Genomic DNA, 72,089 nt, shown 5'->3' with positions numbered 1-72,089 from the left:
GAATTGAATCGATTCTAAAATTCGATACTCAAACCGAAACTGCTCGGTTTCGGTTCCGAAATTCGGTTCTATAAGGTTCTTACACGATTAGGTTCTACTTCCTTGACTCGGTCCGTATACTATAATATTGTAGTATAGTATAAAATCTAATACTAATATTAGTAGTATATTCTATAACATATTAGTATTATTGTGTATCAATATACTATAATATATTAATATTATAATAAAATAACATACTATAATATACTACTATCCAAATTCGGTTTGGTTTCGGTTTTGAAATTCAGTTTCTATTCTTGATCCGGAACCAAAGCGAGAACCGAATCGATTCTAAATCTAATTGAATTTTATTCGGTTTAGTTCGGTTTGAATTATTCGGTCTAGTTTCAGTTTTACGTTCTGGTTCTAATTTTACATCCTTACCCGACAAAAAAAAAATACAACCAGTTGGAACCTATCCCATCCCAAAAACACAAAATAATGAAGAAATGAGGATAACAAAACCTATTTCAGTCCTAATTTAATGTTGAAGAAATGTTTTCTGCAATGCGGGTGCAGGATAACACCCAAATACATGGGGTTGGGCGAAATGACTATCCCACCCCACCTAAATAATCAAAATAATCGCCGCATCCCGGCCCATGTGTCTAGGCACGCAGAACCTGCGGCCCCGTGCACTCTCGGGCAAAATACAAGGCCCCATTTTATTTGTTTCAATTGACTGAAACCTATCAACATCAGCTATAAAAAAATGGGTGGGTCAAACGTTTTTTAAAACCGAACCACGCAACTAGCTGAAAATGACTTTTAAAATTTAAGAGCGTTTAATATGTTGGACCAAGTTTCCCTCGGAAAATTATCTTATCTCCTTCAATTCCTTGTCCAGCCCAATGCCTCTAATAGGGGGTGGTGGATTCTACTTGGGCAGAGTGTTGGGACAAGGGTAGGGTGATCATTCTAGCCCGCTCTTGTTAGAGAAATTGAAGAATTGGGCCGGGCAGAGAACTGAAGGTGATAAAGATCCCTAATCCCTCTAATAAGGGGGTGGACCCCACTCGGGCAAAATGTTCGGACAAGGGCAGGGTGGTCATTCTGGCCCCCTTGTTAGGGGGACTGGGGAACTGGGCCGGGTAGGGAATTAGAGGGGAAAAAGATCTGATTTCCCTCCACCAACGGTGAATGGGATCCCATCCCATTCATCAAAGGGCTTTGAGATGGCGGGAATGAGTATCGAAAGGGTATTTTTGGAACATACAAAATCCCTAGAAGGCGTTTGTGAACCCTAGGATGGTGTGTGAACCGTTCCTCTATTAGTGGAGGAAAACTTTTGTCCTACTATGTTTGATTTAATTTAAAGGAGAAGAAATAGAAGTTTTAGGACCACGAGACTGCTTTTGCCATGGTAACAAAAATCTGAAACACTTTAAAAGGGTCCAGCAGACCCAACAGAGAAGGGACCTAGAGATTCATCTTCCCTAGTTAAAGCTTACCATTGGTGAATTGATATTCCAGTGTCGTTGTTTCTGCTTCCCAAGATTCCCATCTTCTCATCTGTAGAAATCACAAGTTCAACATCACAGAGAGGCAAAAATATTAAGAAAATGATGGACAGAAATAAGATTCTAATCTAACTCAAAAGTCTCAAAACTATTATAACAAAATCTATAATTAAGAAGATCTATTTATAGTACCTTGGCCATCCCAAGAGCGAAGGCTAGAACACAAGAGAGAGCATGAAAGAAGCCTAACACAAACATTAAGAACTGGAGATCTTGGACACCTTGTCTTGACAAAAGAGAAACTTTTCCCTGTACACAGAAGTGATTAATACTAAATTAATTAATGCAAAACAAACAGCTCAATCAGATTAAGGAATTGAAGATACATACATAGTTCATGGATTCATACCTTCTCTTGGCAAATGGATTCTTCCACTACATCACTTGGAATTATAGTGTTCTGGCAGGGAAGGTAGGTCTCACCAACACTCATGGGAATGCAAATCTTAGAGATTGAACTTTGGCTTGCAGTTAGTAACAAGGAGATGAAACCCAAAAGCATTAACTCTACATTCCAAACAAAAGAGAAGAGGATAAAATTAAGAAGGTTAATTTCTTAGAATTCAAGAAGAGGGAGAAACCCAATAAGAAAAAAAAAAACGAGACAATTAGAAGACCCTTAATTTGCAGCTAAATTACCTGATTTCATCTTATAAAGAGCCTGATTGAGAGATCTCCTTCTGTTTCTTTGAAGAAACTGAAATAAGAAACAATTATAGGTAGAACACTTCAACATGGAGAGAAGGAAGAAGAGAGGACTACCCAACTCTTAGATTTCTTCCTTTTTTTTCTTTAACGGGTAGTCAAAATTTATTAAAAAAGAAAATAAGCAATATTCATATAAGAACGAGCTTTGTCTAATATGACTATTAAAAGTTGAAAGAGGAACAACCACTCTTTTTTTTTTTTTTCTGAATAAAAGAGGATTGATTGAATAACCCTACAAAGCTTTGAACAAGAAATCTCCATTTCATAAGAGATTTATCTCCAAAATTGATTGAAGCTTCTATATATGGTTCCTTTTAAGCCAGATGATATATATATAATAGGTAGTTGCAGCAAAGTGAGAAATTGTTTTGCAGAAAGGAATGAATTTCTGGTAAAGATGCATACCTTAGTTAAAAGATGGAGGCCATATTCAAGGAGAAGGGAAATGGTTATCAAGATTGCACAAATAATAGCCACTGCCCATGTTGGTGTTTCTTCCAGCGTTGTTGATTCCACCACCTCTTCTTCTTCACCCATCTCTCTCTCTCTCTCTCTCTCTCTCTCTCTCTCTCTCTCTCTCTCTCTCTCTCTCTCTCTCTCTCTCTCTCTCTCTCTCTCTCTGAGGTATACAACTCAATCAAAATTGGGATTTACAGAACGGAGAAACAGACGAAGAGGTCGTGCTGAAATGAACAAGAAACTTGACCTGACAATCCCTCTCGAACTGCTGTTGTTAGGTGATTTCAACTTAGTCAAAGTGTCAAAGTAAGCATTCTCCCAGTCTCATCTCCAGCCCTCTCGGTCCCTAGGGAAATGGAACCTCTATTCCTTATTTTTCTTTCGGCAAGAGATCGTTGTCCGGTCATGTAGCCCTAGAATCAGATCCTCTCTCCTGCAGGAAAAAACGTCTTCTACAGTGCCCTAATCTTATGGTGCACTGCAATGCGGGCCTCAGAGTTCAACACGTGGAAGTTGCGACATCCAATGGTGCCGAACTCAAGAAGAAAGCACCAAAAAAAAAAATGCCTTGTATTGAGCTCACACTGTTGGATGAAGCTTCCTCCACATGTCTAGCTCTCAGGCCCGCAATGTAGTACACACCGCAAGATGTCCGCACTGTAGAGGATCTTAATCCCTCTTGTGCACGTGCTTCTCCAGTGCGCATCAGACGGCTAGGCTAATATGATGCACACTGGAATGTATGTAAAAGTGTGCATCATGCCAGCCCAGCCGTCGGATGCACACTGAAGAAGCAACCGCACAGGAGAGTAGCTGAATCATGTAGTCCTTGCATCAATGCAAGGGCAAATGAAAACACACACAAAGGCATCAAATGGATAGATTTTGTTTATTTCACATAGGGCAGTGCTGTAATTTTGCGTGTTCCTATGGCTAAGCTTATAAACCATAGCACCAGGTAGCATTTGTTTCCTTTTTTTTTAAAGTAGGAGAGAAAATGTGTACGTTTCTTCTAGCAGTCACGGTTTTAGGAATCAATATGGGATTGGTCTCGCCCCTTATCCAACAGATTTGCCTCCAGTTTTCAATAAAAATTGTTGGACCGAGTTTTCCTCCACCCACAGATCCCATTCACCGAGGGGTGGGAGAGGGTGGGAATGGATACCAGGAGGGTATTTTGAAATATACAAAAACTTTAGGAGAGGTTTATGAACCCTAAAATGGTGGGTGAACCGTTCTCTATGGATGAAGAAAATTTTTGTCTAAAATTATTTATTTCACTTTTTACACTTGATCAATACCGATTCATCACCCTAGAATTAGTATCGCCGATATAGATCAGGTGATTCCAGCAATCCGATACTAATTCCTTGATCCATTTTTAGAGTAAGTTTTGGTTTTAAAAGAAAATTTCTCTCGTGGTATGGACCAGGACTAGGGATGCCATGACGCGTAAAAGGAAAGAAAAAAATCGTAGTTTAGATTTGAGAGGGAAAACGTTGATCACGTAGCCTCTACGTCAGCGTGAGGCCAATGGAAGTGCACGTCCAGCATGCAACCAAGCAGCGTTTATTTTCTATTTAGAATTTTTATATTATTGGGACCCACCAACAGTGGGAATTGTTCTGGTCTTGCCTGCAACGTGCAACGAAAATTCGTCGTTCTCCAGATTTCATGAAGTTTACGCGGGAAAGGGACGTATGGCACCGTTGGTTTCAGACAATGCTTGTCACCACCGTTGAAATTTGAAACTCCCGAAGATATCAAAGATAAGCTCATTTTGATTGGTTATTAGGGTAAAAAAAAAAAAAATATGATCGACAAACGTAGAGAAGAAATAATTCTTTCATCGAGGGCTTCGGATGGCGTGGGAAAGACATTGGACATCGGTGGTATATTAATTATCGACTATTTGCCATAGGATTTTCATCCTCATCTCTCAAGTGCGGACTAGTGCACTTTTAAAGTGTATCCGATGGTAGCCACAACACTTGGGAGGATGAAAATCCAAGTAAATCTTAAGTGTCGTGCACCCCATCAGATGCACTTTAAAGGTGCACTTGTGAGCATGGAATCAAAACTCGGTCGAAACCTATCAAAACCACCGAGACAACTCGGTTTCGACAAGTTCCGAGACGAGTTGGACTTGAACTTTTAAAAATCCCTAGTTTCGCACTGATTTCGACGATTTCGTACTGGTTTCGACCATCCCCGGTTTCGCACTAGTTTCGACTGAAACCATATGGTTTCGATCGAAACCAGTACAAAATCGTCGAAACCAAGGCTGACATTTGCTTTTTTCAATGGTTTTTGAAGAATAATAGTACCAAGGCTGTCATTTACTTTTTTCAATGCTTGGAGCCCTTCTTCAAGAAGGAAGAGATACCATTTCCTCACTCACGCCCACAAAGACCACTGCACTCGAATTTCTCTCTACTCTTCACCCTATTTACGCTACCCACCTTACGAAAACACTGATCTTTCAATTATTCCCGTAGGCTTTATGGTTTCCTTTCGGTTCTCCCCTCCCCTCTTTTTTCTTGCATTCTCCTCTTTCGTTCCCGCTTTAGTAGAGATACCCATTTCGTTTCTATGTTTCTTTGCAGGTAGAGGATTCGTTATTTGTCGGAATTGAGGTCGACGAGTCGGTTGTTATCGACGACCCTGATGGACCTTTCACTGTTACGGCTTTCAATGCCAATCACTGCCCGGGTACCTTTCTCTTTTTATTTTCAAAATTTCCATCTCATGGGGGTTTTGGTCTAAATTATTATGACAACGGTGGTTTCCTGAATGGCTTTGTATTCCTATATGTGTTGATTTCCTGTTAGATTTTGATGGGTTTTGTTGGCACGAGTTGTTTTGTTCTTGATTAATTGTTGTTCTCTTGAGAGCATTTAATATTATTGTCATGGGATACGTATGTTGTGTATTCAGAGGAACGGCTTCGCAATCTTCAGTGGTACGCTGCTCGTGGATTAGACCCACCAAGAAACTCCGCATGGAATTAAAGAAGGGCATTTTAGTGTTTTATTTGGATTCAATGTATTATTCAGGGTTCAAGTACTTTATAATTATGTGAACTAATTATAAATTTATAATACCACTGTAGTGTCTGTATCGTATCAACGCGTACGTTAGTAAACTTGGGTCAATAACCACAAGTACTATTTTCAGTGATTTTTTTGTCAATGTAATTCATGGATTGTGTTTAAAATGTAAAAAATAGGCAAACTGCAAAAAATCAGGCCTAAAACACCTTGTTTTAGGGTCGAAACCTTGGTTTCCCCATCAATAGGAAAAAATCCCAGGTTTCGACCGAGATATGGTCGAAACCGAGACGAACTCAATTTCTGGCTGGTCGAAACCCGAGTTTTAAAACCTTGCTTGTGAGTTGTGAGGATAAAAATTCTTTGCCATAAGGGTGGAGTAATTATGATTCTTAGATTCGGAGTGTTTCCTTCGTCGAGCGTGGCGGAAAACTCTCGCTTAAAAAAGACGGTCCATTTAGGGTCTTTTTGGTGTCATTTTTCATTTCGTTTTTCTGACACATAAACGCTTTTACAAGTGTTTGGTACAATTTATGGACACTATTTGCATCAAAATAATAGAAAACCCTTAATAGAGTTGAGACCTTATTATGGATTTTGGCCAAAAATTGTTTTTAGTCATTTTTTCGGAACTTTAATGAGCATGTGCTCATAAGGCCCCAAAGTCGAAGGTAGAAGCATCATTTCATCCATTAATTAGAAGCTGGTGTTGGCGTTGTACAAAGTACCAAATCCCCCGAAGAGCGCAGTCACATCGAATCGACCGTCTTCGGTGAGTTCTGCTAGAATGCCAAAATCGTGGATCACAAGAAATGGAAAAATGGGGAAGAAGAGGGTTCGATGGCTGGTTGTAGAGGGAGAGTAAGGCTCAGCTGGGTTTTGATTCAAGAAGAAAAGGGAAAAAAAAAAAAAGAAAGAGAAGAAGATGGAGAAGAAAAATCAGGTAAATAAACGACAAGGATAAAGAGGGTTTCAGATTGGGGAGGAAGATGGGTGAAGAGATGCCCTCTTCACCCACCACAACTACAAACGGGCTTTAGGCCCTTTCTTAAAAAATTATTATAAAATCATTTGCCCCAAACTTATTTTTCATTCAACAATCAATTATGTTTACTAATTATCAAACAGTTTTTGTTTTTTTGATAAAAAATGGTTTGCAGTAATGATTTTTTTAAATAGGCCAAAAACAAAATGAAAAATGATACCAAAACGACCCTTAGGCGTCATTATCTATATTGAAACAACTCACTTCATTTTGCATTATGACTTTTTTACCCTCATAAATATTTTTGTTGAATTGGAGTGGATGGGTTTTTTTTTTTTAAAAGGTTAGCAAAAAGTATATTAAACTAAAGGACAAAGTTTTCCTCTACCTAAAGAGAATGGGGGATCTCATTCATTGTAGGGCAAGAGAGGGCATCAAGAGGGTATTTCGAAAAGATACTAAAACCCTATAGGGGTTTGCGAACCCTAGGATGGTGGGTTAATCCTTTGGGTGGAGGAAAACTTTCTCCTAACTTAAACGGTGAATGAGATCCCATTCTTCGAGGGGTGGGAGAGGGCGGGAATGGGAATCGAAAGCGTATTTTGGAACAGACTAAAACCCTAGGAGGGGTTTGTGAACCCTAGGATGGTGGGTGAACCATCCTCTATGGGTGGAGGAAAACTTTGTGCAATAAACAATTAGATGTACAAGATTATAACATCCAAGCATATCAAATCCCTTTCCCTCTCTCTCTCTCTCTCTCTCTCTCTCTCTCTCCTCACCTCACCTCCCCTTCCCTCTCTCTCTATCTCCCCTACTCCTCTCCCCTACCATCTATTGTGCCTCTTGTCCCGGAGCCCACCTCCACCCTCCCCTCTGTCATGAGCCCCTTTCACCCTCGATCGCCCCCTTTCAAAAAGCTTTGACTTCCGACCAACCCTATGTTGAGGGGAAAGCGCAATTGAAAGGACCCCAAGTTTGATGGGATGGTCAAACACACTGGCATTCGTTATCACTACATTTGGGACATGGTTGTGCAAGGCGAAGTGGTCCTGAAGCATATCTCCACTAGTAATATAGCGACTGATCTCTTGACTAAGCTAAGCCCATTGCTAGAGATGTTTTCCTAATTCATGTTAGGAACTTGTGACTTTAGCAAGTTTGATATGTACTTTTTCTTTTGACACTTTTTGGAATGACATCTATTTGTATCACTCCTCTTTTAGATATATGATATATACTTTCTTTGAGTGATTAATTCGTATAAGGGAGAATCTTGCTCTAACGGTAATATCAATCAAGCACTTGGTGGAGGTGTTTGAGTTAAAATAAAACCGCAAGCGTACAGGTCAATCGTAGCTACAGGTCGAACATGAGGAGATATACGCCACTCTATTTAACTAATCTTAAAAGTAATGTAAAGTGAACCAAATTAATTAAATTACTAAATTAATGGTAATTAAACTAACCGATCTTAACTTATAAGCATCTAACAAAGTACGCATCTACGGGATTAAGTTGGCGTCCTAACACATGAACATCTAACCTATCAAACTAACACAAATTGGGAGTACTTAAAAATAAAATCCTATACTAACATAAGTTGGAAGTAATAAAAGTGCAGCCACACATCCACATCCATATAAACAAAATAACCAGATAAACAAAGTAACCACATAAGAAAAATAAAAGAAATAGAGGGAGAAGAAGAAGACGGAGAAGCTACGAATGAGATTGAGAGTTTAGAGAATGCAAACCTAGATGTGCTTGAACCGGATTAATTGAAGAAGCTTGAATGAATACTTGCATGAACTTACCATGGCTTCCTCTTCTAAATCTCCAAGTCTTGTCATCAACATAGGAGCTTAGACTAGGAAACTTAAAACTAAAACTATTACAACCATATTGAAGACATTAAAGCATAAACTAAACCTATTACAACCATTAAACTACTCTTATGAAAGCAAAACTAATAACTTGAAAGAACTAATTTATGAAATCAAAATTACAACCATTAAGCTAATCTTATGAAAACAAAACTAAGAACTTGAAAGACCTAATTTATGAAATCAAAACTAAGAACTAAAGCCAAAAATAGGAAAAGAAGAAAAAAGTTCACTAATTGAATGAATAATTTTACAAGAGAAGAGGGGGTATTTATAGGGAAAAGGGGAGAAGAGGGGGAGGGAGGCTTCCAACGAATTTGGGGCTTCTCTCCCTCTAAAAATTGTGGAGAGGAGATAAGGTGGTAGAAAAAAAAATAAAAAAATAAAAAATAAGAGAAAAGTGATAGAGAGACTGTGAAAATCTAATTAGAGAAGGGGGGAAGAGAGGGAAAAGAATAACTTCGGAAAGAGGGAGTGAGAACCCGTGAGAGATATGGGGTGTGAAAGAGAAAATAGGATGAGAGGTGGTGAGAGCCATGAGTGGGAGATGGGTAAGAGGAGATAGGAGAGAGAGTTTAAGAGGAAGTGGGAGAGAGAAGATATAGAAAAGAGGGAGAGAGGCCGTGAGTGGGAGAGAGTTAAAGAAAGAAAGAGAGAATAGGATTAGAGATGGAAAGAGAGAGATTATCTCTTCTTCTTCTTCTTCTTCTTTTTTTTAAAATCTCTTTTTCCTCTTATCTCTCCTACTATTTCTCCCATCTTGGCCGATCCTTGCTTGTAGCCCACTAAACTTCTACTTTGGATATGAAATTCCTCCTTTATCCTTGGTAGCTTCAGTGGGAATTATTCCCATCCTATCCTTGGTCACATGTGAACAGGTGTAGGTCCCATGTGGCTTTTATCTCTCCTCAAATAATAAAAAAATACAAAAAGAGGTAAATGCTTGAGAGGATCTCAACCCTTGATTATAATCGTCTTCCTCGATGCCAAATATAAATCTCAAAAAATTCAAACTGGTCCGGGCTTGCGTTTCGGCTCATTTCTGGCCCATTATCATTTCTTGGACTGAAAAGAATAATCGACTGTACAATGGCCTAAACTAATGCGTACTTGCGTTCCATCACGTCCAACCTACTCCAAATTTTGTCCTCTTTACAGCTATGCACAAATATTGGGCAGTTTTACATGTAAAATTGGAGATGTAGCCTCCGATAGTCCAGAATAGCAATAAATAGTCCAAAAACCTGAAACGCACAAGAAAGCACCAAGTAACTCTGTCCAATGTGGTAAAATGTATGCTTTATGCCCTAAGATTTCACACATAAATGTGCTCATCAGATTCCCCCACACTTGAACGTTACTTGTCCTCAAGTAAACAAAAAGAAAAACTAACCTAGAATGCAAGAAATCCTAACTCACTTTCGTAGGAATCACGGTTGCACTTAGCATGTGCAACAAGCCTTTAAACCCCTAGTGGACGAGTTTTGTCTCGTGGGTGTTTGCAGTGAATATACACCCAAAATTCAATAAATCAAAAAGAATGATGTAAATTTTTCTCATGGCATAAGTAAGATAGTGCACACAATCTCAAAGAAATACTCAACTAAAGATCAAGGAGCCAAAGATTCCCCCACACTTGAATTTTATCACCCCTCATCATCAAGCAACTAGCATATATCAAGATTAAGGGATCTCCTCTTATCTTTTTGAACACTACTCACCTTCAAGTAAACCACTCATAGCATCGATGGAACCAAAGACTTAAACATTGAGTATTTTTTACCATACTTTCTTTTCAGGCATTAAGGCAAATTTTTTATTTTTATTTTTTATTTCTCAACCATAAACTCTATTTCTACTCCACTTCTGTTCTCTGAATGACATGGTGGAGCATACACCAGACACCCAAATACTTGGTAGCTTCGTTTTTTGCATATATCCATAAGACATTGAGACATTGATGCAAGAGTTTTTATTTTTTTTTGAGTGTTTTTCCAAGGAATTTCGATCAAATCACCCTACTTCATGAGGCACAGGGCCCTGTCTAGTCCCAAGGAATTCCACTTTTTTTTTTGTTTCTCTTTTTTTTTTTTCCATTCACTTTCATGCCTTGCCATAAATAAATTGGTCTCAACTACTAGCCAAAAGATCAAAGGAGTCCATAAACACATAGAGGAATCTAACCATCAAATGAAATAGTACTCATATTTTGAAACTCAACCCCCATCACCGGATACAAACCAACTACTGTCCTTGAAAAGGGATTTTTTATTATTTCGCATGCTAGGGCACCTAATTTCCTCTCTCTCTCGCTTCACAATCAAAGAAAAGTATGCACAACACCAAACTATTGCCACAATCAAAATTCATCAATTAAGCCCAACATCCCCCCCCAACACTTAATTCATACAGTGTCCTCAATGCATGCATAAAAGAAAAAATAAGAACAAGGGAGGGGATGAGGGGGCTTACCAGATGTAATCAACAAAGAGGATCATGAAGAGTCATGAGCTCTACAAAAAGTGCTAGGAGCAGTAACAGAATTCTCAATCCATGCCCAGTAAATGGAGAAATAGCTTCAGAACCAGAAAACATTCGACCATGAATTTTAGTAAAGCGAGAAATAATATGAAAGTTAAACATAACTGAGAAATATCCAATAGAAAAGTCTATCCTCATGGGATAGTGGAAAATGAAGGCACTAAAACTCAGGCCATAAATTCGTCTCGTCTCTCCCGTTGGCAACGTAGAACACCTGTCATTCTTTGAAAAACCAACCAAAAATGGATCACAATAATCATAAAAAATATTATGAATAACCTCATCAAAATAATCATAAAAAATGGGAGGTTTAGTCAAATCAATCCCAGCAATACAACTATCCGCTCTTTGCAAAAATTGGTTTGCCAAATAAGGATCACGATAATTTGTTTGGGAAGCTTTAGGACTAGCATTGTCCTCCTCAATAAAATCATCAAACCTAGGAGGTTTGGACAAATCAACATGTGAGACAATGGAATCCTCAAAATGACCATCATCTGGGTTTTTCAAAGAGAGAGGGAGAGATCGAATTTCCTGGGTTTCTATGTTATCGTGAAAATCTGATTCTAAATCAATAAAAACACTAAGCTCACTAAAATCAAAATTTTCAAGCAAAAAGTGGACTTCCCCAGGTAGCTCATCAAACCTCGCTTCACTAATATCTGTAGGAGATTCAATCTCAACAAATAAATCATCATGAAAAGCATCTTGTTGGGAGTGACTCTCATTAACCTCAAACTGGGGTGGTGGACTTCCCCAGGTAGCTCATCAAACCTCGCTTCACTAATATCTGTAGGAGACTCAATCTCAACAAATAAATCATCATGAAAAGCATCTTGTTGGGAGTGACTCTCATTAACCTCAAACTGGGGTGGTGGACTTTCAACATCATTAAACTGGGGATGGGATGGTTCATTCTGAACAGGAAGCTGGTAACATAGACTAGATTCAAGCTGACTAGGTAATGTACTCATTTCCTCCTCCTGTAATATGGTGATCAGTTGAGAGAGTTGATTCTCCATGTTATTACTTTTTTCTATGTAAAGGGCAACGTTCCTCTCAAGCTCACTCATTCTGGCCTCCTCACCCATGTTCTGAAATTCAGGGGGTTGGTGATATGGTTTAAGGAGAGGTGGCCCATTGAGATTCAATGGAGGGTTGGGCATTGGAGGACCAAACTGACCATGATATTGAAAATTGGGTGGTCCAACTTGGTTATTCCATTGATCCCACGAGAAATCGGGATGATCACTCCACCCCTGATTGTAAGTGCCAAAAGAATCATATTGAAACTGAGGACTCACATTCTCATCACCATAGCTACCCCAATAAAGATTAGGGCATCCTTCCATAACATGGTTGTCTGGGGATGTGACCAATCAAAATTTCCCGAAAGCCCATAGTTGGGTTGGGGAGAAAAATTGTACTGGGGTGGTGCAAAATTGTTCTCTATCTTACTACTTTTGGCTTCCCTAGCCTGTTTAAACATTTCCTCCAAAATCATGGTTGCCTTAGCATAGTTCCATCTTTCTCCCAAAGTCATATGTGAAAGTGTATCTCCCATTATTCTAAACTAACCACCTATCCCAAATTGAGGTCTCCCTTAGAAAAATTAAAGAAAAATAAAAGACTAGAAAAAAAATTCACTAAAAACAAGAGGGAGCCCAAGGTAGATAGTGCATCTATCCCTCAAAAATCGAAACAGTGGTTCCAAAGCTGTAAGGTTGCCATATAGGTTGACAGCAAGGGAACCCGTATAGTCTTTACGAGCCACCTACAGGCGACTCCTAGTGGATTCTAATGTAGAGTGGAGGACTACTATACGTTTCTGTTTCCAAAATCTCTCACTATGTCGCTTTCCTATTATCAAAGTTGGTCACCTCCAAAGATAAGTCATATGTCATTCCACCCAACCAAGTCAAGATGCAGCATCATAGGTAACTTAATCCTATCAGGGACACCAAAAGAGGTTGGGTCTGAGCATAAGGACTTTAGATTGGGCACACAGTCTTTGAAACAGAAGAGAAACAAGATGAGGTTTTCAAAAACTGGTTTTTTTTTTTTTTTTATAAGAAAAGGTAAAATAAAATAAAGCACTTCGAATTACTTAAAAATCAGAAAAATAAAGTGGACAATAATCTCCCCGGCAACGGCGCCAAAAACTTGTTTGAGTTAAAATAAAACCGCAAGCATACGGGTCAATCGTAGCTACGGGTCGAACACGAGGAGATATACGCCACTCTATTTAACTAATCTTAAAAGTAATGCAAAGTGAACCAAATTAATTAAATTACTAAATTAATGGTCATTAAACTAACGGATCTTAACTTATGAGCATCTAACAAAGTACGCATCTACGGGATTAAGTTGGCATCTTAACACATGAACATCTAACCTATCAAACTAACGCAAATTGGGAGTCATTAAAAATAAAATCCTATACTAACGTAAGTTGGAAGTAATTAAAGTGCAGCCACACATCCACATCCACATAAACAAATTAACCACATAAGAAAAATAAAAGAAATAGAGGGAGAAGAAGAAGAAGGAGAAGCTACGAATGAGATTGAGAGTTTAGAGAATGCAAACCTAGATGTGCTTGAACCGGATTAATTGAAGAAGCTTGAAGGAACACTTGCATGAACTTACCATGGCTTCCTCTTCTAAATCTCCAAGTCTTGTCATCAACATAGGAGTTTAGACTAGAAAACTTAAAACTAAAACTATTACAACCATATTGAAGACATTAAAGCATAAACTAAACCTATTACAACCATTAAACTACTCTTATGAAAGCAAAACTAAGAACTTCAAAGAACTAATTTATGAAATCAAAATTACAACCATTAAACTAATCTTATTAAAGCAAAACTAAGAACTTGAATGAACTAATTTATGAAATCAAAACTAAAAATTAAAGCCAAAAATAGGAAAAGAAGAAAAAATTTCACTAATTGAATGAATAATTTTATAAGAGAAGAGGAGGTATTTATAGGGGAAAGGGGAGAAGAGGGGGAGGGAGGCTTCCAACGAATTTGGGGCTTCTCTCCCTCTAAAAATCGTGGAGAGGAGATAAGGTGGGAGAAAAATAAAATAAAATAAAAGATAAGAGAAAAGAGATAGAGAGAATGTGAAAATCTAATTAGAGAAGGGGGGGAAGAGAGAAAAAAGAACAAGTTAGGAAAGAGGGAGTCAGAACCCGTGAGAGATATGGGGTGTGAAAGAGAAAATAGGATGAGAGGTGGTGAGAGCCGTGAGTGGGAGATGGGTAAGAGGAGATAGGAGAGAGAGTTTAAGAGGAAGTGGGAGAGAAAAGATATAAAAAAGAGGGAGAGTGGCAGTGAGTGGGAGAGAGTTAAAGAAAGAAAGAGAGAATAGGATTAGAGATGGAAAGAGAGAGATTATCTCTTCTTCTTCTTCTTCTTCTTTTTTGTTTGTTTTTTTAAATCTCTTTTTCCTCTTATCTCTCCTACTATTTCTCCCATCTTGGCCGAGCCTTGCTTGTAGCCCACTAAACTTCTACTTTGGATATGAAATTTCTCCTTTGTCTTTGGTAGCTTTAGTGGGAATTATTCCCATCCTACCCTTGGTCACATGTGAACAGGTGTAGGTCTCATGTGGCTTTTCTCTCTCCTCCAATAATAAAAAAATGCAAAAAGAGGTAAATGCTTGAGAGGATTTCAACCCTTGATCATAATCGTCTTCCTCGATGTCAAATATAAATCTCAAAAAATTCAAACTGGCTCGGGCTTGCGTTTCGGCTCATTTCTGGCCCATTATCATTTCTTGGGCTGAAAAGAATAATCGACTATACGGTGGCCTAGACGAATGCGTACTTGTGTTCCATCACGTCCAACCTGCTCCAAATTTAGTCCTCTTTACAGCCATGCACAAATATTGGGCAGTTTTACGTGTAAAATTGGAGATGTAGCCTCCGATAGTCCAAAATAGCAATAAATAGTCCAAAAACCTGAAACGCACAAGAAAGCACCAAGTAACTCTGTCCAATGAGGTAAAATGTATGCTTTATGCCCTAAGATTTCACACATAAATGTGCTCATCAGGAGGATAAGACGATAATCAAGGAACCCAAGTATAATAGGCGGATCATTCCTAATTGTAAGGCTTTCTCTTCTCTTCCTCTTTACACTCAACTCTAGGGTTCATCTACTCTATCAATATGTGTAATCAAACAGTTCTTGACAAAATAGATATGGGGAGGTGATCTGGGTCTTCCAAAAAATGAAGTCCTTACTCGATAACTTGATCGAGATGAAGTGTTGGGCATCTTGGATTAGAGTTGAGGATGCTGGAACGATGGGAGAGACAGCCGTGCAGATGTTTGTTAGTCCAAGGTTCTCTCCCCCATGGTGCTCGGTGGAGCAAAGAAAATAGCCCAGAAATCTAAGAAATCTCGGTGGAGAGAATGGCTACTAAATATCCCAAGGAATCACATACCAACTCAATCTTACAAACCTGGAAACCAAAATCAAAATGAAATAAGAAGAAAATAACTCAATATCACCTGTGATAAGTATGTACGTGCACTCCAGCTGGAACCGTCTTGATTGATAATTCCTAGCTAAGCTTGGAACCAACCAGAGACCAATAGATAAGAGGTCCAGTGACATGGTGAATTACGTAAGATAATGCGCATAGCACCCCCAGTAGTACTGGAGGCGATAAAGAGGTTTGATCCTGTGAAACAGTGGGTCCCTGTAATGCAGAGACCCTGTGAAACAGGGTATGTAATTAAGTCAAGAGGTTTGACAATGTTTCACAGCCTTGGACAATTTACCTAAAATTAATGGACGTCACTCATTGCTGTGAGGCTTGCAAGACTATTTATAAAACCCTAGAATTGCATTTAATTAGAACTCTGATCTTAGGCCTTATCTCCCGATTCAATAATTAGGTGATGGAGGTTATTGGCAATTGTCCAATGTGGCTTACTTTCTATATTTCCTTGGGCACTTGAATAATAAGGCATATTAAGAATATGATCTTTGAAGTCACATCTGTAAAAGAAGCAAAGTCCAAATGAGTTGCAGAACTAATGGTGAGAACTAAGAACTACCAAGTTCAATGGTGGCTGTACGGGCAGAGTGCGGAAAGTTCAGATAGTGAATGATGAGGATTGATATTACCGAAAAGAGAAAGAAATCTAGGGGTGTCAACCGATCAGGCTCGGTCGGGCCTAACTGGGGGCCTCACGGTGTTCAAAGATAAGAACATTTCCAAGAAAGAATGATGAGGATTGATACGTGAATAAGATATGTATAAATAAATCTAGGGGTGTCAACCGATCGGGCTTGGTCTGGCCTAACCAGGCCTCACGGTGCTTAAAGCCTGCATCGTAACCGTCCGTTTAGATATTCGGCCTGAGTTTGTCTGGGCTCGATCAGGCTTCAGGCCTTAACTGGGCTGTGGGCATGTTTAACTTTAAATGGGTCTTAACAGATTAAGAGCAATAGAACAAGCAACTTATATTTTTCTACCGCGCTTCTTAGATTTATTAGCTTTTGATCAACGGTGAAAAAAATTCCTAATCATGTGGTCCTTAAAATATGGGTAAATTAGTTAGTCCAGATGTCAATCAAAGCCCAACGTCTTCTTGGCTTACTCATGCTACATGGGATCAAGCTACTGCATCAGTTTTGATATGAGAGTGAGACCATATTATTATAACATATATGTGTATATTAATAACCTAATCCACTGATCAAGAGCTGAAAAAATTTCAAGACCCATATTAAGTTAAAACCTGATCGGTCATCCAAAGACCAAACATGCCACTAAAAATTATAAAGATTCAGTTCATAAGGTTTCAAAATCAGCAAATAGGTCGGGCAAGGTCGGGGTAGCATTCGATCGGTCTGATCGGGTGCCCAACGGGCTAGGACACTAGACCGGTATCGCCCGGTTACTAAATGCGTCAGATTTAATAAACGGGCCAGACTTTAACCGGACAGGATCGATCGATTCTACCGGCCCAGGCTTGGAATTGACACCCCTAAATAAATCCATGGTCCCCAGTAAGACCCAGACGCGCCATTCAAAAATTATCTTCTATCTCTGTTCACCACTTATATATATATATCCCTCATAACGTGAAGCAGATACAAACAAGAAAAAGGTCAGTTTGATCAGATGAACACAGAAAATGGTTCCCTGGAGGAGACACCTACATGGGCTATTTCAATCGTCTGTTTGGTCCTCATCCTTCTCTCTTTGCTCATTGAGGGTGCACTCCACCTTCTAACCGAGGTATGTATGTATGTATGTATGTAAATGCATGCATGTATGAATGTTATGAATTGTCCGGTTGATGAGTCCATGGTTGAGATTTTTTTTACTATTTTGAATGTTTGCAGTTTCTCAAGAGAACAAAGAGGAAGTCTCTAAATCGGGCACTCCAAAAGATCAAAACAGGTCATGAGCTTTTCTTTCTTCTCTTTTCGTTTTTTTCTTTATCCGATGGAAAGGCTTATAAGGACTTGGACACCCTCTTTTTTAAGACTAGCTTTTCAGAATGAGTTTTACCTTATAAAGTCTCAGAACACAAACACGCAATAACATCTACATGTATTTTTTATTGTAGAATTAATAATATTGGGTTTCGTATCATTGCTTCTGACGATTACGGAAGTGCAAATATCCAAGATATGCGTGACAAAGGCTTTGGCGAACTCTTTTCTTCCATGTGAAGTAGAAGTAGAAGTAGAAGAACAAGAATACTCCTCTGTTGTCCCTCAACAAGAAGCAGAACTAACCTCCAAACCACTAGCTGCTACTCAAAGTATAGAGGAATCCTCTTGTGCAGCAAAGGTGAGGGATATGGATTTATTGTTTTTGAAGTAAGTAAGCTCTTCCATTGTTGTTTTCCAATTGTAAGTATCTAACAAGCTAAGAACCCATGAGGCTATTTTTCGCCAAAAATCAATTTGCCATCCCTGTAAGGGTGGTGCTTAATCCGAAGGGGGTAGCGGAGTTGGCATGGGCATTGGTCTAAATCGACAAGCAACCTATACTCTTACTTGCTTGGGGCCACTCACCTTGGATTTAATTGGCTTTCCACTTACATCCTTAAATGACCCGGTCCTATGACTATGGGGTTCATATGCATGGACCCGAAGGAATAGTTACGCCGAAAGCCTGGATACCCTAGTTAACAAAAAAAAAAAAAAACGGGTGGTGATATAAATGGGTATCTCCCTAGCTGCCTCTTCGGCGTCCTATTGATCAAGGTGTGATCTTGTAATCTTGATCTTGCTCTTCTCGGAGTTGGTCACGATACCTTGTGGTTTTGAGTTCCTCTCTGTTTCCACTTGTATCCTCTACAGATTCCCTTGATAAGCCATTGTTTTGTTGTGGAGTTTCTCTTTTTGTCTTCTTTCTCTATTCTTTATTATTCTTTCCTCTATTTTGGGGGAGAAAAAGAAATTTTAGGCTTCGTTGAATATATTAATCATTCATCCAAAAAAACGTATGTAACAAGCATGATGGATAGCAGGGGATGGTGTCACTGATGTCAAGGGAAGGTGTACGGCAATTACAAATCTTCATCTTTACGCTGGCGGTGTTCCATGTCCTATATGGTGTTCTAATCATGTCTCTTGGGATAGCTAAGGTGATTTCAATTCAATCTTTTTCTCTTGACTTAGAGAGAGATGTTTCCATTGTATTGACATTAGAGAAGTCAGTATCAGAGCTCCGTAATGTTTCCTCCATTTGTGATTCTTATGATTAACAAACAATGAATTATCAGATTTGGGACTAAATAGGCCATTCAAATCAATCTCATTTATTAATGTTCCCTCTTTTCTGGTCAATGAACAATGAAAGGTTTAAAGCCAAGTGGTTCACAATTAAGAGTTCATGAGTTCAATTCTTCTTAATTGGGCCTTCCTATTGAGAAAAAAGACTTTATCTTTAGCTGGTGATCAAACAAATTGTCAAAGATCCACTTGTTTTTTGTATTATTTTTGGTAGTTTTTCTCGTGGGCCATAAGCTGATATGTTTTTCTTCCTTTCTTCTTTTGTCGTAGTGTTTATTTGTCTTGTACGTAATTGCATTTTGTTAATTAAACAAAATTTCAGATGAGAAAGTGGAAAACATGGGAAGAAGAAACGAAAACCCTAGACTATCAAATCGCTAACGGTACGTTCCCTCTTCTTTCTTTTTCCTCTACGAAGTTCTAACCAAAGAAAATTCAAATTTTATAGGTGTACTATACCGTACGTTACGTAGATGGACAGTAGTGGTCAAGGGAGGGAAGAAAGGGCGGGTTGACGATGGGGTGGGGTTGCGTGACAGGGTAAGGTTGGGAGCTTTCTTCGGAGAAGAAGAAGAAGAAAAAGAAACGGATGGAATTAAATAAATAGACAAAGGGAAAAGGACCCTTTGTGTACCTCTGCCCAGATACAGCGGGGCACCAAATGACCGGCACACCCCTGCTTTTCTAGGGGCAGGGTGGTATTTTGTGCCCCGCTGTGTATGATGCAGGTACGCGGTCAGGTGGTGTTCTTTCTCCCATAAACAAAAGGGAGGAAAAAATGAAAAATAAATATAAAAAAAATCATTCTTAGAGAGTGATTGGGTTCTACAATAATTGTAGGGTTAAGGGAAAAAAATGACCCTTAAGAGGAAAAGGTTGTTTTTCTTACCTTTGCCGCATGTTGGTTCTTTAGTCGTTGTAGGAGAGTAACTATTTTCTTTGTAGAATGAGATGATTCAGATTCTTTTGAAGACAACCGCTTTCTCAATTTATTGGTGCATTACTAGTAGAGTGCAGTTCTCAGTATTAGACTTGGATATTATTGCATGGGATTTCCTTGATTGATTGTATTGAATATTACATAATATATAGGTGTAGAGTTTACATAGATAGCCTAATCTATGTTAGGTGTGTACACTACACACAATGGATTACAAAAGATTACAAGGGATTATAATTGATTCTTCTCAATTAGATGAGGTGGAAGATAAGACCAAATATTGGGTTCCCAATTTTAGGAGGGAATTCAATATTTGGTCAATACGCCCCCTCAAGTGGAAGGTCCTGAGCATCGGAGCTTCAACTTGTCACAAAGAAATTGGAACCGGGCCGTTGCTAGGGCCTTGGTGAGAATGTCGACGAGCTGATCCTTAGTGGAGAGGAATTGGACTAGTAACTCACGTTTGGTGACTCAATCCCGTACGAAATGGAAGTCAATTTCAACATACTTGGTCCGAGCGTAAAACACCGGATTGGCGGAGAGATATGTGACACCAATATTGTCGCATCACAAGATGGGTGGACCAGATAATGGAATGCCAAGCTCTGTGAATAAAGATTGAAACCATATCAGCTCAGCAGCTGCATCTGCCAAGGCCTTGTATTCGGCTTCAATGGAAGAGCATGCAACGGTGCGTTGTTTGCGTGATATCCATGAGATGAGGTTGGTACCAAGAAAGATTGCAAATCCACCGGTGGATTTCCTGTCATTACCACAGCCAGCCCAATCAACATCACTGAAGGCTTGTAACCGAAGATCAAAGTGGCGATCTATCAATAGGCCATGGGACTGGGTGCCCTTGAGGTAGTGAAGAATCCACTTGACCAACATCCAATGATTCTCAGTTGGGGCGTGCATATATTGGCATGCCTTATTCACTACAAATGCCACATCTGGTCTGGTCAATGTAACATATTGAAGCGCGTCAATAATAGAGCGATAGAGTGTGGGATCGGTCATAAGAGAGCCAGAGGTAGCTATAAGGGCCATTGAAGTGGCCATTGGTGTTTGTAGAGGCTTGCAGTCTGTCATACCTACCTTAGTCAATAGATCGCCAATATAACGAGATTGGCAAAGGAGGAGACCCTGGGCATGGGGGAAAGCCTCAATGCCTAGAAAGAAGTGTAACGGGGCCAAGTCCTTGATTGTAAATTCCGCCGCTAGTTGCTGGAGAAGGGCGGATATACGACTTGGGGAATTCTCGGTGACGATTATGTCATCAACATATATAAGAACAAATAAGATGTTGGTACCCTGCCGATAAATGAACAAAGAGGGATCCGTCTGCGAGGCCCTGTATCCAATGCTAAGAAGGAACTGAGAGAGGCGTGTGAACCACGCCCTTGGAGCCTGTTTGAGCCCATATAGAGACTTCAATAATTTACATACATGATTGGACTTAGCTGGATCAACAAAACCCGGAGGTTGAGACATGTAGACCTCTTCTTATAGGACGCCATGTAAGAAAGCGTTGTGAACATCTAATTGGCATATGGACCAACCATTAGAGATAGCTAGAGATAAAATAGACCAAGTGGTTGTGGGCTTGACAACCGGACTGAAAGCTTCAGTGTAATCAAGCCCAGGCTGTTGATGATAGCCCTTTGCAACAAGGCGGGCCTTATATCGCTCAAGAGATCAATCCGCTTTCCGCTTGACTCGATACACCCATTTGCAGCCCACAATATTCTTAGATGGGGGAGGGGGTGGTACAAGGTCCCAAGTGCCATTTTTTAAAAGGGCATTAAATTCCTCTGTCACCGCCGTTCGTCATTCCAAAATCTTGTTCGCCTGAGTGAAACAGGTGGGCTCAATGGTGGAGGGGGTGGTGGTAGATAGGGCGGTGGGAGTGCTGTTGAGGTAAATATCATGGAGAGACCTGGTGCGCCTCATGGGGGAGGGGGAGGTGTTTGGTTGAGGGGGCGGGGGATGTGGGCCCGGTTGGGGTGGTGATGGGTATGGGCTTGGTTGGGGTTGGGGTGGGGGTGGGGGTGGGTATGGGCTTGGTTGAGGATGGTTATCTTGAGGAGGGGTTGGGGTCGTTTGAGTGAGGAGAGGATGGTTATCTTGAGGAGATGGTGAAGGGGGAGTGGGTAATGATGGTAAGTTAGTGGGAGCAATTGCCCAAGGAGGTGATGGTAGAGGTGCCGGTGAGGGTGTGGGGGAGGAGAACTTTGTGACAAAAGGAAACTCAGATTCATGAAACCGGACATGCCGAGCTATATATATTTTATTGGTAGATCGGTCAAGGCAAATATAGCCCGTGTGAGAGTTACTGTAACCTAGAAATACACATGGGGTAGACCGGTAGTCCATTTTGTGGTGATTATATGGCCTTAAAAAGGGGAAACATAAGCACCCAAATACGCAAAGAAAAGAGTAATCGGGCGCTTTGTGAAATAATATTTGGAAGGGGGAAAGATTCATGGAAGCCCGATAGGGCATTCTGTTTATGAGATAAACAGCGGTGTCAAATGCGTTGTGCCAATATTGCTGGGGAACAGAGCTATGGCCAAGGAGAGAGAGGCCAGTCTCAACAATGTGGCGATGTCACCTCTCAACAGAGCCTTGTTGCTCATGGGTATGGGGGGCCGAAATTCTATGTTGAATGCCAATTTGGGCAAAGAAGGAGGGGAGAGTGCGATACTCACCCCCCCCCCCCCCAATCGGTTTGGATGGAAATAATTTTTTGCAAAAACTGGCGTTCAACCATAGTTTGAAAACGACGAAATATATCAAAAACTTCAGATTTATGGGTCATTGGGTATAACCATATGTATTTGGAAAAGTCATCCACGAAGATGACAAAGTACTTATGGCCAGAAACAGAGGGAACATGGGCAGGGCCCCAAACATCACTAAAAAGTAATTCAAGCGGAAATAAACTTCTAAAGGGGGAAAGGGGTAAATGTAAACGGCAAGATTTTCCTAATTGGCAAGCCTTGCTAAGGGGGGATAGGGATTTATTATTACAAGGCAAATTATTTTGGCGAATCATACGAAGAAGCAAAACTTTATGGGGATGGTCCAAATGACTATGCCACCCATCCAATGTCGTTCTCGCAGCAATATTAGCACTCATTTGAGAGGACGACGAGGAGAAGACATACAATCCATCCTTACTCGGGCCGGACAGAAGAACCTCCTTGGTTGTTCGATCCTTCACAAGAAAGAAAGATGGGTAAAATTTAAAAAATGCATTATTGTCAGTAGCAAATTTTTGAACGAAGAGGAGAAGTTTAGAATTGCAAGGAACATGTAAAATATCACGTAAATGAAAAGAAATAGAAGATGAAGGAGAAGTGATGGAGGCGGAACCGATGTGCGAGATCGGCAGTCCCTTACCATTACCAACAAAAAGCTGCTCATTACCACCATATGTATCGTAGTTTGCAAGGGCTTGGAGATCCGGGGTAACGTGGTGTGTGGCCCCCGTATCGGGGTACCAAGTTAGGGCCGCAGATGGGGGGTAGGGGGTGGGAAGGAGGGGGTGGTGCCGTGACAGTTAGGGGTAGGGAAGGGAGAGGGGTTATGGAGAAAGGGGTTGGGGGATGTGTAATGGGCAGCGGGTGGTCCACGTTGACGATAGTAACAGTTCACATCGGAATGATTATTGCGGCGACAAAGGGAGCACCACATTCGGCCTTGACCCCGCCCTCTTGAAAAGCTGCCAGAACCACGACAACATCGTCCACGGGAAGACCCACAACCAGAATGAGAGATCTGAGCATCGGGGGAATCCTTGGAGGTGAGATGGGCAGTGGGAACAGTGGCCATGAATGCAGGGGGATGAAGAGAGGAGCTCTTCAGAAATTCGTGGCTCAATAGCAACGAGTGGAGTTTAGTAAAGGGAAGGGGTCCAGTCCTTGTAAGCAATGAAGGAACAATGTCCTTGAGTTCCGCCTTCAAAGCTCGATATACATGTAAATTGAAGTTCTCATCCGTGATGGGTTGACCGGCTGCAGCAAGTTCATCCGCCATAGTTTTAAGGCGATGAAGAAAAACAGAGACAGTCTCATCAGGGTGTTGCATAGAGTCTTTGAGGCCAATGTGAAGGGCCATCAGCCTAGTTTGAGATGGAGAGCCAAAAGTAATTTGTAGAGTTGTCCAGAGATCATGACTGGTGAGTTTTCCAATTGCAAGAGGAACAACGTCCTCAGAGAGAGAGGCAATGAGCAATGATCGAAGTAGAGCATCTTGTAGGCGCAAAAAAGAGGCATCAATGCCATCGGTTGGGCAGGGATAGGTGCCATCAACATATCTGTAGAGGTTTTGCCCTTGAAGAAAGGGCTCCAGTTGAGTCTTCCAAAGGAGATAATTAGTGGGGGTAAGCTTGAGAGAGAGAAGGTGATGGGCGGATGTGGAAGATGGAGGAGAAAGGATGGTGGTAGGAGACATGGTGGTGAATGCTCCAGATGTGGGGATTTGGGCAGCCATGGAGGAGGTAGAAGAGAAGATGGAGAAAAATGAGAGACTAGAGAGGGGGGAACGTTTGAAAGAGGAAGGGAGTGGGTGGGTCTAATTTAGGTGTTAGCCTATAATTGGCTCATGATACCATATTAGACTTGGATATTATTGCATGTGATTTCCTTGATTGATTGTATTGAATATTACATAATATATAGGTGTAGAGTTTACATAGATAACCTAATCTATGTTAGGTATGTACACTACACACAATGGATTACAAAAGATTACAAGGGATTATAATTGATTCTTCTCAATTAGATGAGGTGGAAGATAAGACTAAATATTGGGTTCCCAAGTTTAGGAGGGAATCCAATATTTGGTCAAATACGCAGGAGGTTATGATTCACCTTTATGTCTTCACCTTGTGCCATAAAACACTCCCCTCCCCTCTTTCTTATGTAGCTGTAGTTTGTGATTTTATTTTATTTTTTGATGAAATTATGTAACTGTAGTTAAAATCCCATTGAATTATGATCTCTCTCTCTCTCTCTCTCTCTTCTTACTTCCTGTTTCTTTTCTTTCTTAATAAAAAAACAAATGCACAGACCCAAAGAGATTCAGGTTCACCCGTCAGACATCATTTGGAAGGCGCCATCTAAAATGCTGGAGCCAATACCCTCTTCTGCTTTGGCCTGTAAGTTTCTTCTTTTTCAGTTTAAATTTTTAATTCTAAACCAATCACTGGGAGTACTATTTCCTCAGTGACTCAGATTGATTATTTTCAATCCCTGGTTTACTACAATTGTCTACAGTTTTTGGGTTCATAAGTTGTGTATTATTCCTGAGACAAAAGAATACTTCTTTCTTTCCATCAGGTCTGTTTCTTTCGACAATTCAGTGGTTCCATTGCCAAAGCTGATTACTTCACTCTTCGCAATGGGTTCATAATGGTAATTGGGTCCCTCAGTTGTTCTGTGAAAAAAATAATAGGGCTGATGTTCTCTATGCCGCAACGCAGCCTGCCATTCGGGGGGTAGGGTGGTCATTTCGCCCATCCCCATGTGTCTGGGTGCAACCTGCGTTCCCAGCACAGAGAACATTTGGCCAAAATAATAACCCTAAAAATTATGTGGATTTATTTGGGCCCTCCCATTGGGTTGGGCTGAGAGGCGAAACATGAAGCTGAAGCCCAGGTCGACCACTTTAATGGGCCCTCTCTCTAATTAAAGTCCCAGTTTGTTGGGCCCCACAAAAGCCCCAAATAAGTTACATGCAAATCTCAGCCTCTCTTATTGATGGCCAACATTCTTGGATAAGTTTAATAAGAACCAGAAAAACACTAGAAATAGACACATTCATGAGATCCTTTCCTGTGGTTACTTATTAGGCCCACTTTGCTGAAGGCAGTGACTTCAACTTCCAAAAGTTCCTCAGCAGAGCCTTTGATGATGATTTTGAGCATGTGGTGGGAATCAGGTAAATGATCACCTAAAGAAAACAAACACAAAATGGCTTTGAAAAATGAGATTCTAATTGTCACCCTTATGGTGAATTCTGGAATGAGTCCACCTCACATTTATTCTACCACGTGGCAGTTCAGATGGGGGCCTGAAAATGTATGGACAAAATAGATCCCAAAGTCCTATATTCACATGTCAAATTTCAGTCTAATCGGAGTTTGCCACGTGACAAAAAAATCACCAAAAAAGTTTAAAGGCTACTAAAGGATGCAGAGACCGTCAACATTATATGGAAGGATAAATAATTGTATTTGAGACTGAAATTTGACGAGTCCTAGTTCTGCTGCAAATACGGTGACCGCTCAACAACTATCCTTTTTGCTTCTAGAAATGCTCCTCTGTATGTTCTAAATGGAAGTGGGTGGGACAGGTGTTGAGCACTGACTGTACATCATGCAGCGTAGCCAACCTCATAAACATTTCTTATTTATAATGGAAAGTGGCCGGGAACTTTTCTCAAAAAGAAGAATGTGAGATTCTAAATCACTTGGTCTTTCTTTTGCAGCCTTTGGATCTGGATCTTCTCTGTACTATTCATTTTCTTTCATGCACATGGTAAGAGAAAAATTAGTAAAACAATAATGCAAATGATTAAATGACTGTCTTACCGTTCCTCACTTCTGGAAACTCATCTGCAGGTTTCTATGACTATTTCTGGCTACCTTTTATTCCTTTAATGGTAGGATCCTGATCCCAATTTGTAAAGAGGGAGGACATCAAATGGAAACAATGCTTTTCTTTCCTTTTTCATTTGCTTGATTACTTTCTACTACAGATGGTTCTGGTTGTGGGGACAAAGTTGGAAGTAATTATAACAAAAATGTGTTTGGAGAGTCAGAACAAGTCCCCAGTGGTACAAGGAACTTTGCTTGTGAAGCCCAACAATGATCTCTTCTGGTTTGGCCGACCGCAGTGGCTTCTCCATCTCATCCATTTCATCCTATTCCAGGTAAAAGTAACACTTGTTGTCTTTATTAATCCATAAGAATGTATTAATCATGTAATAGTTATTGTTTATACATCATTAAATCCTGAACAACACTATTGGACATCTCATTGCAGAACTCATTTCAGTTGGCATTCTTCACCTGGGCTTGGGTAAGTATCTGATTTTGTTAAGTTTGGAGATTTATTTAGATCCCATGGTTGACCCAGTTAACTACAACAGTATGAATATGGTTTGAGATCTTGCTTCCATCGGGAGATAGAGAGCATCGCCATCCAAATTACCATGGGTTTGATCGTCCAGTTCCTCTGTGGGTATATGATACTCCCTCTTTACGCACTTGTAACACAGGTAATATTAAGCTTCCATCTTAAAATCAATGGGTTCAAAGTGAGTGGTCTCTTATACTTGATAGTCGAAGCATCCATAGCCGATGTGGGATTACCTCAATAGGTAAAAACATATATACATTTATGGGAGAAAGTTCTCTGTACGGGAGTGTGGCCTATGCCAGCATTCCCATGAGTCTATCTCTCTCCTCTTCATTTGAAAAGACACATTTTCCCCTTTGTTTTGAGGAGGAGAGAGATAGACACATGGGAACGCTGGTGTAGGTCACACTCCCAGACAAAACTACTTCCCTACATTTATAATGAATGCTGCAACATTTTAAAGTGTTGGGAATCAGAGCTCATAGGAATTGCAAAACAGGACCAGGGTCAGAGTATACAATTTTCTATTGAACCATTGCTTTTCCATCTTGGTTAATGGCTGAACAGATGGGCTCGGGAATGAAGGAAGCAATATTCACAGCACGTATTGCAAAGGGTCTAAAACAATGGCACAACCTTGCACGGCAGAATCTGTCTAAAAGCAGATCCATTTCACCCAGACATTCATCAGAAACCCGGCTAACTGAAACCATTGAAACTTCAGTTTCTGATTTACAAGAATTAGATATTGCCGAGCGTGTTGCCAAGGGCCTCAGGCAGTGGCACAATCTGGCAAGGTGGAATCTATCAAGAAAAAAATCCACTTCAACTAGACATCCATTAGATACCTGGACTACTGATGCCAAATATTCTTTTCGTGATTTGAAAGAATTAGATAATCGAGAGGATGGACAGTTTCCATCTTGTCCAGTCATGAACACCTGTTCTAGCTTAGAAACCACTGAAGAGAAAGAGAAACAACACCACATAGATCACGCGGTTGAAATCTCTTCTGCCCCTGAAATCATTGAAGAGGCTACACAGGAGAAACTCATCAGACGAGGGAATTATGGAGAGATCTCTTTCGCAGCCTCTTGGAAAGACCTGATGAGCACGAAAGGACACACAGAAATCACTTCAGTGCACGATGGAGCTTCCCCAATTGCAGTCATGAGCTGTCCTAACCCAGAAATCACTAAGAGGGAGTGCAGCACCACCATATTGCCATAGCTGTCAAGGCGGCAAGGCGACCCAACGTGGTGGAGGGGTGCCTAAGTGCTTAGGCGACAAGGTGCCCGCCTAGGCAACTAAGCTGCCGAAGTGTTATTTTTTATTTCCCCTTTTTTCAACCATTGTTTAGTATGCTACAATATATACCTTATATCATCAAAAATCGACATTAAGCCACATCAAGTCATCAAAAATCAACATAGAACTAGAAGACAGCAGACCTGAAGAAGCAAGCTATTGGAAGTTTAAAACAACCAAAACATGCATTTGGTTTATACTGTTCTTGGAATTGGTCATCTAGTATACTTAGTCTCACATTTGGTGTATACTGTTCTTAGAAAATATGATTTTATCTATAAATAATTCAATTGCTCTCGATTTAGAGAAATGTTATTGTTCTCTGAGACGTTTGACTAATCAAATGATTTTATTTTTACATGAGACTTTTTGTATTAGGTAGAACACAAAACCAGCTTTCCTACAAATCCAAAATTGCTTAAACCTGATTTATATTAAAGGAGTTATGTTCCGGTGAAACTTTATTTGATGTGCGTGAATGCTGTCAAAATCCCTCTAAATGAAAAGATTTTTTTATATATCAAAACAAATGAATATTTTACCTCATTTTTTGTTTTAGCAATGTTTCACCATATTAAGTTTTATGGAATTTTTAGATTTGAGAAAAACTCCAGCATTAGAAAGTTGAAACTTTCACCTACCGTTAAAAATCCAGTCTTTGTTCTTGAACTGGAAGGTTGACTTTTTATCATTTTGGAATTTGATTTTTATAATTTTTATTTGATTCAAATAGGAGGGTATTTGTTTATTTATGAATAATATCTTATGTAAATGATGAATTTACTTATATGATATTTGGCATAAATAAGGGTTAAGAGCCTAAGGCGTTCAATACCACTAAGGCGGCAGTCGCCTAGGCCCCAAAAATCCGCCTGGACGCCTAGTCTACACCTTGTCAACTATGATATTTCTCCTGTAGTCGAGCTCCTCCTCGGCCCCAGAGGCCACTGAAAAGGTTGTACAGAACAAAATCATCATATAGGGAAAATATGGAGAGATCTCCTTTGAACCTCTCGGAAAGAGCTTGGAAATGAGAAAGGAATGGCAGACATCAGCTCAGTACTAGAAGAAACTAATTCAGACATACTGCAAACTGAGATTAATCCATCTCTAACACCAATTCCTATTACATTCTTGATTCCACCATTTCCTTATACATTCTTGTTCATTTAACAGAAAATAAGTTGTTACAGCTACAGACGTTCTCTAGATACATTGGTTCCTGTTCAAGCCATTTACATTCTTGTGGTTAACGGAGTTGAATATCATACATGGCTTGCAAATCAGTAAAAGAAATAATTAACTGATTTGTCATCTTGATCAAGCTAAGAAAGATAATATCAGCAATCTCCTTGGATACAAGTGTGGAGCATTAGAGGGTGAATCTACTTTAAGACAGCACATGCAAGAAGGGATATGATGCAAGAGAAAAATGATTCCCAAAGCTCTTCACCCTTCAAAAGTACTCAGCAATAAAAAACTGAGAAGGGATATGATGCAAGAGAACGAATTAATAAACACCTCAATTTATAACATAACTAAAAAATGTTATGCCAGAAATGCCTGCAGTATTAAGGAATAGTTACAATTAACAATCCAAAAGAGAATTAACATCAATATATTGGAAAGATATGTAATGAATTGTGATTACAACATATTGTAACAACTCTGATCCAGCGAACTAAAATACTTTGATCCACTGGCTGAATAAAGCCCTGTTCTTCTTCTCCAATGATCTTTGGAAAGATGTCTCTGCATTTTACCAGTGATCCTTCACTCTCTAAATTCACCATTCACATAAGTGTTTAAATATAAGGTTCAGGTAAGGTTTCATGGTTAAGATTTCACCATTTCAGGTAGCCAAAGAAGATGCCGAACAAGGAGACTGCGCCAGTATGAGTTCTTCATTCATGGAGAAGACGAAATGAAAAGACACTGAACAGAGATCTCGCACGCATCAACCTGAAGAACTTCTAATTGACTCATGTAGCAAGATTCAAGTGGAAAGGCTCCAAATTCCAATGCTAATATCTGGATTAAAAAGTGACGTCAAACGCATTATAAAGCATATGATTTTAACAATATTTGTCCATCCCCATGATAACTTCCCCAGTTTCTTCTTCTCCAAATGTTTTCTCCAACGAATCTGCTTTCCTTAATGGGATCTGGGCCTACGTTGGACCTTTCACTTGTTTGGGGGTTCAAAAAGGAACTCCTAAAATGATCTAATAGTGTTTTGATCAATTCTTTTTGGCCCTCAAATGGACTTACCCAGTTTCTTCTTCTCCAAATGTTCTCTCCAACCAATTTGCTTGCCTGATCTGGGCCTACTTTGGACCTCGCACTTGTTTGGGGGCTCAAAAGAAACTCAAAGAATGATCTAATAGTGTTTTGGTCAATTCTTTTTTTCACTCAAATGGACTTACCAGACACCTCTAATCTAAAACTGTTTCACAGATCCTCCTCACTTGCCAATTATCTCCTCAATGGACTCACTAATGATCTATTCAATCACATTCTCATACAAAGTTTATCCCAAAACATCTTCCATCCTGTATATTATACCCAAGTCTGCCAAAAAAATTTCCCTTGGATGCCTCCAAAATTCAAAGTTCATTATTCCAAACTTAGTTCACTCTTCAGCAAGGTTTGAATTATCACTGAAATTACTGAAATATTTCGATTTCACAAGAAACGGAAACAAAATGACTATCAAAATTCTAAAGTGAAATTTTGAATGGTGTAACTACCAAAATGCTGTTGATAATCAGTCACCAAAGAAGAGTACCTCTAACAATTGGCAATTCCATATGTAATACATAAAAAGCTCATATATCCACAGCTTCCCTAACCAGAAGAACGAATCTCAATAAGAAAAGCAGCTTGATGAACCACACCTTTGGACTCCAAACAGCATAGTGTTGATGAACCCAGACACCAGCAATACCAAAACGATCATTTATGGGGCCCAAAAGACATCCAAGCCAACCAGGTTCATTACCAAATCCATCCCATATGTCAATAGTTAGGCGCTCCTCTGAGACTGATGACCCATCAGATCCCTCATTATCACTCTCAACAGAATCCTTTACTAATCTCTTCGAAGGTTTGCCATCAACTCCCCCACCACACAACCCACATCTCCGCCCTTCATGGTGGCTTGTCAAATGAATCAGTTAAAAAGTTCTTCGCTTTTTTCTTCTTTTCAACATTCACATAGCTTGAAAAGTTATTCGCCTTATTAAGTTCAACAATTTCGGTAGCATCATCACTCCAATTCCCATTTCCTTTTCAAACTCTGCTTGTCCTTTTGCAGTTACTTCTGTAGAACTATCATCTACCACGGCCCAGTGTGCTATCCCTGGGCAGAGCATTCTCCTCATCTAAGTGTGATGTTCCTTTCTCCACATTCTTTCCATGACCTTCTTCTTTGCTATTAGAAGATGCCGTAGTTAGGTTGTCACTCTTTAGCCGCATTGATCCATTAGACCTGCCATTCCTCTTCAGCTTTGCATCCTGTGACTTGGCTCCTTCTGTTACTTCTTTCTTTGTCATTTGATTCTATATCAACTAACTTGATCTCCTCAAAAAAGCCTCTTTTGCCACAAGGAGAAACTTGCTCTTCTTTCAGCACAAAACAAACACTTTTACCCTAGATCTTAACCTTGATTTCCAACTCCCCGGTTCCTACAAATCCCCAAAATTAGGAAGCGGAGAGAAGACTTGTCTGAACCATCATCCTCCTTTCTATTACGAACTAATCTTCCCTTCTTCTTCTTACTCAAACTCGCCCCACCCTTGGCAACTCTACGTCTTTTTCTTCGCAGGCGGAGGAGACGAATAATCAACAACGGCGCTCTTCTAACGCAAGAGCACCGACAGAGCTCCGAATCAGTAATCCCCGATACTTGGCTTTGTTGCAGACAAAGAAATTATATTACAACAGCCCTAGCTAGCTTCATCTGTTCTATACGATCTATGGAGAAAATGAAAGAATCACAGAGAATATATTATTAAAGCCGAAAACACTAGAAATTATCCATGGATTTTTTTTCATTGTATGAATTTTTTTGCCTTCTTTTCTTATTTTCTAGTAATCTTACTGTATTGTTCTTTGGAGACTTAAGGGTTCCACGAAGATGGAATCTACCAGTTTTTGTTATCCCCTCTGTCGCCATGGATGATGGATGGACTATGAACTGAACTGCTGCTTCTTCCAAAAAGACCGTTTTGAAGGCCAAGAGTAGTTCACAAGTCATTTTGTCAGATCAGAATAAGGAATAGAAGAGAAGAGAAAGAGTCTACCGTTACATTTCCATAACGAATAGGGTTTGTCATAACAGTGTACCGTTGTCACGGATTTTCTAGAACCAAAATATCCTTTTGGCTGGTAATTATAAAAAAAAAAAAAAAAAACCATTCCATCACCGTCACTCCTCCTTTTCCTTCTCCTTCTTCTTCTTCCTCCTCTGCAACCCCAAACCTTGTTTTCTCCTCTGCAACCCCAAACCGTGGTGGTCTTGGCTTCATCACCTTCCGCTCCCACGACTCTGCTGCTGCCCCCATCAACGCTTCCCTTGATCCCATTCGTTGAAAAGATTGTTAACAGTAAAGCTGACAATGGGCTATGTACAGAGACACGCAAATGCGATGATTAAACCTGCCATTCTTATATCTGCAAGTTAGGAAGTATAGAAGAATGAACTTAGCACAGGTCAATTGATATTTCTAGATAATTGGCCAATCAGCTAAATTCAAACTTTAAGAATAGATAACGTAATAATACCATAAACAGCTGGTACAAATTGAGATTTTGGGTTGAAGTGTTGAACCCTCTACCAGTATCAACTGTATTAGTACTACAACGGGTAAGATAAATCAAGCATAGGACCACTGGGGATCACAAATCCAATCAAAACATCAAAATTGTCAACAATTGAACACGCTGCGCTTACCACTTTGAACTCCATCAATCCATCAAATGGCTGATAAGTGGCAATCCCGCGTATACTCAAATCCCCACCTCCCCTGCGCCAATTATTGAATCCTTCACATTCTCAGCCAGCCAATCTCGAACCAAATCCAACGACAACGACAACTACAACAACCAACACCAGAAAAAAACCTTAAATCTCCAACTTTCTCTAAGACACTAAGATAAACAAATAAATAATCTCAATCGATGCATAAAACAGAAGTCAAGAAAAAACACAGAATAAGGCAAGATTACCTTATTCTCTGCCAATCCAAGTTGAATAATGCCATCCGGATTATTTAAATGGGGAAAGTGGGATCAAGGGAAGCGCTGATGGCGGCAGCAGCAGAGTCGTGGGAGCGGAAGGTGATGAAGCCAAGACCACCACGGTTTGGGGTTGCAGAGGAGAAAACAAGGTTTGGAGTCGTAGAGGAAGAAGAAGGAGAAGGAGGAGGAAGAGAAGGGACGGTGATGGGTGGTTTTTCCTTTTTTTACAAGTACCATCCAAAAGGGTATTTTGATCCTAAAAAATTCGTGACAATGGCACACTGTCACGACTAACCCTTTCCGTTACGGAAATGTAATGGTGGGGCTAGTTAGTTATTAGTGTGCAATAGAGGAGGGTAATAGTTGTTTGAAAATTTTTAAGAGGGTTAATAATAGATATCAAAGTTTTTGGGATGGTAATTGTAAAAAACCCCCTTTTTTTTTTAGTCAAACTCTTTTCGTATTCAATCATGGAGTATTTAGATTCGATCACATTTGATTCGTATCCGATCTGTATTCAAACTGTTTATAATTGTGTGGCAAGTAAAATTTATTACAAACAATTGAAATGGCCAGGCACTCTTACCCTAATTGCCCTACCTCTTTTTTTTTCAAAAAGAAGAACCATTGGAACCAAGCTCCTTATGGTTTTGTATGCTAATCTTGTTTTTAAAACCATGATTCAAAGTTTCATGGGAGAATTCAATTTTGCAATCAATATTTCAATCATATGATTGGATGTTTCTGACCTTCCGATCATATATCAGATTCTACAATTTATTTGTCATGATTTAGAATGTTAAATGAGTGGTCATGATGTAAATCAAAAGTTTATCTTTTGTTTTGGTATAAAATCAAACTTTTAATGGTCAAAACAAAAATGATTGAATTGTACCCTTTCAATTACAATATATTAAAATTTTTATATGATTCACTTTGTTCAATTATGAATGAAATCCATACGGGACTTTGTGATCTCCAAACAAGGTTTCTTGATCTCCAGACAGGTTGTCAAAAGATTGTTGATAATACTGACTGCTTCTGCAATGAGATATCAAGCATGATGGAACTTTAGAGGTAACAAAAATGGTGGACAATGATATTGACAATCAACATGAACTAAACGGTGGATCAAATTATATATTTATATTTGTCATTATTTAAAATGCTAATTGAATAGCCATATCATTCAAATTATAATCAATTTTATGCTATTGATGGTGTGATCTTAAATCAAACTATAATATATGTTTGGCATGACTCAAAAAGTTATATGAACGAACATGATCTGAATCAAAGGTTAAAAAAACTGTAAAAAAATATGTTAAACCACCTCCTTTCAATTAGAAATTTTTGATAGATTAGAAATTTGGCTTTATGGTCATTTCATCATCATTTATTGATATGTACTAACACCTTTTGTATTTGATGCATCCCAAACATAATTATTTTAACATTAAAAACATTAAATATAGATACCCTAAACATGAGATACCCAGGCATAAATTTATCCAATTTTTACTTGAAAAACGTTTTCCCCACCTCCTAACAAGAGTACAAGACTGCGATTTGTTTACAGGTAAAAATCCATGTTAAAAAACTGAATTGAAAATTGCTACTTTTACATCATTTTTACCTATTTGTTCCTTTCGTTACATAAAAAGAATAACTATGCATGAAATCCTATTAGAAGCCAACGTTTTCTTTAAAAAAAAAATCAACAAATTCATGAATGTGAAGTTCACAGGGGAAGGTGAATATGATTAGGAACACCCCTTTTTTACAGCACAACCCAGCCCAACAATAGATGCTCAGGAATTCCCAGCCAAACTTGAGAGAGAGAGAGAGAACAAGGTCCATAACAAGGTCCATAACAAGGTCCACATTATTTTCATATCAAGTACAGATGTGTCCCAAAACCAGCTTCAACCAGACTTGACCTGCTCTGTACTACTAGGTTTTCTCTAGAGAGTTATCAGGTGTTTCTGTTTGATTTTTAATTGTTGTTAGATTCTATTTGGGAGTCATGTAAAAGTGTATTTTGTAGTGTAGGTTCTATGATATTTAGAGATTTTTTATTTGTACTTCCCTTTTAGTTGGAGTTTAAATTTCCACACTACCAGGGAAAATGCATTTTGTGGGGGTGAAAAAAAAAAAAAAACTATTTGAAGTCTAATGAAGATGAAATGATCACCTAGCTGTAAATAAAGTTTTAGAATGCCAATAGTGTCTTGCTGAAACTAGGTTCCTCAAGAATCAGTAGATTTAGCCTATATATACTAATAACTGATGAAGATCTCATCTGTGTGACCCAAGTTGATCTACAAGCCTTGGAAGAGGGCTTCAAAGAGTCTAACAGTTACTCTCAGATCTGCATTCTTATGTACATTATCTCATCCATCTCCAGCTAATCTCTGGCCAGGATTGAACACTGTTTGGATTGGAATTCCAGAGGTCAAAATTTTCATAGTAGTCCATCTTATCGTGAGGAGACAACAAATTCAGCAATTTAAGTGATTCGACCAAACGAAGATGGGAGATTGTGAATCACTTGTTCATTCATTGTTACTGCTCTTGCATTGGTCTCATTTCTTGGAGAGATTTGGAATGTCATATCCTCTTGGTCCATTCCTATCAGTCTTGAGAGATCATTAGGCTAGAAAGCAATAATGGAATTTGTAATACCAAATCAAACCGCTGGAGCAAGTTACTGACTTGTGTTTTGAAGCTCAATCTTGGAGGAATTTAGGTCTCATACAATTGCCACTGAAAAATTGATGCCTAAAGCTCTTCTTTTGATTACCTATTCCTGAAGGGTTTTTTTCTTTTTTTAAATTTCTCAGTAAGCATTTTTTTTCCCCTGGGATTCTCTTAGCTCTGCCTCTTCCTTGTTATAAATAAGGAGTTAAGCACCACAAAAACTAAGCAAGAGAAAATCAATGAAGCATCACAAAAAATAAGAAAGAGCAAAGAATGTAGTGCAATAGCAGATGAACTTTTGAGCTGGTTCTGCCACTGATTTGAGTTCTATAACATGGAGAATCTAGTCCAATCTCTAAAAATAAAAGGCACAAGAATATTAAAACAAATGATTTTACTCCATATAGTAGGGAGAATCTAGTCCATCCTCCTATTAGAAAACTCACAAAAGAATAGTCAACATCAGCACCTACAGAGAAGATCCCATTTACTCCACAAAATACAAAACTTATTGCAGACCTTAAAGAGGTTGCAAAAGCCAAATGAATATGGGCTATGTATAGCTTCATAAGGATCACATTTACAAACCTTGAAGAGAAGTCTAACTATTCACAACAGTACTACTTCGGTGACTGCAGGAAGTTGGTATAAAACTGAAACCACCATCTCATGATAGAGGTAGTGAGGAAATATGACAAACTTTAATTCAACTTTAAAACAGAAACCACTAATTTCTATAGTTTAGCAGCGATAAATGTTACAGGTATTGAACAGATTCTGATCAAGTCAGGAATGGGAAGTTTGAATGAAATATAATCTCAACTATTGACCCTGAAACTGATCAAATCATACAAATGACAGGATCTATGAACTGGACTGCCAAAATTTTGGCCAAGTCAGCATTGAATGTTTATAAGAACCACAGGGGAACAATCTAACTTGTAAGTTGCCTAGCTTAGCAGTAAAAAATACAGCCATGGTTACAGTTTCTGTACAAATTGAAGAAGAATAAGACACAGTATGCGAGGCTTCTTAAACCTATTTAAGCAAGCGCTAAGCAGTAAATTTTAAATATCCAAGCTCATGGTCTCTAAATTTTCCCTTTGAAACAGGAAGAAGCATCCGCTGGAACAGGACAATATTGGAAGCTAAACTGAAAATGAGATACAGAAGAAGCTCAGGTTGCTCCAGTATAAACCATATCCCACATCATCTTAACTAGGGGATAAAAATTTGGAAGGTCATTCCAGTCAAATGATACAAAAAGATAAAAATGTGGGGGAAAGGAAGTTGACTGAAATCTGGAACAGAAAAACTGAATCCAAAATGACCAGATCGGTACCATCAGATTCATCAGATGATGTGACATACAGACTCCAGCGATTCCTGGAGAAGAACCCAAGTTCTTTTCCATATCCCTTGTCACTTCTGAGATACTCCTCCCCCTCCAATGCTGCAATCCGTTCAGGACACTTCCCCCCCCCCCCCCCCCCGCGCAAAGGAAGAACTCCGGCTAATGGCAACAAATCACAAAACATAACCGAAGAGCATGACAAAAGGGAATCAGAGTAATCTGTTGATGCAGAGAATCAATGATGTCAAGCTTTCCAGCCTCCTCTGGTTATTTTCAAAGACTGTCGATCAATGCTCAAAATTTTCAAGGGAACATTTTACAAAAATGGGATGTAAAATTTTCCGAAGTTTAATCCCGAAATGGTTTGATCTTTCAAATCATAAGACAAGCAGTGGAAAATCTAATTTTACCGTAATATTTATTTTACCGACTATTTTATGTTGAAACAAACAGAACCAAAAGGAAAGGTATGAGCAAAATTCAGGCCTTTCGAATTCATTTTACCTTTGACTATGATTTTACTAATAATTTTTCATTTTACATGAACATTACCTCAAGATAAACAACTGGAAAAAAATTTCATGTAAAATCAGTTACCAAAAAAAAATTCCTGACAGTTTCTTCATTTAAGTGTTTTTTTACCTAGAATTAAACAGAACCTAAAAATTTACCTGAATGTTTCATCATTGCATACCCATAAAACTGTAAAAGCATATATTCAGTAGGTGGCATGCCAAAAGATCTAGACACTGAACAATGCTCATAATACACATGGTTTGGGTGAAAGAAATATAGCATGACTAAGAAGATCAACAAATTACAAGTTGTTTTGTAAGCTCATACCAAATTGATTTTTGAACAAATAGTCAAGCATTTACATGCATGAATACAAGGTCAACTTAGGTATATTACAGTAATGGTTCCTTGATTTACAGAACTGTGCTCGAGAATCACCACTATCATCAATTCTCACCAAATAAAAAACAGACTGGGTAATTCAATTTCCTCTTGCATGGACAGCAATTCTTTAGAAAGTAATGAAGCATTGCTCTGTTACACTATTCTAAAACATGCAGAGTGTAAATTATAAGACAGATAATTGCAAATACATTATGGTATCCTCAACATCGAGTAAGGGAAGGGGTAAAGAGATGGAATGAACAGGAGTATTTACAAAAACTGTGTATTCCCCAATTCAAAGATGACAATTATGCCAATAGAAATTCATTGTCATCTTAGATTAGTATTGCTGCAGCATTACAACTCAGTGAAATCTTCTACCATGGCCGGTTGTGCATTTTGCTTGCTTATTAAATGCAGTTCATCAATTTCAACAGGCAATAAGGGGTCACATAATACTCTCCCTGCCTGTAGTATCTTGGGGCAACCTGAGTGCAGATATCAGAAATACAGGTCAATTAGCAGGAGGGGCACAATAACCAGACTTCAAGAGTAGAATAGCAAACCCAAGTACCTGCTACAGGGCATTGAGGATGTGCACCCTTGGATTTCATGTAGTGCTGCACTGCCTTCTTTTCATAAATATGTTTACAGTCCATACTGCAGACACATAGAGAGGTGCTTAAAAAAGTATCCACAATACATTCCTATACAAATGCAATACATTACAATCATATTCATATAAATTGTTATATATTTATTGCCCTTGCAGCCTTTCATTCATATGTTTTATAAATAAGAAAATTTTCAATCAACCAAGAAATCCATACTGTGTTGACCAATACACGCCTGAGACCTGAACATGCACACCTTTTGGTTAATGGGGTGACTGAAATGTGCTCCAATACTAAGGGTCATATCCAAATTTTTGTTCTTTTCTACAGCCTTGAAATTCATAGTTGACAATTGAGTATTCTCTAATATATATATATATATGAAATACTTTTGGTGGGGATAATGAAGAATACATAATTATAGGAGGATAACCGCCATTTGGGAATAAAAGTACATATGAGCAAAGCTGCATGTTTACTTGAAAGCATGATGCAGAAGTGGTTGACTGGCTTGACAAATATGTGCCCTATAGTTGAAGCAAAACCCTGTCAAAGGGACTCACGTTTAGGGCCAAGTTTGTGTCATATCAAACCATTTTCTTGAAATGTGTAGGGATGATCAATCCAAATCACCTTCTGGATTGGCACGTATATAGCTCCTACATCCATGTCAGACAAGGTTTTAAAACTCGGGTTTCAACCAGCCAGAAACCAAGATATGGTCGAAACCTGTGATTTTTTCCCAGCAACTCGAGTTGGTCGTTTCAAGGCCTAAAAATGTTTTTTTTTATTTGATTTTTTGTATACAGCCTAGTTTTGACATTCTAAACACAATGCATGAACTATTTTCACCCAAAAAAAAAAAAGTACTTGTGATTTTTTACCCAAGTTTGATATTGTATATTGTTCTTCAACATTGGCTGGAAACCAGGCCAAAGTAAATGGTTTTTATTTGTTATTTCATTTAAATAAGATATTATTCATAAATAAACAAATACCCCCTATTTGAATCCAATAAAAATAGTTAAGAAAATCAAATTCCAAAAGAATAAAAAGTCAACCTCCCCATTCAAAAACAAAAACAAGATTTAAAAAGGGAGAAAATTCTCTGTCCGGGAGTGTGGCCTATGCTAGCACTCCCATGAGTCTATCTCTCTCTTCCCCATTTGAAAAGACACCTCCGCCCCCTTATTTTAAGGAGAGAGATAGACACATGGGAGTGCTGGCGTAGGCCACACTCCCAGACAGAAAACTGTTTCCCATTTAAAAATTTGCAACTTTCTAATGCTGGGTTTTTTCTCAAATCTAAAAATTTCATAAATCTTAATATGGTAAAACATTGCTAAAAAACAAAAGTACGGTAAAATATTCATTTGCTTTGATGTAAAAAAAATATATATTTTCAATCAAAGCGATTTTGACAATATTCACGCATACTAAATTAGGTTTGACCGAAACAGAACTCCTTCAATATAAATCAGATTTAAGCAACCTTGGATAACGATTCTCGTGAAACGAAATATACAAGATTCCAAGCGTAGATTGCTCGCAAATAAATATGATTTGAGACGAAAGCTTTATAAAGCCTTTTGTAAGGATATGCAGGACAAACATCGTTATAAGTTGTCCAAGTTGCCAAGAAATAGTTCATTTGTACGAGAATCATTATCCAAGATTGCATAAATCTGATTTATATTGATGGAGTTATGTTTTGGTCAAACCTAATTTGGTATGCGTGAATGCTGTCAAAATCGCTTTAAATGAAAATATTTTTTAGAGGAAAAATGAATAATTACCACATTTTTGTATTTTAGCAATGTTTTACCATATTAAGATTTATGAAATTTTTAGATTTGAATAAATACCCAATATTAGAAATTTGAAAATTTCATCTGTCGCTGAAAATCACGTTTTTGTTCTTGAACCGTTCAAGAATGTTGTCTGAGGTGGTTTGGCCATGTGGAGCTAAAAGAGCTAAGGGCAAGCCTAAAATGACCTTAGGTGAGGTTGTGAACAATGACATGCTTAGTTTAGGTCTTGCGCCAAGTATAACCTCAAATAAAGCCTTTTGGAGGGCAAGGATACGCGTTAGCGACACCATGTAGCTGAGATTTTCTTGTTTTCCTGGGTTATCCTCTTTCCTCTTACTTTCATTTTTCTTATTCCATTACTTACTTATATCCCATTTCTTCATATATATATCTTCATTCCTCTTACTTTGTTTTTTTAAAGGATCCATGTAGCCGACCCCATTTAGTTGGGATAAGGCTGAGTTGTTGTTGTTGTTAAACTACAGGTTGATTTTTTATCCTTTTGGAATTTGATTTTTTAACTATTTTTATTGGATTCAAATAGGGGGTATTTGCTCATTTATGAATAATATCTTAAGTAAATGAAATAACAAATATAAAAACATTTATTTACAAGATGTTAAGCATAAATAAATGTTTATCCGGATTTCTGGCATAAATAAGTATTTGTCCTGATTTCTAGCATAAATAAATGCCTATCCTGGTTTCCAGCCAGGTTTCCTCAAGTTTTGATGGGGATAAGTGATACTTATACAGCTGTTCAGGTCAAAAGTTAGTCAAAATTTTGTCACAACAAGGCGAAACAGGTTGAGTTGGGTTGAAACATGGAACTTTTTAAAGTCGATGACCATCTCACCTCGATCGAAACTGCAAGTTTCGACTGAGATTTTGTGCCATGATGTCAGGCCTATAACCTATCATGTATGCCATGTTTCCAAAATAGCTGCTTAAGATTTCAATTTCAGATAAAAGGGGCAAGGGGAGCAATTCGCTCCTCTGAAACAGTTGGAGTATACGATATCCAACGATCCATTCAACAACACCTCTAGTTCAGCTGCACTCAGTTGACACTTTCTGAATGCCAACCGGGTGAGCTGTCCTTTGGCTACTGATGATGAGGTGAACCCATGAAATGCTTTTGAGACAGTGGTGCTGCTTATGCCAAACTTGAACCAACCAAATTAACATCAGGCCAGGCTTTGGTAGAAGCTTCATTGGGCCTCGTGCAACCAAATCCACCCGAAACTTGTTAACATTTATAAAGTATAATGTGCAAGTGTGAGAATAACTAAGAAATCTGTCTGGTTAACCATTAGACATTTTTTTTGTATACAAAGACTTGAAATCCAGGGAGACAATACTCATCTAGACTATTTTATATTATAAACCGACCCTGACCTGAACAAAACAAGCTTAAAGTCAGTTAAGTTTCATCTTCTTAACCAATCCAACCTACCCAAGCTGTACCCTTGCTCAATTCTAAGCTATCATGAGTGAGATTCATGTTCACAAGCACTCCTTTTGGCACAATATAGGAAAACTTATGGCCTCAAATAGTTCTATGGGTCTTACATTTAGGATGGCCTTTGCAGCAAAGACAACTCACAGTTAAGGTATATGCTTGTGTTTAATAAATTGATTTGATAGCACTATATCAATATAGTAATTCATACTTAGGAACTGTTCATGGTAAATGTATATCTTTTGGTAATACACAAAAAAGACTTGGGAGGGAATAAATCTGATACCTGCGTACAGGTTCCGCCAGTTCTGTAACAGGCTTTCCACTCAATGGGCATGTGACATTCAAAATGTTGCTCTGAGTACTGGTCATCACAATGTCCTCCTCTTCTTCACCTGGCATTGATTGCCCAGCATGATGGACATTCTGCAGGAGAAGCAATGACAATATCCAGCATTTAGAAAATTATCCTAACTTTCATGGAAAAAAGAAACTAACAGATTAACCGGTAAATACAAGTACTAGGACATTATAGGTAGTATATAGAATGGAGACAGCATAAAAGAACAGAAAAAAAGACCAAGATATTAAAATATAATCAACTTGAGATGAAACACTTCTCAAGAAATTGAATTAGATTTTATAATAACTGCCGATTGTATTTATGAAGTAGCCGCAGATGAAAACAAAATTACATAATCAGGCTTGAGACTGGTGCATAAATTCAGGCTGGGAAAGCAGATCACAAGAAATTTCACCATTGAAACAGTCCATATTACTAGAAAAGATCCATGATTTCTCCCCTAAGAAAAGAGAGATCCATGCAAAAAGGAATATTTGTGCCAGTACCAGAGAGGTGTACACAAGGCAGAACTATCATCAAACTATACTGCCTGCCCTTCAGTGGAAGCAAAACAATGCTCAGGAATTTAGACCTTCCAGAGAGTAGATAAAGAATGTCTTTAGTAACTTCTGGGCCTCTGGTTTCCAACTCAATAAACCTTATACAAAACTGCTCCAGTCGGTTTAAGGTTGCTTATATGAGCCTTCCCTTTATACAAAATACCTCTGTATCCCAATATTACCAGTTTTCACTTGAGTCATTTGCAAAATAAGCTACTTTACTGATCAGAGATTATCACTGCTTCATCGTTAAAGCCAAGATCAACCAAGTCAACATCACCCTGCTATTGGGGTTGAACTAATGATGAATTAATCAGACTGACCCACCCAATTCATGTATATGAGTCGGGTATTTTCCAAATTGCAGGACAATCCAACCAAAATTTTGTCAGTAAACAGTCTATATCAGAGGCACAAATCATAGGTGATAAAATGGGCCCTCTTCATCAATTGATGTGAATGATGGAGGTAATCTCTATACTCAATTCACCTTAACTCAGCCTTCTCCCAACTAAATGGGGCTGGCTACATGGATCCTTTTTCTCCAATCAGCTCTATTCAAAGCCACACATGATACTAGTCCCAACCCATGCATGACTTTTCTCACCACTTATCCTAGATTCATTTTAGGCCTACCCTTGGCTCTTTTAGCTCCTTCAATCTAAGGGCCTCTTTGGTATCATTTTTCATTTTCATTTTTTCACGTGTTTGATATCACTTTTGAAACTTGTTTTTATTTAAAATAAATGAAAACACCCCCAAAATGATAATAGACTCTTGAATATATTATGGATTATGGGCAAAAACATTTTTACTTTATTTTTTCGCTCTTTAATGAGCATGTGCTCATAAGACTCATATATGAGGGGTAAAATAGATATTTGCCCTTATTTTCAGAAATACAAGCCCCCTCCTCCTCTGCCTCCTTCTTCTTCTTCCTGCAACCTACCGCACACCACCCCCGCCCCATCCTACTCCATTCCCTCCACCCCCAACCCCACCCTGTCTGGCACCCCACCCAACTAACCACCACCACATGTCTCCTGTTGATGGCCGGGTAGGAAATCTGTCTTTATTACATTTTGGGGTTGAGAGGGAAAAAGGGTTTCTAGCAGTGCTCTGTTTAGGACATTGCTAGCAGTGATTGCTAAAATAGATTGAGGTTGAAGTGGGTTTTCTCACTCTCTGAACGTGAGTTTCCCTTTGTATTTATATTTGTGTTTACAAACTGAATCTGTTTACAATAATAAGATCGAGAGGTTACAAGAGATAAGATGACAGATGAATCCTATAGGGATTGAATCTGTAGAGAGTCCTACAGGGATTGAATCTGTCATGGATGTGTAGTGACCAAGTTGGTTGTTATCTTGGAAGCTGAGTCAGTAGAAGAACGTGTTCTATTACAGTTGTTTCGATCAATTTTGTTTTAATAAGTAATATCCATCCAAGGTGGCTCCTCTGCAACCGCTGGAATCTTCAATGAATATCACCAATATCATTCCTCTCCATCATTTTCCCGATCAACACCGATTTTCAGAGAGAAAAGGGCGGTGAAAGAAAAAACAAGCGATGTTCCTTCAGGTTGCATCCAATGCAATGCACTGTTGCTTAGAGGGAGCTGCCATGGTCGGGAGACAGATTGTAGAGGTGAGTTGGGAAATTTCCAATACTGAAAAAAAGAGAAGGTAAGAGATTTGAGATTTCACGCCGGCTGTAGAATTGGGACGAAGAAAAAAAAAACAAAAAAAGGTTAAAACCTTCCGGATACCCTCTCTTACGGTTTTGCGTTTTATTTGGAAGAGAAGAAGCGTGATGGGTGATGAGGGGATTTCTTCATCTACCACTAAAAACTGTTTATGCATAACTATTTTGCAAACGATTTCTCATTCTATACTCTAATATGTCTAGTAGTTACCAAACAGTTTTTATTTTTTGATCAAAATGGTTTTTAGTAATGATTTGTTTTAAATAGGCCAAAATGAAAATGAAAAATGATACCAAAGAGAGCCTAAATCAAGTCACCCCTACATACTGGAGCATTGAAAGGCCTCCGTTGCACATGTCCACTGAAGAATAGATTACTTTCTTGATTTGGCCACAGTTGTGGAGATCTCTGATAATAAGTAAACCAGATATCAGATTCTCCTTGAAGCTTCAATCTAATCCCCTTCTGGTGTAGAATGCAGCTTCAATCTTTGATTCCCAACAGAGCTCAGATTAGGAATCAATCTCTTTTGGATTGCAGGAAAATCTCTTCAAGAATCAGATCGAAGATATCTGAATGAATGACTCTGGATCAGTCCTTTAAGCAACAATCTTCAGTGATCTTAGTATCAGTCAACATCATGAACCAGCCGCAGATTCTCCCAATAGATTGTAACTCAGGTCAGCAGCAGATTAACACACACACAGATAGCTTGAACAAGAAGAAGGTAGAATAAGATAGAAGCCTCTCACAGGCTAGGGTCTCCCACCCAGCTGTCTCATAGTCTTTCCGGCCATTGTCTAACAATAATTCATTCATCAAATCGTATCTGAGCCTTGGTCTACAATGATTTAAATAGAAACAATAAAATAGACTCCTACTCTGAATAGGAAACATAAATCCTAATCTAACTATGTTAACTTAGTTTCTGATTACAACTTATCTAATAAAACTTAAATAGACAAACCCCTTGTTGAAATAGGAATAGACTAAAGCAAATAAAACTCTAAAGACTAAGCTCCTGCGAGCTGGCTGGTCCCCTCCCCCCCAAGAATGGTTGCTCGATCTCCATGAACCTGGTCCACATTAAGGTCTGGTTCATGCTGGGTCGAGTGTCCAAGCTACATCAGCTCTTTATTGTTTCCTTTGGGCCGGGGTTATCAACACCTCTGTTAGGTGCTGTTAAGGGTTGAAATGACTGTTTTAACCTATTGTTACCTATTGAGGTATGTTACTCATATATTGATATTAATTCTGAAAACAGTAGCTGTTTGGAGTTGTACATGTGATCAAATCTGGGGTTAGGTTATTTCATACCTAGCTTTACATTAAGTACTCTATATATAATCCCAAGGACCACCAAAATATCCAATTCTCTTTGCCAAAGGTTATAGGTAAAAGGATTCATCCTCCTTAAGCCATGTGGAGACTATCAAATATATTCATCACAATGCATGTCACAAGTCAAAAAGCCACTTCTTACCACTGAGGATAGATAGCCTTTTCCCCTCCATTATTGATAATGGAAGACTTCCGATAAGACACCAAAAAAGATGCCTAGGACCATAAAATATATGTTCTTTTAGTTCCCCCTCTTAGATACTTCTCTGATGTTGTCATTCAAAACATACACATAACGTACTAATTCAATCTAAAGTTCCTCAATGAATATAACTAATGGCAAGCAGAACCAAACACAGAACCCATTGAAAGGAAAGAGGCATCCTTCTGATCATCGTGAATTTTTGTCTGGCTGTGTTTTAGGTAGAACTCCAATGGGGCCCGACTGATCTGTTATATCAGTCCTCAAACTCAATCCACTAATGATATGTGAAGCTTTTAAAGAGTAAATTTATCCTTAGTAATAAACAATGACCCAACGTATTTAGCCCCCAACAAATTGTAGGTATTAGTGAAAAACTAGATGACATGTAAGAAGCATTGATTCATCCAAGCACCAAGATTTGTTGTGTAAAATCTTCAATTACAACACATGTCACTAATACAAAGGTCTATTATAGTCTAAGTGGAAGGAAACGAAAAGCATACCCAGACGGCTTCCTTGAACTGCCGATACAAAGTATGGTTCTGTGGGAGCGAAGATGAAGTAGCCTTGATCTTCTTGACTTCATCATCAAGCAACTTCTTAAAATCTGTTAACTGTAATGTGAACGAAGAAAATGGAAACTTCGAAGACCCTTGGAATTAGGGAGAGCGGGGAAAAGGGGAAAGATGAAGAAACCATCACAAAATCCAAACTGAAGACAATACGAAAAACAGAAAAGCACCTCTTCCCCAGGCGGACATCCTTTATAGTTGTCTGCAACAGATTGAATTGCCGACGACAAATGTGCGCATTCTTCCGACTTTACCAACAGCTCCAGGACAACTTTTTCAAGCTCTCTCACCTGCAACACCAGGAACGAAAAAAAAGTTCAGAATTTTCATTTTCTTGTTTTCTTTTGCAGTCGTTTCATCTACCCTTTCAGACTGGTTATCCTTCTCCAAGTCGACTGCGATTCCCTTAATGACGGCCAAAGCTTTTCGAATGTCCTGAAAGAAACGGTTGGTGCTCGATGAAGGAAGAAGGAAAGGTGCAGTGTTTTAGGGTTAGGGTTGATGTGGAATTTATAAACTTTAAAGGAGGGAACAGAGAAAGATTACCACTATGAGAGACTGATTGTCTCCGACCATCAATACCGCTGCATTTCTCATCTTCCCAACACCGCCATCGCTACGAGAAGCCGAGGCAGAAGCCATGAAGAATCGATAATGATTTGTGTGTGGTTTTTGGAAAGCAGCTCTGCACCTGGTTCGTAAGTCGTAGGATCACCGCTCAATTCACCAGGAAGGAATGAATTCAATCAAACCTCTTCGGCTTGAGAATTTAAATTTTGCGAGGGAACGACTCAAAAAAGAGGGAAAGTGCAAAAATTGGATGATCAACTTGTCAGTTGTCACACCTGGATCTGGTATGGGTTTCATTGTTGGATCTATGTTGAGGCCAGCCACTGGATCTTCCGTATCACTGTAAACAGGGAGACAGGGAGAGGCGAAAAAGGCCACCAGGGGCATTTTGGCCAAATAAACCGAAAATGAAAAATGATCAAAATAACCATCAGATGCTATTTTTACAACGTCAAGTAAAGAAGTAAAAGGATCGAATATGGATTGGATACTCATCGGAAGTGAATCATGTGATCGGATCCGAGTATTTCATGATTGAATACGAATATCCCTAAACGGATACAGATGCAAACTATATTCGGATTACCAATTGTCGGTTTACATCCCGGATTTGTGTAATTCAAACCTTCCTCACCCGACAGATATGAGTCACACTCAATCCATGTCTCTAGGTGTCAGGCTCACAATTCTCATTTCCCCATTCCTTAGAACTTGTTGAATGTTAAAAAACCATCAAGATCATTTGTTATTCTAATTTTTTATTGTTAGTTGGATATCTATTTGGATCGGATAAATTTTTTTCTTGAATTATTCGAATTCTTTTCCCGATATCTCTTAACAACTAAACGAATATGGATGTAAACCGAATTTGAATTTACAAATATCCGTTTACATCCCTAATGTCAAGTATGGCATGTAGTAATGAGTTATCCTTGCACCTTGCATTCTAGAGGATATGAAGGGAGAAGAATTTAGGGTTTGGATTCGCTACCCCGTGGGACGGTTTCCACTTCATCCACATTGTACATGGACCGTGGGACCCATTTTTGACATATAGAACCTACACCCCGTGTACGGTATGAATTAAAGAATGTTAAGACCAAACAAGGAGGGCCCGCAGTCCTCTTATAAGTTCCACACCCTCGAGTTCAGATCAGTTCCCCACATGGGGTTGGGTGGAGACAGATCTGAACCCTCCATAGGGGTGTGTGACCCACATCCCACATACATCCTCTCTATGTCTTTTTCTCAACCAGTCATTGTAAGATTAAATAATAACCAAGATCATATAGACAGATCAAGAACACAATAAACATGTGACAAAGTCGTTCATGCGAGTGTACCTTCTTTGGGATCCATTGGAGACGACGAAGAACACAGTGAAATGAATGTTCGATCTCCCTCGAAGCAAGGATTTTCTTCTCTAAGCTCTCCTTTAGCACTGGCTCAATGGTAAAACCTTAGAGACACCGTTTCTCCAGAATGGTGTTATAATATTGTGATTGGAGTTAGAGGAAGAACCTAGTTTCCCTTTTATACAGTTATCCATAGATCTTCCCATTACAGATCTAATGGTGATCTGTGAACCCACACTAGCTAGTCCATATTAGATCCTCTAGATACTACATATATTCCTTATTAGACCAATCTCTTAAAAATAGAGGTTGTCACAATTATTAGAGCCCACCAAAAAGAAAGAATATTAACAAAATATTCTAATAGTCATCTCTAATGACCGGAGAGGAACTTTGATCCTTTCATTCCTTTTGTAGTTGAGTTATCACCAAGAATCAGGCTGATTTACATGTATTTGTCCCTCATTTTTAATATAAAAAAATATTATTACCTTTTTACCCTTGGCTATACCAGTAGATCGATATTAGATCGAAATCGATCTATATCAATACCGTTTTGCACTAGGCGAATTCATCGATCCGAGACAGATACATTAAACCATAGTCTAAATACTACCCATAAGGCTATGCCCTTAGAAAACCCTAATTGCCAATCTCCTATCTGAATGGTTCCAACAATGGAGCATCATGGCAATTAAGTTTTGCTTAATATAGGAGGATTTAGGGATGATAGTTTGGCTGGCCCAGCCTGAGCCCGATTAGTCTGGTCTAGAATTTAACCTAAACAGCTCAGCCCAACATATACCCAAAAAATTAGGGTATTTACCTACCCCAATTATCGGGCCTAGCATATCTCAAAGCCCGAATTATACATAGGGCTTTGTTATTCACATGTGTGTTTTTTTATAATATTTTGACACATGTCAAGTTTCAATATGATCAGAGTTTGCCATGTGAAGAAACATAATTCAAGACTCCAAGATGTTGCTTGGGATTACAAACACGATATACAGAGGAGGGTATGAAATCAAATGAAAAGATAAATGATTGAATTTGAACTTGAAATTTGATACAGTCAAGTTAATCACTTACCTAAAAATAAAATAATTAATCAAATTTATGACATCTTTCTTCAATGTGGCAGATGGCAGAATTAAACCATGGTTACAGCTCTAATTACAACCAAATATATTTTGTCAATCTTGTAGTAGTGTAGTATTTATATTATGGAAGAAAACATGCTATCTGATCGCGTGCGGTGCACAGCCTTTGCATCCAAACACAGGATCGTGTAAAATGACTTGTCACACCCTAGGAGTTTCCACCTTTCCATGAGGGCGTGATGGGCATTTTGTGCGATCCTATGTCTGGATGCAGGGGTCACGTGCCGCATGCAACTAGGACAAAGTCCCTCATAATGCCAATCACTATGGGTAAAGAGATTCTCTCTTCACCTACAGTGAAAAAAAAAAATCCGAACCTAAAAAGAAGTATCAGAACCTTGTGGGAGTAAAATCATTTAATCCGTCCTAATATAATGGATCTACATAGGTATTAGTATCAATGGTAACTAATACCGGCACGGATACCATGAACTAAATCCCTGATTAAAACTCTCACAAAAATGTTGTAACCTTTAAAAAAAAAAAACAAAAAACCAAAACAATGGCGCTTAATACAAAATCACAAGAAAAACACCCCTCTTTTAGTATAATCGCTAAAAAAAAAAGTATAATTTGGTGGTCATAAAATGACAACTTGAATAAGCTACATTCCATTAGAATTTCATGTTAGTATTCTGATCATTTGTCTTCCATGTAGAGAGAGACACCCCAAGTAACTTATACTAAAACCAATTCTTAAAAATCTCATTATTGATCGCATTTGATTAAGGCTCCCAACAATTTTGACGATTAAATTGCAGATTTCTTCATCACTGATAAACGGAAAAAGTGTGTTTGGTGGGGTCCACAACACTATAATTCCAATTACTCTACTACATTTGCCAGCTGCTATATTGGTTATCTTTGATGAGAACTAATGCAGTTTAGGCCTTAAGGATAACCCCACTAAGACCAACATGGTGCCAGGCTGCCATCCAACCGCGCCCCACGCGCCCCCCCCCCCCCCCCCTCCAAAAAAAAAAAAAAACTAATCCTGTTGTCTGGATACCTATATTCTATTTTCTGTTTTTTTTTTTGGAAATGGAAAAGATCATACAGAATATATATAGGGGTGATGTTATCTGCACCGCAGCACACGATGGTGCCGGCTCTTCTCCTACTACGTGTCCCACCTCCATCCCTCCTACCAGATATAAATAGGGACAAAATGACCGTCCTACCCCCTACCCGGGTGGGGTCCACCCCTGTTTGTGTTTGATAGGAGGGAGGGAGGAAGGGAGGAAGGGAGGGAAGTGGGGCAGGTCGTAGGAGAGGAACTGGATCCCCAGACACAGAGTAGGGTGAGGCGGTCATTTCAGTCATTCAAGGGATGGGACAGTCATTTTGTCCACCTCCATGTTTCTGGGTGTAAAGAACATTTTCCCTAGATTATATCTTTAAAATAATAAAAATTATAATCAAATAAAAAATCAATTTTCTAAATTTAACTGAATGGCCTTCATACTTCCTTTTGATTTATTGGGAGAATGGGTTAGTAAAGATGCGAACTGTTGTTAATTAGGTCAACTCTCAAGATAATATGAATAACAATAGTACAATATGTATCTTAATTAAGAGGCAAAATTGCTGGGTTGTGTATGCTCTTGGTTTGACCATATTCCTCATTATTGCAATGCTTAGCCCAATAAGAAATTGAATCATCTTGCATTAGATGCAAACGGATTGAATACGGATCAGATGTGATTGGATTTGGTTATTTCATGATCGAATACAGATATCCTTAAATAGATCTGGATGTGAATCGAATTCATAGTTTTGACTATTTGATTACATCCCAAACTTGTGTAACCCAAACCTTCCTCCCCCAGCGAATACGATTTCACTCCCAAGTCTTGTTTCTCTACTGACGTAGTCTCATGATTCTCACTTCCTCATTCCTAGTTTAGAACTTCTTGAATCTTAAAAAAACTCTCAAGATAATTAGCTATTTAATTTTTTCTTATGAATTGATTATCTATTCAGATTGGATGCATTTTTTTTTTTGAATATCCCTAAACGGATATGAACACCCCTAAACAAATACGGATACAAATCGAATTTAAATTTTCGAATATCCATTTACATCCTTGTTAAAACCCTCAAAATTGGTCTGGGTTGTTGGGTGGAGTATCAAATCTGGTTTGTATTTGGCACATGCATGCTCAACCTAAACTGGGCCAATTCAAAGAGTCTAATATACTACAAGTTGCTACCAGTCAAACTAACACTTAAAAAGTCCGGACTAATGTGAACCGGGTAAGAATTGGAACCTAATTCCAAAAGATGAAATAGAAATAACAACATCAACATCAACCAAAAAAAAAAAAATAAATAAATAAAAAATTTGGAGGATCTAGGAAGATTTTATTACATGATATGCACTACCTAGGTTATCCCTTAATTTTCATTTTCTTAATTAATTTTCTTTTGTTAACAAAGTTTGTCTTGAAAGTCTTAACTCCAAGACAGCTCATGTCCAACAACATGTTCTCAAGTCTCAACCCCCCTCCCCCCACCCACCCCACCACCTTATCCCATATAAATTGCTCATGAATCCCCATCTCTTCCACACTTACAATCACCACCATGGCATCCACTTCTCCTTTGGTTGCCATTCTACTAACTTTAATACCATGCCTCTTCCTAATTATTCCTCAGGCACAAGCCCAGACGACGGCGCCGGCACCGGATTCCAACTCTGTCTTGAATCTCACAGCGGTCCTTGAGAAAGGTGGTCAATACAGCATGTTCAGTCGTCTCCTAAATACCACCGGAGTAATGAGCCAACTCCAAATCCAACTCAACAACCCCAATGGTCAAGGCTTTACAATTTTTGCTCCAACAGACAATGCATTCAGCTACCTCAAGCCAGGCACAATCAATAGCCTCTCTCAACAAGATCAAGTAGAGCTTCTGCAGTACCATGTGTTGCCTCAATACTATACCTTATCTGACCTTCAAACTGTAAGCAACCCAGTGAGAACTCAAGGAAATAGTCAAAATGGAAATGACAATCTCAATTTCACTAGTTCAGGCAACAACCAACTCAATATCTCTACTGGTGTTGTGACAACACCAGTCAACAATCCTCTTAGAGTCCAATCTCCATTGGCTGTGTATGAGGTAGACAAGGTTTTGTTACCCATGTCTCTGTTTGGGGTACCAGCACCTTCAGTGGCTCCACACCCTGCCATAGCCTCCAACACAACATCAACTCCTTCGGTATCAAGTGGTGGAGGAGAGCCAGTGGCATCACCTAAATCCAGTTCCATTGGTAAGAATGTGGAGATGGGCTTTGTGGCTTGGATTGGATTGATTTGCATGGGAGTTTTAGTACTATAGTGATCGATTGAAGATAGAGAAGGAGATATGAACATTGTTTCAAGACTTCCAAGGCTTGGCATTTGATATATATCTACTTGTTTTCAATTTCTTTGTTTTGGTTTGATGCCCTAATTAATTGATTGTTGTTTGTCACTTGTAATTGATAAGAATTGCATTGTCAAGCTTAGCTAAGCTATACCCCATGAGTTTCAATCTCAAATCTCAAGCCTCTAGCATTCTCTCTCTCCTCTATGATCTTCTTAATTGTTATTCCTTAATTACTTTGTCACTAAGTATGATACAAACAAAAAAACCACGAGGAAGAAATTAAGCAAATAATAGTACAACACGAGGAATTTAATGTGGTTCAACACAAATGCTTATATCCATTTGAGAAAATCGATCAGAGATTTTTCACTAATCCTAAAAAAGTCACTTCACAAAGTGATCTCTATTTTACTTGTGTAACGATTTTTCTCATCAATACCTAGGAGACCCAAAAACCCTAATCTTCACACAGTTACAATTCTACACTATCACATGTAATGGAGTTAAGACCCGATCAATTACAAATACATGTTCAATAATAATCATTTGAACCCCCATAATACAACACACCCAACCACAACAAAGAGTAGAAGGTGGTGTTGGGTGGAAGTACAGAATAAACGTAAATTTTAAAAATAAAATTTAAAAAGAGAAAAAAAAAACTCTATTCCAAAGTGTGGCTTACACGAGCACTTCTATGAATCTATCTCTCTCCTCTCCATATGAAAAGATACCTCTGCAAGGAGAGAGATAGACACATGGAATTGAGTAAAGGCATAGGTCATACTCTAGGACAGAAAACTACTTCCCTAAAAACAAAGGAACAACTTGGAAGCAAAACAGGGTTTTTCCATGCGTTGACCCAGATAAGTAAACGTTCCAACCTCTCCTTACCTGCTTGCTCAGTGCTCACCATGATGTATTAATGGGTCCAACTAGATCCACTTATTAAGGTGGATCGGTGGATGCATGCATGCGATGGGCAAATGGCGGGGGGTTTTGTGAAGGGAAATTTATGGCTTTTAAATTTGATCATGACCAAGAAAAAAAACCCAATACCATTAATTAAGTCGTCTCCCACATGCAATCCTTCCCGGATAAATATGGTTAATTTTCTAAAGCAACTGAACAGAGTAGATAGAATTTTGTAATTTGTTATCTTCCCTTGGTTGATGAACTCTGTTGGTTATTTAATTATATAAGATCCTGACGAAGAAACTTCGTAGATCCCTCTGATTTACATCACATGGGTAATAACATAAATTAAAATGCAAATTGTTGTTTTGGTCAAGTCAATCAATTTGGATCCTCTTCTACTGCCGCCTGTCCGTCCTATCTGTGTGCTACCTCACACAGGTACGTAGGGGCACAATGATCACCCTACACCATCTGAGAAGGATGCTCGAGCAGTAGGTAGAGCGATCATTGCGCTTTTGCTTGTGTGAAGAAGCACACAGGCAGGACGGGCAGGAGGCAGTAGAGGATCCGAATTCCAAGTCAATATAGTACGGGATGAGTTTTTAGTCAGTGGCAATCGACTACACAGTTGGGTCTACTGTAAGTTCAGGGAAGGTTGAGGGTTCAATCCTCCATCCTTCTTCAAATAGTGTATCCCAGTCCCCACCCCCCTTTTCTTGGCTCTCGGTGTGGGGCTTAGCGCCAAAAGAAAAGAAAAAAAAAAAAACAAAAAACTCAATATAGTATAAATAGTCAAGAAAAATTGTTACACCTGTGCCAAAAAATCCGGACTAATTTGAACTTTGGTTGTATGTTCCAAACCCGAATCCAAATGTAGGTCCAGAATCGAAAACTGTTGAAGCCAGTAACCTGTGGAACATTGGTACAATGGTTAATAAGATCAGGAAATGGACTATGATTGATAGACGAACAAAATGATAGAGAATCATGATGTGTAATTGCTCGATCCACTCGCAGATGTACGATCACGAGTAGGTAAGCATTGCCATACAAGTCATTTTGATTTTTTATTATATATATTTTAATAATAATAAAATGAGAGAGAAAACAAATTATAATGTAACACTTTAATTATCAAAATAATAAGTTTTAGTAAAGTAGAACCAACCGGCGACTTAAACCACCACTCAAGTCGCCGATCGTGGCAGATTCCCTTGCTTGTATCGGATTTTTTGTCGCAAGCCCGATGCTTGATGTTAAGCACCGTCTTGGGACTTTTTGACGTTGCGAACAAAACTCCGCTCTAGGATTTTCCATCGGACCCATGATGTGGGCCCCATACGTAATCAAAGTCCGAAATCCAATTTAGTCTTAATTTAATTCCATAACCAATCAAGCCTTAATAAGTCGAATGTGAGGTGTCAATCAAATGCACCATCTTATAGATTATGTGTAATGGTATAAGGCATGGTGTCAATGCCATATATAATGAAATAGCCACATGGCTAAGTTTACATATTTAATTAGTTAAATCATATATACTAGTTAACTAAATTATATACTATTAAATTCACTAAGGAATACACGTTAGAACCCTTGTCTAAACTTCTGAAATCCCTATTGAAACTAAGAGGAAAATCCTAAGAGAAGAGAAGAAGAGATTCTAGGTGGTGCCTTCTTGATTGAGTTTAGGTAAATTAACAGCACCCTTAATCCATTTATTCTTTACTTAGATTATGTTGGATATATTACTAGAATCATGTTTTGAATGTAAATATATGGGTTAGGTTGGTTTGTTACTCTAAATGATAAAATCACTTATTAGCCATTGTTTAATTCATCAAAAACCCAATTGATTTTCTTCAATTTCTCAAGATTATAGATTTGAAAATCATATGATTATTTTATAGTTATCATTTATTAATCAAGGACTATGTATTTGGGGATTACCCCTTTAATTGCAGTTTCACTTGGTTTGCAACTAAATCTGAACTAAAAGAACATGAAATAGGTTAATAAATGAATTACTTTCAAATCTCAGTAAACATATATTATTAAATCAATAATATCATATAATCATGATTACATGTATGATCAGACTCATAATTTGGAAGGTTTCCCTACTCTGAAACCCATAACAGAATTCTAGAAATCTGTATCATGTTATGATAGCAACTTCAGACCTATTTTTAGTCCTTTTTTCATGTGAATTTGAAGAAGTCATAAACATAAAAAAGGTAGATAATTGAGTTACGGTTCTAACAAAGGAAGAATCGTCTCAAACTGAGCTCAGATGACCGAATTATGGTCAAAACACTAAGAAGAGGTCAATCTACCAGAAATTCTGGGATGAGTAGAGGATGGAGTAGAGGCTTCGTATTCACAGCTTAAACCTCCGCTCGTGCTGTCTGAACCAAAATTGGTTCTGTTTTAAACCTAGACTACAATACATGGACCATAGGTCTTATACTTCCATATATATTCACATGTTAATACAAATTTTAATATGTAAGAATCCTAAACTACGCGGCAAGTCTGTGCGGGATCGCGAGGCCTTGAACCTTCTGTTTAGAGTTTTCAAACACAACAAGTAGGGATAGACTTGAATTAATTTGGGAATGTTTATTTCATTTAGATTGTTTGCTAAGAATCATGCATATGAATGAATGTTATTTTTACTTAGAAATGATTTATCAGTTGATGGATATGGTTTATGGATATGGAACTGTGGATTTATGTTGATGCGATGTAGAATTATTTGAAATGCATGTAAATCTTATGTCAGAATAGATGCCGAAGTTGGCTTGGTAACGAGAGGTATGGTTTGTCGTAGTATGGGATGCGAGAGCACCATACACCTCGTACTATGCTATTTAGATTGCATATGGCTAGGAATGTCATTCCTTGGTGCTACAACCCTTACCAGCAGGGGTTCAAGTGTTGGGTGATCATAGCCCCCTATCACTAAGGAGTGTGACAGTATACCGAGATGGGGTCTAGACTATGATTATCGGGGCCTACCCACGGGGAGGTATATAATACTACGACCAGTGTAGGCTCCATACAATAATTGAGCTTACGTCTCGGGGTGGTGAGAAGGAACCAAGAATGTTTTCCCGAGTAGATGGCGTAATATAGACTTAGAGACTTAGGTATTGTTATTAGGTGAAATTATGATTAAAATTGAACCCATACATCTAGGATTTTGCTTTGTGCGTGCATATGCTTGTTTGTGGTTTATCCTTTACTTGCTGGGCTCGATGGAACTCACCTCTGTGGAATATTTTCTTTTAGACGATCTTGCAGGTAGATGCTATGGTGACTGAGAGGATTACTTGGAGAATAGGGACTCATGACGTGGTGTTATTTTTTTTTATTTTTTTTATTAATACTATCCTTTTTTGTGGAAGAATTTCCACTGTATATAATTTAGAATGATTGTGTGTAGGTCCGATAGTTGTGAACTTAGGGATATCAGACTATTGGGACTTTCAAGGTAAATAATAATATATATAAAACTTGTAAATATTTACTTTCCGTATGCTCTGATCAATATAACACTTGTTATCTCGATTTTGGGTTATGCTTATGACATGTATTTACTGCATCTAGATCCTGGAGGTTTCCGAATACTTTAGGTATTCGGATCAATCATCGGATCCTTCCAGGGGGTAGGTTCGGGGTGTGATAGAATGGTATCAGTGCGTGATGCTCTATTGACACTCACAAGTATCAGAAGCAAAAGTAATAAAGTCTAGAGTCAAATAAATAAAAAATCTTAAACAACATAAATATAATGGGTCTAAAAGAACATCATAGGAGACTAGTCAGGTGCAAAAATCGACAATATATTATAACTTCAAGAGTATAAACTTCTACATGAGTCTTCTTAAACATAACAAAGGAAAGGAAAGTACAACTGATAACGAGAAGAAACAAAACATAAGACAAAACTGGAAAACCCTAAAAATCCTCATCACTTATTCCCTCCATCTTCTACAATCTACAATAAGAAAAGAAAGAAAGGATAACACAAATCCTACCAAGATTAGCAAAAAGGAGAGGAGAGATGCCAAGATTTTCAAGGAATCAAAATGGGAGAGAAAATTTTGCAAGAGAAATGGGAATGCGAGTGATTTGGTAAAAGAATTACCTATTTGTGATGCCGAATATAAGAGACTTGAGGGAAGAACCTTAGATTGGAGGTGGAATGTTTGAAGAAGCCCTCCCGTCGATTCTAGAGCCACTATTCTCCCCAAACCAAAAGTGAGAAATTGAAAGAGAATGAGTTTGAATACCTCACAGGTCCATTGAGCCATTGGATCTGATTTACTCTGATGTATGGGGTCCTTCCCCCATTACGTCTTCAGATGGACATCGCTATTATGTTCACTTTATTGATGATTATAGTAAATTTATATGGCTGTTTCTTATAACCCAAAAATCTGATGTACTTTCTATATTCAATAAGTTCAGGTTACTTGTTGAGAACTTACTTGACAGGAAAATTAAGCGGCTGCACAGTGACTGGGGAGGTGAGTACCGTTTTGTATCTCAATTCCTGGAGGACAATGGCATTGAACATAGAATCTCTTGCCCACATACTCATGAGCAGAATGGTTTGGCTGAGAGACGTCATTGGCAAATTGTTGAGACAGGGTTGGCTCTAATGTCTCATGCTAGTATTCCAAAAAAATACTGGCATCATGCGTTTACTACTGCTGCGTTTCTAATTAACAGATTACCTACTGTTGTGCTTGGGAATACTTGTCCTTTATTCAAGTTATTTGGGACCCAACTGGACTACCTGACCTTGAGGGTCTTTGGGGCTGCCTGTTACCCACTACTTAGGCCATTCAACAAGCATAAGCTTGATTACCGCTCTAAGCTTCATGTCTTTCTTGGATACAGCTCCAGACACAGGGGGTACACTTGCTTAAATATGCGCACAAGGGCAATTATCATATCTTGGCATGTTGTTTTTTATGAGGATCGGTTCCATTTAAAGAGGCTGCGGATAAGGTTGAACCACCCACTCCTCCCTCATCCATACTTGGCCCTCCACCACTACTTCTTCTATTTTCCGTGACATCTCAAGGCTCCACTTTGACGCCTGGTACAACAATTCCTATATCACCACAGCATACATCTAATGCTGCTCCATTAATTCACCCAACTCCATCTAATGCAACCATAGAGCCAACACACACCAATACTGCCCTGACTCTTCCTACAAACAGCACTTCCATGGACTACTCACCGTTGGCTACCCAATCTCCACCACCATCTTCATCTTCGGCTCAGCCACCTCTAGAGGTTCAACGCCATCCTATGGTAACTCAAACCCGAGATGGCACCAGACGACCAAAGATACTTCTCACCACCAAGCATCCCATACCAATATCTCTCCTAACCGAATCCGTGGCACATTCTATGGAACCAACGTGTTATATAAATGCCTCTAAGGACCCTAATTGGCGTCATGCAATGGACACCGAATTTAATGCCCTCATCCGTAATGGAACCTGGACTCTAGTTCCCCACCACCCTAAGATGAATGTAGTAGGATGCAAATGGGTGTACAGGGTAAAACGACTAGCTGATGGGACTATCGTTTTTGACTTGTCGTTTTGGACACCTCATGCACACATGATTTAAACCTCATACTCACAAGATAAATTATACCGTCTATTTGGATACGCTTCCCTAAGTACAAAAATTTAGATTCTCAAATGTGCATTAACGGATATAGAACTATGTGAATTAAACTCCTAGTTTAAACCTACTCTAGTTGACCGAGCAAAGAACTAATGTCGTAAGGAGATTTACAAATGAGTTACATCCTAAGACCAATAAAAAAATACCGTTATGACAATAACAACGTTCATGAGCTGAATAATAAACTCGAAAAGATAATCAACAAATTGTAGATATCTACAGACCTAACTGTACCATAATTGAACCTTGACAATTGGGGACTCCTGTATAACCAAAAAGGAGAATAGAATACCTTCAGACTCAAACAATCCGTATCGAAATCTTACTTCATCCATGGTTAGACCAAATCCGGTGTTTACGTTAGGACACACGAGTACACATTTCTGCTTAATCCTGATTCATGATCTTTCTATCTAAACGTTTCGATTGTAAATTTCATATCTTAAATCATAGTGAAGCATGTATCCTTGAATGATTCCATTCTAATATTTAGAAAGTACAAATGATATCCCAATATATGAGATATGTTGAATCTTCTTATTGCATCTAAGTAAGTATATATTCTCAAATTTCTTTTCAGAAAACAATCATGGTTCAAAGTCGATCTAACAGAAAAGTTCCTCGTGGAGCATGTCCTTCGATTATTCATCCAATTCATCCTCTCAATGAACCCCTTGCTTAGAACATAGAAATTTCTGCCTCTTCTACAAGTGTATCTGAGGTTCCTCCTACACCAATACTTGAGTCCTCGGCCTCCAACTCATGCATCTACACCTCCCCCTGTTGTGACCGCTAGTGAGGTAGCTGCCATCTTGGCCAATATGATGCAATCCATGCAACAGGAACAACAGACCTTTATGAAAACTATGTGTGCCCAATTCCAAGCAGTGATGCGAGATAAGGAAATAATCGGGACACCTAATCCTACCATGTTTACAACTCCCACAGCTCCACCAGTGCATACAACTCAAGATGTTATTGCAATCATAGGAGACATGATGAAAGATTTCCAGTAACAACGGGGACTATTCATGAGCAATACAATTGCTACGATGCGACAACAGCAGCAACAATTCATGATTTGCATGAATACACAAATTCAAGCTGTGCAGCGGGCGCAGACTGTACTGGGAATTTCTTCTGTACATGGCACACCGCACATAACTGGATTGAATCGAATTATTAGTCAAACATAAATGTAGAGCACTCCAGGCGAGTCACGTTGGGTAATGTAACACAGATTCTAGAAGAGATAGATATAGCTTTAAACTGAATTAAATTAATGGTTGAGGAGTGAGTAAAATAGGATACAAAGACCATTTTGTTTAGCATTACACTGAATAGAATGTACAAGAAAATAGAACATACAAATTGGGCTTTTCTTGGCTGTATTTGTTGAGGAATTTTTTAAATCGTGTTGACACCTACAAAATCCCATTAGAAACAGTAAACCATAGATAGAATAATCAACAATGAATCACTGCTATGAAGTACATAAAATAAAAAATTTAAGTATTGTTGTTCTTTACTCCATCTCAAATTGCCAAAGCTTATTTCTCTTCCATAAAATTTGAGTTTCTCAATAGTATCCTCATATGACTTTGCACAAATAGGCTCAGTACTATGTATGGTAACCAAGCTTAAAAAATAGTTATTCGCAGAATAAATTTAAATAGAGATCAGATTATCAGGTTGCTCAACTTACATTAGCCCGAGAAATCAAATGTTAAATAAATGGAACCAGAAAAATAAATAAATAAATGGAACCAGTTCAGACTGCAAATAGCAAATATGTGAGTGAGTTCCATCCAGCTTTTAATTCAGTGACTTAACAAGGTTGAAGGTTTTCCAATCTTTTGAAGAAGGCAGCTTCAGGGTCTTTAGCGATAGCTAACTGCACCAACACAAGGGTAAGCCACTTGTTAAATGTACTGTTAAATTTATTTAGAAAATATTTGAAAGACGATGTAACTGGCATACCGTATGTATTCACAGTCAAATCCATTCTATGTATTTGAAAATGTAAAAAATACATCCTCACAGATGTTGTTAACTTAAATTGATACCAAACTTGAAATTAAATTTAATCTCCAATATCCAAATAACATTTTGTAGCCCACAATTAGGATTCGCAAAATAAATTTCTAATCGATTTCTCTAAACGGGTATTCCAATTCAAATATTATATATGAAGAAAAATAAACATTTAGGTAGAAGTGGAAGTAAATAATACCGCCACAAGGATTCTTGATTGTAGTTATTCACAGAAAATTTTTTATGTGATTATTCATGCAAACAATTCGAAGGCAGATAGATAAAACATGAAATAAGGTAGAAGGTACAAATCTTACCCATAACTTTTTTGAATCTTTCTGTAAATAAATCTAATTTTGTGGCTACGGATCAAAAGTTATGAGCATTTGAATATTCCAAGCTAACCTTGGGTGGGCTAGACCCAACCCAATTCACTTTGGAACCGGTCTAACCATCCTAAAATGCTCCGTCAACACTCAAATATGAGGTCGACATTAAAAGGCTCTGGGTCGACATTGAGCTACCTTCCGTCGACATTGACCCTACCCCCTTTCAATGACAAACAGGGCCATTTGAGTGTATGGACACTCGACATTCAGACATGCCGCCACCAACATTGAATAGCCCCGAGTAGACATTAAACCTTGTTCATCCACAGCATATCAATGTCGACTAATCCCCTTTCAATGTCGACTGAACCCCTATTCAATATCGATCTTGCGTAAATTTGGGACACCAAATCTTGTCATATTTTACTCCGATTTCACTTCCATTTGTGACCAAACCTATACTTGGCAACTTGGATCCATATATTGGTACTCTTAGGCCCCAAAAAACACATCTTTGGTAAAAAAAAACACTTGCTTGAACCTAATTGGAGAAGATGGAAGAAGGGAGAATCTCTTCACCCACTGCTTAGGTTAGTGGGTATCTAAGGGTAAAACAGAGGCAAAGTGCAAAAATTGGATGATCAACTTGTCAGTTGTCACACCTGGATCAGGTATGTGTTTCATTGTTGAGGCCATGATGCTAAGGTGCCACTGGATCTTTCGTATCCCTGTAAACAGGGAGAGGCGAAAAAGGCATCTAGGGGCATTTTGGCCAATTAAACCAAAAATAAAAAATGATCAAAATAACCATCAGATGCTATTTCTACAACGTCAAATAAAGATGTAAACGGATCGAATATGGATCAGATACGAATCGGATGTGAATCATGTGATCGGATCTGAATATTTCATGATCGAATATGGATATCTCTAAACGGATACAAATACGAACTGAATTCAGATTACCAACTATCCGTTTACATCCCTGATTTGTGTAATCCAGACCTTCCGCACCCGACAATACGATTCACTCTCAATCCATGTCTCTTAGTTATTAGTCTCACAATTCTCATTTCCTCATTTCTTAGAACTTGTTAAATCTTCAAAAACCATCAAGATCATTTGTTATTTTAATTTTTTATTGTTAGTTAGATATCTATTGGGATCGGATAAATGTTTTTCTAGATTATTCGAATTTTTTTCCAGATATGGATGGATTCAAACCGAATTTGAATTTACGAAGATCTGTTTACATCCCTAACGACAAGTATGGCATGTAGTTATGAGTTATCCTTGGACCTTGCAATTTTAGCCCTATCGGCCCGAACCCGTTCGAAGCCCAAACAGGGTATGGGCTGTGATATTTGGCCCTGAGAGCGGTCAGGGCTGGAAATTTCTAACCCTGAGTCAAGGTCGGGTCGGGCCAGGGTTGAGGCCTCGGGCTAAGCCTGATCCGGCCCGACCCTGTTTTAAATTATGCTATGAAATATATATTGATATAATATATATATTCTAAACTTTAAACGTCACCCACATTTTGTTTTATAATATATTATACATGAAGACAATAAATGATATAATACATTTTATTATATTGTTATTTTACGTAAAATTGATAATTTTCTCTCTGGCCCATTCAAGCCCATGCATTTCCTTCCCCCTTCCAATGATCAGGGCCAATCAAGGTTAGCCTGGCCCGACCCTAAGGGCGGGCCAAGATTGGATTTTTCTAGCCCTGAGTTAGGGTCGAGTCGGGCCTGAACCCAGCTAAAGACACTTAGGGTTGTATTAAGGTTCCATAAATCCTGGCCCAACCTGACTCTATTGCAGGATTTGCAGCCCTACCTTGCATTCTAGAGGATATGAAGGGAGAAGATTTTAGGGTTTGGATCCGCTCCCCCGTGGAGCTGTTCCCAATTCATCCACAATGTACATGGACTGTGGGACCTATTTCTAGCATATCGATCCTACACCCCGTGTATGGTTTGGATGAATTGAGGAGCATATCCGACAATAAAGGCAGGCTTGAAGAATATTGAGACCAAACAAGGAGGGCCCGCAGTCCTCTTATAGGTTCCATACCCCTAAGTTCAGATCAGCTCCCCCATGGGGTCAGGTAGGGACAGATCTGAATCCTCCATGGGGTGTGGGATCCATGCCCCATGAAGGGGTCAGATTTGTCCCCACCCATCCCCATATGAGGAGCTGATCCAGACTCACACCCCACATCCATCCTCCCTTTGTCTTTTTCCTAGCCAGTCATCTCTAGTGATCAGAGAAGAACTTGATCCTTTCTTTTTCCTTTTTTTTTTTGTGGTAGAAGAAAGAACTTGATCCTTTCACTCCTTTTATGGTTGAAATGTCGCCTAGAATCAGTCTGAATTGGATGTATTTTTTTCGTATTTTTTTATGAAGAAAAGTCACAATTAGATTACTAGAAACGTTTGTACATCATACAAGAAAGGTTTTGAGGGAGTATTAGTTCTAATTGATGTCAAAATGTAAGATCTAAGGGCTGCTGTCCATTGGTTGTGCCGAAGATAGATAGGTATAGAAGAGAAGTTAGAGGTGAGTTTAGCTACTTCAAAAAAAAGAGGTACTAGTGTCCAAGGTACATAAGGTTGTTGTCCCAATTGCAAGATTTTACTAAGGCTAAAACTAGATATCCAAATCTCTTTTAGATGGATCCCTTCCTTGAGAGCGTGTTTCCATCCCTGCAAGATTCCTATCAACTCAGCCTCCTTTGGGTTGGATTAACATGAACTTCTTGCAAATGTTAAAACACTCTGGCCATCTAACAAAAAGCAATACTCAACCAAATACCCATGGCCATGGCACCTAGTTCCCAAACTGCTACGTATTTCTGACCTAACCCAACATGTAAATTTTCATCTTAATAGGTGCACCTTTAGTGCGGCCATAGTTAAAAACTTGGCACACAATGCTTGTATGGACATATATATGGTTTGATTTTATCTAACTTTTTTTGGTTCATCAAAAAAAAAAAAAAAAGTAATACCCCCATCCAGTTAGTCCCAGTGATGGTTCAGAAAGGCTTACACAGTAGAGAACAGGGAATTTCACTTCGTTGTTAAGCAAATGGCTGAAAACTGGAGTGCATTGTCTGCCCTGGTGAATTGGATGTATTTGTCTCTATTTTTTAATAATAATAAATTGTTACTTTTTCACCTTTGGTTGTACCAGTGGATCGGTATTAGATCAGAATCGATCTCTATCATTACTGATTCGTTCTAGGCAAATTCACCGATCTGAGACCAATAGCTTAAAAAAAGTATCAGAACCTTGTGGGAGTAAAATCATTCGATGCGTCCTAATATGATCGATCTACATCGATATTAATATTGATGATAACTGATACCGGCACCGATACCACGAACTAAATCCCTGATTACAAATCCTCAAAAATGTTGTAAGCTTTTAAAAAAAAAAAAAAAAAAGCACTTAATACAAAATCACAAGCAAAACACCCCTCTTTTAGTACAATCGTTAAAAACAAAAAAGTATAATTTGGTGGTCATAAAATGACAACTTGAATAAGCTACATTCCATTAAAAATTTATGTTAGTATTTGATCATTTGTCTTCCATGTAGAGACACCCAAGTAATTATACTAAAATTATTGATCGCATTCAATTAAGGGGAAATTGCCTAGATCTACTAGATAAAAAAAAGATTTACAAAACTGATAGATGTAAATTATGTTTTACAATCACCAGTTACAATGTTAAAAAGATTTACCAAATACCCATTTGAGTAAAAAAAGTTAATTGAACAACCAAAAATACCCCTCTCCTAACTGTCATTCTCTCACCCATCATTTTTGTTTCATTATTCAATTTTCCTAATTTATAATTTTTTATTGACCCATCCTTCATCTTCTTCTTCTTCCTTGACGACGAACACCTCTGCAACCACTCCCTCTTCCCTCCCTCTCTCTCCTGCTCATTCAAGTTTCCCCCCTCCCCTACAAACCTGCCCCACCCTATTCCCTCTCCGCCCTACCAAGCTCCCTTGCCCCTGCCCCCGCCTCCACCTCCACCCAACTTACTCCACTCTCTTTGCAAATCCCCTTTCTCATTAGCTTCTTCCATCAACGAAATCATTATCATCATGGACTCTTTAGCATAAGAGCTCACTGGGGAAAAAGGAGAGATGTGAAGGCCGCTCAATGCCGTCGGGTTTGTCGCAATCGACTCAAATGTTATTCCATCATGAAATGTTTGAAGTGAAAATAGATTTTCCATTTCATATTACTGAAATAAGAAAAGTTGTAGATCGGAGAATCACTTTGAGTTTGTTTTGTTCTTTTATTTAAAACCCTAAACAGATTTTCCATTTCATATTACTGAAAGTACGACTATTCTTTTCCTCCGTATTTTGTTCGTCTTTTGTTTTCCTACCTTTTTATTAATTGAAAAAAAAAAATTTCAAAGAATTTTGAGGACAAAAATGGTTTGGCTAGGCTTGGCGTGGGTGGGTTGCAGAGAAGAGAGGGGGGGGGGGCGATGACAAGGGAGGGAGAAAAATTGGGAGAAGAAGGGAGGGGGCGAATGACGGTGGCTGTGGTGGTGGTGGTGTTGGTGGTGCGGGCTGATTTTCTGGGAATTAGTGGAACGGAGTTGCAGGGAGAGGGGAGAGGGAGTGGTTGCAGACGATCATTCATCAGAAGAAGATGAAGAGGAAGGCGAAGGAGAACGAGACCAAGAAAGAAGAGTGGGATCAATAAAAAATAAAAGAGTAAATATCATCCCCTTCCCCTCTAAGTTTCCTTAATATCAATCCAATACCCAAGTTTTGAAAAATATCATCCTCCCTCCTACTTTATAAACTTACCCTAACTGACTAACGCTGTTAAAAAAAACAAAATTTAAAAAGACAAAATCACCCCCCTCTTCTTCTTCTTCTTCTTCCTCCTCTGCAACCCAACGGCCTCCACAGGCGAAAACCTCAAAGCAGTTGCGACAGTGATAAATCTGCAATTTTTCTCCCTTACATGGAGCTCATCGACGGTAAAAACCTCCGCCTCCGATCCTCTTCCACCGCCACCACCACCACGAGCTCCATCTCTTCACTCGCATTCTCCTTCTTCCCCAACCGAAACCCACCTTCTACTCCATCTCTAACTGATATATATTTTTTTTGTTTTCTAAAATTTCAACCCAGCCGAACCCATCTCCTTTTCCAATTTTTTGAAACCCACTCTCTTCTCCCATTTCTGGAACCCACTCACCGAACCCAATAGATAAATCTTGTGAAAAACCTTGCTTTCTTGATTATTTCTTCTTCTTTGTCTACAGAACCTGCCCTATAAAAAAAAAAAAAAAAAAACGATTGACTGGGGATTTCTATAGTCTACGATAGATAAATTTAATTGATTTACTGCTATTTTACCAACTAAAAGAGGGAAACAATGGCTAAAACAGAAGATCAAACATAAACATGATTCGCCACTGATTTAAAAGGGGGAATTCTGTTTTTATATGAATTTTTTATCTGGTCTTTCAACAGGGTTATGTGTTGACCGAATCATGTGGAGTTGCAACATTAGAGAATCCAAATGTACGAACTCGAATTTTGGTTCATCTGGGCAACTTGCTTCAGAAGTTGGTAGTGGTGGTGCTGGCGGTGATCTGGTCTTGATAATTGTTGCACCCATTCGGTGTGATTCCGGTACTGGAAGACGGAGATCTAAAACTATTCGAATCTAGAGTGATAACGGTGTACTTGTCGAAGAAATACAAGGATCAAGTGAGGATTTGCTGGGATTGAAAGGGGGAAATTTGAAGGAAGAAGCCATGGTAGGGTTATGGATTGAAGTGGAATCGCAGCAATACACCCCTGCTATTACACCTATCATCTCTGAATACTTCTTAGCTCCAATGCGAGGCAGAACCCCTGACCAGAAGGCGATCGATGATGGAATCACAACAATAGAATGCCACTAAAATCGTTGGAGGTCAGATCAAGGTGTTGAAGAAAAGAGATTTGAGAAATCGATTTTGGTATTAATTCTTTGTTTCCACTCAAATCAATGACTTCAATTTGGAGTTTCTGATTCAATAAATTGCAGATCTTGCTACAATAGATAAATTTAATTGATTTAGTGCTATTTTACCAACTTGTTGCGGGTGAAAACCTCTGATGCTCAGTTCGCTCACGGATGAGCCTGCAAAAAACCAAGCGATGAGCACAAGAGAGCCGGTGTGGCTTCGGCCAAGGACTCTCCGACGCTCAAGTCAGGTCTCCAATGCAACAACGTAACTGCGTAGTGAAAGCAAGATAAGGAATGGTGCTCCATACCTGGGTATTTATAGAGTGAGGATGAGATGAGGCGGTTGGGAGAGTCCTAGTATGGTAGGAGTCCTTCTTTTGGAAGGCTCTCTGGCGTAAAGTGGAATGGAGAGCTATTTTCGGGGTCGGGCTCTTATTAAGGTAAGAGTCCATGTAAAGTGTGATTTCGTATTGCGTTGGGATTGTGGCTCGATCCTTATCCCGTGATTCTCGGGATGTGCTGACGTGGCCCCGCGATCCCCGATGGGGTGCTATGATAGTTTCTGTGGAGGAGGGCTCGGCCTCGAAGATCGGCCTAGGAGGTCGGCCTGGTAGGTCGGTCTTGGCAGTCACCTCGGCCTGGGAGGTCGGCCTGAGAGGTCGGCCTGCTAGGTCAGTCTTGGTAGTCAGCTCAGCCTAGGCTGTCCTGTGTATGCTCGGTCAGGAGTTTATGGCTAACTAGTGTGAGCTCGGCCTCAGCCCCGACTGACTTGTGTGAGCTCGGCTCTGTCAGGTGACCTATCGGAGACCGGGTCGGCTCGATTTCCTACTCAGCTCAGTTCGGTTCTTTGGACTGACCTCAGGTCGGCCACATGGCAGCCTCTGATTGGTGGGGTGTTATAGGCCTCATCACAGGCCCCCCACTCATCAGGAGTCGGCTCGGCACTGATGCGTGAAGTTTCCAGGTCTGCTTGTCTGAAAGATTTTTGCGGCCGAGCCGAGCTTATTTTTTGCTATGGATTTGACATTGCACAATCTGACGGTTGGGCGTCAGTGCCACGTCAGCAGAGTCATTATGGCAGGCTCGGGAATTCGAAATGTCTTTTGATCTGGACCGTTGAATTATGCTGAGCTCTCCTCGGCCGCTGGATCAATTCAACCCAAGAGTTATAAATCGGCGACTCCTAACTGTTCATTCTTCACTGCTCTAAGTTATTGACTTCTCGGCAAGCTCGGATTTCTCAGCTCTGCAGCGCTCGGTGCTTTCTGGTTCGTGATCAGCTCGGCCTTTGCTTCATTCGCGTTCAGCTCGTCCTCAGCTCTTCTTCAACCAGTAAGTCCTCTCCTCCCCGTATGTCAGTTGGTAGTAGTCCCATGGGCGAGCTGCTCACCGGGGCGGCAGAGGGCGCGAGTCCGAGCCGAGAGCTCCCCGCTCGTTCTCCCACCATAGACTTGTTGGGCTCGACTTCGGATGAGCCCGATGTAGTGGAGCCTCGTCAGGCCGAGGTGGCCGAGCCTCCGTTGCTCCTGGAGTTCTGCCACGTGGCCCAACCAATTGCCGTTGACCAAGCCGAGAACTTTGGGTCGTCCTCATCCGATGAGGAGTCAAGTGAGGGAGATTCTTCCGAAGTGGGGGTTGGTTCGGTCAGCTTGTCCGCTGACGCCCCTGAGCTCGAAGAAGGGAGTGTCGGCACCGTTCCGAGCACGATTGCGGATGCCGACCTCAACTATTTGAGGACGACCTATGCCATCCCCGAGGACATCCAGCTCTGAGCTCCTAACCCAAGGGAGATTTACATCAGGCCTGACGAGGTGGCTTTGTACGAGCTGCCCTTCAAGTATGCGTTCAGGCTCCCCATCCTCGGCCTGGTGGACCAGATCTTGGACCATTTCCACCTGTCCCCGGGTCAGCTGGTGCCGAACTCTTGGCTGGCCGTGTATGGCTTCTACGCCTTGTTTTGGGAGATGGGCCGAGGCGAAAGCGTGGCACTTTTTTCTCGGCTCTTCTTCTTGAAGAAGTCTCCAGAAAAGGGGTGGTACTATTTCAATTGCCGACCTGGGAAGAGTGCGTCCCTGGGCAGCCACAAGTTTTTGGTCGGCACGCCGAGCTTCAATAAGCATTGGAAGCCCGGCTTTTTCTTTGCTTCGATTCCAAACAGCCCTCTCCGAGCTGAGTGGAAGGAGATCCATTTGAACTACGTCAACAGGGTACTGCCCTTGACCGAGAATGAGCTGACCTCGCTTGACTTGATCCCCCAGCGGCCGCCCCTCGATGTCCTCCAGCTTCAGGACGAGGGGTTTCTTCAAAGGTGGCATATGACCCCTGGTAGGAGCCCGAGCTGGGCCTGTTTCTACCGCTCAAGCTAACCCCTTTACTTGGTCTTCTTTTCTTCTTTGATTTGTTTTTGACGTTTTGTTTCTTTTGCAGTGGTCAGCCATATTCCCTCAATGGATACAGCTTGGCTAAGGGCCGAGACCCTTGCGGACTGGAGGAAGAAAAACGCCGAGAAGAAGTCCCGGGACGAGTCCTCCAAGGCCCCCAAGGGCAAGGTCGTGCTGCCGAGCCCGCCCGACGCAGTGGTCGACCTTGAGGTCGAGAAGGGTGCGGACCCAGTGGGGTCCCCGAGGAAAGGGAAGGGTCGGAAAGGCGAGAGGAGCCCGCCGAAAGATACCACGCATCAGAAGCTCTCAGTCAATCTGACGAGTGGTGGCCTTCCGCCTGTGGCCTCACCCCCCAACATCTCCCGATATGTCTTGGGGAGGGCCTCGGCCAGCAATGTTCCGGTGAGGCAGACCTGGCGCCTCTTCTCCGAGGACTCGGCATTGATGTCGGCCACGCATGCCAAGGAATGGCTGGATGCAGGTCGACTCCCGGCTGACAAGGAGAAGCTTGAGGCGCTGTCTGACCCCCTTGCTGAGCAAACCACCGTGGATGTCGCCTCTAAATCTACTGCCGAGGAGATTGAGATGTAATAATAGTAATTTTTATTTTTTATTTTTTATTTTTTTTTGGGGCCGAACTACCCCACCTTGTAACCCTGCCGAGCAGTCGGCCTATACTGAATGAAAATCTTTTTTTGTCAGAATTTGTCCAAGTGTTTTAGCTCGGCATTCTTCGCCTTCTTTTCCTTGTGTATATTGTTCCATTTGACGTTGTGGCCGAGCTGAAGACCCATTCCGTTAGCCGAGCTTAAGAACTTGGCTGTTTTTTATCCATGCTTCACGGGGTCGTCGGTTCGGCCATGCCATGCCCGAGGTCAGGATGATTTTCACCTTGGTTAATTAATTCGCTGTTCCCAGCGGCCAGATCAGACCGGTTACCATATGAACGGATGTGTGGCCGAGCAGCCTCCTTGGCTGAGCGTAATGCCTTAGCTTAGTTTCAAACTTTGTTCAGCTCGGCCAAGGGGAGAGTTTGCTCTTGTTGGTTCAGACATCGGCCAG

General features: G+C 39.4%; 4 protein-coding genes across 4 annotated transcripts in view; 2 read left to right on the top strand and 2 right to left on the bottom strand.

Annotated features, from left to right (window-relative positions):
* The window catches only part of LOC122638700 (MLO-like protein 12), a 5,946-nt gene extending 3,139 nt beyond the window's left edge, over positions 1 to 2,807 (bottom strand). The window contains exons 1-5 of the mRNA XM_043831552.1: positions 2,676 to 2,807; positions 2,202 to 2,259; positions 1,912 to 2,069; positions 1,695 to 1,811; positions 1,494 to 1,554 (exon numbers count right to left, since the gene is read on the bottom strand). Coding sequence (XP_043687487.1) covers positions 1,494 to 1,554; positions 1,695 to 1,811; positions 1,912 to 2,069; positions 2,202 to 2,259; positions 2,676 to 2,807 — 526 coding nt within the window. The remainder of the gene's footprint in view (positions 1 to 1,493; positions 1,555 to 1,694; positions 1,812 to 1,911; positions 2,070 to 2,201; positions 2,260 to 2,675) is intronic.
* Positions 2,808 to 17,341: 14,534 nt separating this feature from the next.
* On the top strand, positions 17,342 to 28,287 carry LOC122638699 (MLO-like protein 12). Its single transcript, XM_043831551.1, has 14 exons — positions 17,342 to 17,458; positions 17,566 to 17,623; positions 17,793 to 18,019; positions 18,705 to 18,821; positions 19,292 to 19,352; positions 24,985 to 25,073; positions 25,255 to 25,329; positions 25,767 to 25,855; positions 26,405 to 26,454; positions 26,538 to 26,578; positions 26,675 to 26,848; positions 26,962 to 26,997; positions 27,068 to 27,196; positions 27,625 to 28,287. The coding sequence occupies exons 1-14, from the start codon at positions 17,342 to 17,344 to the stop codon at positions 28,285 to 28,287; spliced, it is 1,926 nt and encodes a 641-aa protein (XP_043687486.1).
* Positions 28,288 to 38,548: 10,261 nt separating this feature from the next.
* Positions 38,549 to 47,890, bottom strand: LOC122639443 (E3 SUMO-protein ligase MMS21). Its single transcript, XM_043832306.1, has 7 exons — positions 47,721 to 47,890; positions 47,538 to 47,609; positions 47,345 to 47,464; positions 47,106 to 47,216; positions 42,735 to 42,874; positions 39,136 to 39,221; positions 38,549 to 39,049 (listed from the first exon to the last, which is right to left on the bottom strand). The coding sequence occupies exons 1-7, from the start codon at positions 47,814 to 47,816 to the stop codon at positions 38,919 to 38,921; spliced, it is 756 nt and encodes a 251-aa protein (XP_043688241.1). The 5' UTR covers positions 47,817 to 47,890; the 3' UTR covers positions 38,549 to 38,918.
* Positions 47,891 to 52,838: 4,948 nt separating this feature from the next.
* On the top strand, positions 52,839 to 68,362 carry LOC122638697 (fasciclin-like arabinogalactan protein 6). The gene is made up of 2 exons (XM_043831550.1): positions 52,839 to 53,536; positions 68,163 to 68,362. Exons 1-2 carry the CDS (start codon positions 52,849 to 52,851, stop codon positions 68,360 to 68,362), a joined length of 888 nt encoding a protein of 295 aa, XP_043687485.1. The 5' UTR covers positions 52,839 to 52,848.
* The last annotated feature ends 3,727 nt before the right edge of the window (positions 68,363 to 72,089 follow it).

This window comes from Telopea speciosissima, chromosome 9 (genome assembly GCF_018873765.1).
Source record: "Telopea speciosissima isolate NSW1024214 ecotype Mountain lineage chromosome 9, Tspe_v1, whole genome shotgun sequence".
Taxonomy (NCBI): Eukaryota; Viridiplantae; Streptophyta; class Magnoliopsida; order Proteales; family Proteaceae; genus Telopea; species Telopea speciosissima.
This window is presented reverse-complemented; position numbering and strand designations above follow the sequence as displayed.

Excerpts from the sequence above, each read along its gene's own strand:
- LOC122638699 (XM_043831551.1), top strand. The coding sequence starts at position 17,342 with ATGAACACAGAAAATGGTTCCCTGGAGGAGACACCTACATGGGCTATT. Across the intron at positions 18,822-19,291 it reads TGTCTCTTGGGATAGCTAAG|ATGAGAAAGTGGAAAACATG; the intron begins GTGATTTCAATT and ends ACAAAATTTCAG. Across the intron at positions 26,579-26,674 it reads TACCTTTTATTCCTTTAATG|ATGGTTCTGGTTGTGGGGAC; the intron begins GTAGGATCCTGA and ends TTTCTACTACAG.
- LOC122639443 (XM_043832306.1), bottom strand. The coding sequence starts at position 47,816 with ATGGCTTCTGCCTCGGCTTCTCGTAGCGATGGCGGTGTTGGGAAGATG. Across the intron at positions 39,222-42,734 it reads CTGGCGGAACCTGTACGCAG|TATGGACTGTAAACATATTT; the intron begins GTATCAGATTTA and ends ATGTGTCTGCAG. Across the intron at positions 39,050-39,135 it reads TCCTCAATGCCCTGTAGCAG|GTTGCCCCAAGATACTACAG; the intron begins GTACTTGGGTTT and ends ATCTGCACTCAG.
- LOC122638697 (XM_043831550.1), top strand. The coding sequence starts at position 52,849 with ATGGCATCCACTTCTCCTTTGGTTGCCATTCTACTAACTTTAATACCA. Across the intron at positions 53,537-68,162 it reads ACCTAAATCCAGTTCCATTG|GGTTATGTGTTGACCGAATC; the intron begins GTAAGAATGTGG and ends GTCTTTCAACAG.